We start from the raw sequence: 72,089 nt of genomic DNA, 5'->3' as shown, positions 1-72,089 counted from the left end.
TTGGATGTCAGCGTTGATGAAGATCATGAGCTGCCTCAGGTCTAGTCCATCCTCTATGTCATTGATGGCCGCTTCCACGATGGCTTTCAGCATCGCTACCTCATCCAAGCCCTGCAAGCCATCAATAACAGAAATATAAATACAAAACATTTATTTCACACTTAATACGGTTGTTTCTAAGTGCACATTTAGTATTTTCCTGCAGGGAATGTGGGACTATGTTTGAGGGATGACACCTACTTCTTTTACATAGTACATTATACTACATATGCTGTTGGGTAATATGCTGCCAATCAAACCGGGAATACGGGGTGAACCCCTTCTCTTTTCGATAAGTGCACCGAGTTCCTTTACGTGCGTTACCAAACACACAGGACCAATGGCTTTACTTTCCGTCCAAAGGCAAATTACTCGGGTAGGATTCGAGCCGACAGTCTTTGCCTTTCTAGCGCAGAATTAGATAACCTAGATTGCCCGGTAGCTCGAGGCAGTCTATTTGGCAGTCCCATATCTGCTATGGAATTGTAAAGGTTGTGAGTTGTTTACATCATTAAGAAAAGTTTGTTAAATACATTTGAAAAAAAAAGACAAAATGTAGATAACAACTCAAACATGGACAACAATGAGAGTGACACAGACTGGTACACTTCAAACTTAGTTGACCCCTGACCTATCCTATAGTGGACTTTTTAGGACCTAATTCTTAGAACATCCCAGGGTATTGATGCACTTTGATTGTTTACAACACACACTCAGATCTGACTAAAGGTTGAATTGCTTCGATAAGGCCAAGTTAGAATAAAACACTTTGATTGACCCTACCCTCATCCCTTTTTTTTTTTTTAAAGCCACATCCTTTAATTACTTTTGTCCTCAAAAAGACAACATTTTTCCAGGTATTCTCACTTCATCTTTCTTTTCAACACCAATTTAGTTTATCCATATTTTAGAGTATCAGGGCATTTCTCAAACCTCAGCTTGGGCTTTGGCTCTGGCCCAATGTGCCATCTGATCATAAAAAACGCCACTGCATGCAAAAAAGGGGCTAAAAAAGTTTAAGGCCTGAAGGCTTCATTTCCACTGTGTAAGTAAAGAGGAGGTATTCTGCACAATAAGGTATTACGCCTACTGTTATTCGCCAATAGAAAAACACAAGACCACCAGGCTTGTCCAGTTACGAGTTTACGGGCTCATCGCTAAAAGTACTAGCCTCGGGTCTGCGGTCCACTGTTAAATTCAAGCCCTGCACAGGGAAAATGGCAAAGTGATGACACAATAATGATATTCTCTTACCTGGCCTCCAGTATTAAGCAGAGATGCCGCTGCTTTGAAGCTGGTCCGTTGAAAGATCTCTTTCAAGCAAGTGAAGACATTGGTAGTACAGTCTGTAGCTATGCCAAGTTTAGACCTGTTTGAAGTCCATTAGAGAATTAAAAACTGAACTGTCAAATTTATCAAACAGATAACTTTAAAAGATCAACTGCCCCCAGGGGCACGTTGCCACCTACTCCTAAGCTGAAACAGGGTTACCACCTTCACAAAACCCGTAAGGGTATAGACATGGGTATCATTCACTAATAAAAGTAATAATAATAACCCCTTTTTATATAGCGCTTTTCACACCCAGAGGGCGTCCCAAAGCGCTTCACATTATTACCCCTGGTCACTGGGCCTTAAATCACCCCTTAAACCATCTCAGCTCCCTGGTGGGGAGTATGCAGCCTGTGCAACATCAATATGCGCTACTCGGCTAAATCAATCACAAGAACCATCTCTTCCCTCACTCATACACATTTACCCCTGGGTGGAGAGAAGCAATTATAGTTAAGTGTTTTGCTCAGGGACACAAGTGTCACGACCGGGATTCGAACCCACACTCTGCTGAACAGAAGCACCAGAGTTTGAGTTCGGTGCTCTTACTCACTCAGCCACGACACCCTAACCCTAAATAAGTTTTAAATTTACCCAATAAGGGTCCCTTGTGGTTTGTAACTTAATATTTATCAAAGGTACAATACTTTACACTCCTTGTCATTCACCATTGATCCATCATGCACACTTAAATAATACCAAGCCCCCCCCCAAAAAAAAAAAAAGTTTGAAATAATGTACCATGTTGCTGTTTTCTCAAATCTGCATTTTACATTGACAAAAACCAATCCGTGACCCTACCTTTAAGGAATTGTAATAGAGTGTGGGTTCGAGTCCCGGTTGTAACACTTGTGTTCCTGAGCAACAACTAAACTATACCATTATTATTATTAATCATAATCTTTATAATAAAGTCAAACAGTAAACAAATGTGTGTACCCAGATTCGTAGCAGAGCAGTCTCCCAAACGGCATATTTTGAAGGGGCTGAGACCACCAGCATTTATGGGTGCTTCTCTTGTCGACAGCCTTGTTCTTGGCCAGATCGCCGACGTTTAGGGCAAGATTGGTGCTCAATGCGGCCATCACGGTGTTAGCTGGGGTGCCATAGCTATCTACAAAGGGGATACAAATTGAAGGAAGTTGCTGAGATGTTAGATGTTTTAGACCCAGTATCTTGGGCGCTGTAGCCCACCTTGTTGGGCTGTGCGTTATGGCTCTGTTTTAACATCGGTCTTATCACAGTCACCATTTCATATGCGACTGTGATAAGACCGATGTTATAAGAGAGCAATAGTGGGCTAGGGGCAGTGGTAATAATAATAATAATAAATGTGGCTTCTTATATAGCGCACATGTCCGTCACTCGGTGACTCTCCCGGCGCTGTTACATACAGTATGTCCTGCAAGATGTGGGACTACGTTTGAATTATGAGACCTAATTCTGATAGCACCGTGTAATGTTTTACAAGGTGCAGTGGCGCAATTTGCTGCTCATCGAACCAGAAACACTGGGGTGATCCCCTTCTCTTTTAGATAAGTGCACTGGGTTCTTTTACATGCGTTACATAACACATGGACCAACAGCCTTAAAGGTCCCATCCGACGGACGAAGCAAGGGTGAAGTGTCTTGTTTATAAGGACACAAGTACTCCTTTATAGAAAGGAAATATGTCACATTTTTTTAAAAAGAATTACAGTGCCCCAGATACTGGGTCCAGGGTGGTTCAATATTTGTAATATTTTTGCTAGTGTACAAATGGTTAGTTTCAATAATTGTAACCCTCTGCTTTGAACCACCCTTTTGATGACAGTTTGTAGACTGGATTACTAAAATCAGCCATGTGTACAAACTTGCCAAGTTCTGTTGACGACGCGGTTCGTGGTTGGAGTCACTTCATTGGCACAAAATCAGGATTGCGCTGCCTTTGGAGCCAAAAATACAAAGTGTCTATGCACCAAATTGAAGCAATGTGTAAAATACAAACAAACTAAAAAAAGTGCTTTGTCAAAACATTTCAATTTTATTATTTAAAGGAACGTTACAGAATTGGTAAGTAAACAAAATCATGATCATCACAGATTTACATCAAACTTACACGGTCTAACGGTCTTTTTTCTTTTTTTTCTTTTAATGTGTAGAGTTAAACTACTCCGTTCATTCAACAACTACATCAGAAACAAACTACATAAACCAGCTCCTATAAATACTGCTATAATTTTTACAACAGATAAAATGAGCTACGTGAGGTTATTCAAAAAATTAAATTGATAACATACACAAAAAAAAACCAAGTAAATATTTGAATATACATTCATAAATACCCTAGACAGTTTGTCTACTCCTATTGGTGGCGAGCGCGTCACGTGGGGGTGTTTAACTGGTTGATAATGATCAGCTGGAGCTATTTATAACTGGCTGGCTTCCGCGTGTCGGGCGCGAAAGATTATCACGCGGAACGCAATTCAAAGCTATTAGTAACAAACAGATTCTTCTCAAAGTTTATAAAAAAAATATTTAAAACCTTGAATTTTCAATTGTCAAGTGTCTATAACTGTATTTTTGAAGTGCATTTATGAATGGGAATAAAAGAGTAGTGACCCGTTCTTAAACGTCTGTTTAAAACCTTGCAGGGTCACTGCCATGCGATATCACACGGTAACGACCCTGCCGGTTTTAATTGGCCATTTAAGAACGTGGCGCTACCCTTTCATTCCCTTATTTTAGCGTGATATAATCACAGTGGTCGAGAGAAAACGAGGGTAGAAATTACTTCAGACAAATATTTACTTATTTATTCATTTATTTATTTATTTACTTAATTTTTATTTTTTAATTTTTTTTACATCAATATGCAAATTAATGTGTAATCATTTTTTCACTATTTTCTTGTGACCCAGATGGCTGATTGATCTCAAACTTCTACAGGTTTGTCAGTTGTTTTTTTATGATGGTGGATTACATAAAGTGCTTACACTAGTGCCAGCAACTGTTTTGTTAGCAAAACCAATTCTGTCCACCTTTTCAGTGGCACTTTTGTCCAAGTACTTACGAATCTTACCAATATTCCTGATGTGGTATGATGACAGACGAACCATGTTGTTGATGTGTGGTTGAAGTGTCATTGATGAATCAAAAATAACCCCTAAGTTCCGAGCTTGCAGCGAGGGAGCTATCTGAGCATCACCGATGGAAATGTATGGCACTGAAACCTTTGTTAACTGTTGACGTGACCCAAATAGAAGGAACTCTGTCTTATCATCATTCAACTTCAGGAAGTTTTGTTGTGTCCAACGTCGAATCTCTTGGATGCATTTCTCAAGTCTTGCAATAGATGCATTGGCGTTTTCTTGAGAAGATTTAAACCTGATGTATAGCTGAGTTTCGTCTGCATAGACATGGTAATTCAGATTAAATTTCAGGATGATGTCACGAATCGGTAAAGTGTTGAGTGTAAACTACTGCAGGCCCAGGACAGACCCCTGTGGCACAGAGTAGTTCAAAACAACAGGGTCGGACACCGCGGTGCCAATACAAACATGCTGAGTTCTCTGGTAGAGATACGATTTGCACAATGCTTGGGCCGTGTCCTCTATGCCAAGGTGATTCTGGAGCCGAGAGAGAAGGATGTTGTGATCAACAGTGTCAAAAGCAGCACTCAAGTCTAGCAGGACCAGTGCTGTAAGGTTACCATTGTCCATTGCAGAAAGAATATCGTTGCTCACACGGACTAGTGCAGCTTCACTGGTCCTTATCTAGTGTGTACAAACTAAGACTGCCCAACTTCGAATTACCGCCCAACTTCGAATGGGTCACCCAACTTCAAATGGTCCTGCCCAACTTCGAAGTTGGGCCCAACTCCAAATGGGCCCAACTTCGAATGGGCCCAACTTCGAATAGGTCCAACCTCGAATGGGCCCAACTTCGAATGGGCCCAACTTCGAATGGGCCCAACTCCGAATGGGCCCAACTCCGAATGGGCCCAACTTCGAATGGGCCCAACTTCGAATGGGCTCAACTCCAAATGTGCCCAACTCCGAATGGGCCCAACTCCAAATGGGCCCAACTTCGAATGGGCCCAACTTCGAATGGGCCAAACTTCGAATAGGTCCAACCTCGAATGGGTCCACTTCGTATGGCTTGTATGCTGACTGGAACACGTCGGACAGGTTGAAAGCGTGAATGTGATCAGAAATGCGTGATGAGACTACTCGTTCGATGACTTTTCCAAGATATTTTAAGTTTGCAACTTGTCTGTAGTTTTTGAATACCTCCTTGTCCAGGTTTGGTTTTTTGATGAGCGGCCTGATGTAGGAAACTTTGAGGCTATCAGGGAAACAACCGGAACTGAGAGATTCGTTGACAAGATTAGTGATGTAGGGTACAAATATATCAATGCTGTGCTTCATCATTGATGTTGACACTGGATCCAGCTCGCAGGATTTTGAAGGAGATTTCATAATAACCCTTTGAATCTCAGCAACAGTAGCAGGCTCAAACACAGATAGTCTACACTCTGGTTGAAGTTGTGGCAATGTCTGCGGCACGTTGTAAGGGACTGATAAAAATGATGAGCGGATGTCTGAAATAAATACCTCAACAACAACAAAAACGTAAATATTTAAATATACATTCATAAATACCCTAGACCGTTTCGCTATTCCTATTGGTGGAGGGCGCGTCACGTGGGGGTGTTGATAATGACCAGCTGGAGCTCTGTTTATAACTGGTTGTTTTCTGATACTACGCCCTAGTCTTGCGGGCACTGTAGGTGAGTTGGCCGCGCTGTGTATGAAAGGAAAACGAAAAACGTCTTGCACCAAGACTACGCACCTACTGTACACGAAGCATATCCAAAAACTATCTCAGTCATAAAAATGAAACACACGGATAGCAGAGTTTAAGCACTTTGGGAAAAAGATAAGTTTTACAGAGTTTCTTACTTTATTACGCCTTTTAACCAAAAAGTCATTCATAAATGGGTTTGGCTTGGGCCTTTATCACATGGCAACGACCCTGCTTGTTTTAAACGGCCATTTAAGAACCTGTCGCTACCCTTTTATTCCCTTTTCAATAATACCTGCCTTTATTAAAGACACTGGACACTATAGGTAATTGTCAAAGACCGGTCTTCTCACTTGGTGTATCTCAACATATTTGCATAAAAACAAAAAACCTGTGAAAATTTGAGCTCAATTGGTCATCGCAGTTGCGAGATGGAAGAAAAAACACCCTTGTCACTCAAAGTTGTGCTCTTTCAGACGCTTGAATTCAGGACCTCAAATTCTAATTCTGAGGTCTCAAAATCAATGTGGAAAATTACTATTTCCTTAAAAACTCATTACTTCAGAGGGAGTCGTTTCTCACAATTATTTATACTATTAACAGCTCCCCAATACTCATTACCAAGTAAGGTTTCATGCTAATAACTGTTTTGAGTAATTACCAATTGACCCAATTCACCCGACTTCATCGTCAGAAAAATCTTGAATGCACCATACTGGTGGGCAATTTCACTGTGCATATTTATAAATAACTCTACACTGTGCGTTATGCAGTGAAATGCACATTTTAAGCGACACAGCATTAATACACGTAAACCTAACTGCCCACCAACATTGCGAGTGTGGCATCAGTGGTGCGTGTGACGCGCCTGCAAGGAGTCAATAGTGTCCAGTGCAGAACAACAATTTGTAAAGTTGACAAGGAGCCGGATACCCAACATTTTTAAAACCCAGAGCAGGCGACAGCGCCCGACCAGTTTAATAATAATAAAAATGGTTCTAGTTTAACCACATTTGGACGCAGAAATCGGTCGTGAAGTTTTTCTCAACCCACTTTGTAATGATACAATTAATAATAATAATAATAATGGATCTAGTTTAACCACATTTGGACGCAGAAACTGGTCGTCAAGTTTTTCTCAACCCACTTTGTAATGATACAATCGGACCCATGGGGCCTAACTAGGTCTATTTTTGTCAATACCTTCGGCTAAATCATTGCTGCAGGCTTTGCCTAGTCGTGGTGGTTTTCCTCTTGGTTTTTGTTTGCATTCCCTTTGTGTTTTTTCCTGTCATTCTCTGAGCGCTTTGTTACCTTAAAAAAGGTGCTATATAAATGTTTTTATTACTATTATTAAATATTAGGACCTACCTGTTGCAGCTGACATGATGAGTATGTCCACATTATTGCGTTGTTTATCCAGTTGACTTATGTCGCCCAACAACAGCTCAATGCTGTTTATGGACTCACTTCTCTTGTTGTACACATTTATTGTACTTTTCACGATGAAACTCGGTTTAGAGTGCGCCATTCTGCTTCGATCTTTAGGAAGAATTTGTTAAAATATGCTGCCTGGGCCTTCTGTCAATCCTACTTTGTTGTACTGCGACAGAAGATTCACAAATACAACCACTGCTGCTCTGTGCTTTTAAACTAATTACACTCAGTCGCAGAGGGAAATTACATGAAATGTATTGCAACAATACGGGGATTCCCCAAATGAACTACGTAGTCTGATACATAAACTTTGAGTTTGCGTCCACACGCCCATAGACGTCGGGGTACTTTCAACAACTGGTGTAGATTAAAGGTTACCATTGACCGTTGAAAGGTGCTTGGACGATCATATTAAAGCAAAATTGAGGCTAGTTCTAGTTTTAATTAACAACACAACACAACACAACACAACACAACAAAACACAAGGTGCAGGGATGATTATATTACAGAAAATTTGATGCTACAAAATAATAACATTGACGATTTTGTTTTTAGAGCTGCACACACAGTAGCCTCCCACAAAGAATTAGGTTACAAGCCAAAATATGGCCATGGACAACATTAAAATTTGTTTGTTTGTTTGTTTGAATGATCTTCACATCAAGGAAACTCAGCAAACTTCCACAAAGGGATATAAACACCAAGCTGGCAACAGCCCCCCAAAAACTCTCTCATACAAACAATTGGTTTAAAGTCTATGATTATGATTTACGCAAATCACGAAATTGTGATTCATTAACTAGACGACAATATTTATTCTAGTCATTGTGAAATCAGCGGTTAGCTGGGGGATTTGAACCCACAACCTTGTGATTGTAAGTCCTGCAGTCTAACCACTTGACCATGATGACACTGAAGTACTGAAAGGCCGATGGGGAGGGGGGGGACGCACAAGTATTGATGCATTGAGTTTAATTAATTAATGTTCTATTTAAAATGTCAGTGCAGAAGTTATGTCATTTTGTGTGAACTAAAAATTATTAAAAACTCATTAAGTAAATAATGTAAACCCTATGTGTATAGGCTTGCAACTGTTTCGTTGAGCACATTTCTTTGCCTGCTGTTCCAAGAAAACCTTTTAAATCATCATAATTCTATAAAAAAAAATAAAAAGAAGGAAATTGACAATTCCAAAACATAAAGCAAAAAGACAACAAAGTTATGTTTCCAAACAGCATATTATTATAGTTTTATTTCAAATTGGCTGAAAACCCCCATTATTTTTACAATGTGTTTATTGCCAAGTGAATTAAACTGGATAACTAATATTCTTCATTTTAATTTCAACCTTTACACTTTCTTTAAGTATCAAAAATATTTGTGTATTTTTTATTAGCCTGGGTTGACAAGTTCTGATCATAATAAAACATATTCAACTATTTTTACGTAACTGCGTGATATTAATATATTTAGGATGTCTACCCTTGTATTAAATTTCGATTTTGCAGCCACAACCAGCTTTTACACAATTTCCCCTTACCCATCACAATCCTGCAGCAGTCAGAGAGGGTTTTGCTGTATCATGGAGTTTTGTAGGGTTAAGCAAACACAAAACACACAGTAAACACACCAATAAAACAACTATTTCAACGCTGCTTCCACTTTCAATGAGGTAAAAAACATACAGCTTTTTGGATTACAACTTAGATTTTTTAAATAATATTTCCTTCAATCCCTTAGCACCCCGCTCCCCTCTCCTACCCACAGGCTACTTCGACCCTCCAAAATCCTTTTCTCTTACGTCACTCAATGTAAGAATGTATTAGATATTATAGACTGAAATGCCTAGCCCAGTAATAAGAAATCCTCCGCAATCAGCCAAATTCCTGAAGAGGATTTCGGAGGAATTGGGTTTTGGATCAAAATACGTTTCACTTCTAAGCTGTTTTGATGCTCTTAAAACAAATAATTCAATAACAAATAATTTGTAGGTACAGATTCACAAAAAAACTAACAAGCATTTTTTTCAGTACACCATTGGTCCTTTTAGTCGGTAAGCAGTTTTGAAACAGCTATTTCTATTTTTCTTTAAAAATTACAAGCGGCAGACAAAACACATTCCTTACACACTAAAAGCAAAAAAAAACATATATCTTTGTACACATTGTTTTTACAAATAATAAAAAACATATTGTTGTATCTCAGCAGTAAACATTTTACATACATGTACAAGACTAAAAGTATACACCCCGTCAACAAAAGTATAATCTTAGTTCCCTCCACTAGATTAAATAGTTATAATCAAATAATAATTTCATAGAAGACTTTCATGCTCCTATTGAAAGACAATTTCACCATACAGCAATTAAGTAAATATTCTTACATGAATCAAGACATGTGAATCCAAATCAAAATTTGACCGTAAAGCCATATGTCCCAAGATATCATTGTAGTAACAAATTTCCTGTCGTCTTTTAGATGACGAGTAATCCATCTAAACAAACACTTCTACCCTTATCTATTTTATCTTGTTTCTTGGTGTTAATTTAAAACTTTGCTGTTTTTTGCTATTGTCTTTTACCTTTTCTGTTTTTAAATAGCGGCAGTGTCTTAACCTGCAATTTTCACAAAGGCAACAAAAGTAATTCCAGTGTTTAGTTTTACCCTAAAATCAAAAGTTACAAAATGACATTGTACATGAGAAGTTTTGGGTCGTCATTTCAATAAAGAGAGAGCCTATAAACTGTATCTTTTAATCTAAAGAAAGCTACTACATTTCTTTTGTTTTTAGACCTTTGGTGTAACAATTTTGAATAGCGTTTCTAGTTAAAAACCTATCAATTGTTTTTTTTAATATCCATATAAAAAAACTTGCATCACCTCCAATCGTCAATCTTCAAATTAAAAATCCATCACTCATATTTAGACAATTAAACAATTATGGCAACAAAATAGAAAAACTATCGCAATATTACAGTGTATTACAGTGAAAATGAAATGAGAAACAACCACTACACAACATTTAACAATACGCAAAACCCAACTGGTGGATAAAATGAATAGTGTTTCTTTATTAAATATCGTTTAGTTTTTTGCAAACTCATTATTTTCTTGTATAAAAAGTTAAATTAAAAAAAAAAACAATTAATTCTATGTGAGGAATGAGTTCATCATGAAAATACTCCACTCTCATAATATTAATATAGATTTCAATAATAAATGGCCCAGACCAATCCAGCAACTTGATGCCAGTCGATGGTTTATTGAGCTGATCATATAGTTACTGTTTACCAACCGGTCCTAACCTCCGATGGTGTTTAAAGGGTCTGTATATGTTTGGTTTTGGGAAATGTAGATAAATACAATAAAACTAACCCATGAAAATTTTAATTTCAAATGGTGGTCGGGTTTTTGAGATATCGCCAAAAACCTGAGTAGATATGTCCATGCTTGAGGAATAGTTCCCAAAAGGAATACACATTATCTTAGAAGCACTACCAGTACACTTCTTATACTCAAATTTGTTGGGATACACAGTGATATACAATTGTCCATAACTGCCGTACTTCATTATTTTAGTTTTCAGAGTCATTCCCAATCGTATACAGACCATTCAAATAAAGCCGTGTCTAAAGTATTGGCTTCTTCGGCAACACTGATGTTGCAGCCAGCCAACATAGCCGCAGCCAAAGTCACTAGCGCTGAACACGACCTATACTGTTTAAAGACATTGGACACAGTTGGTAATTGTCAAAGACCAGTCTTCTCCCTTAGTGCATCTCAACATATTATGTATAAAGCAACAAACCTTTGAAATTTTGAGCTCAATTGGTCCTTGAAGTTGTGAGATAATAATGAAAGAAAAAACACCCTTGTCACACGAAGTTGTGTGCTTTCAGATGCTGGATTTTGAGACTTCAAAGTCGCATTCTGAGTTCTCGAAATCAATCAACAGCTCCCCATTACTTGCCACCAAGTATGGTGTTATGCTAATAATTTTTTTGAGTAATTACCAATAGTGTCCACTGCCTTTAAGCTTGTCTGTGGAGCGAAACCCACACAGAGGTCCCGAAGGCTGGAGCGGTCGCTTTATTCCTTTTTGTTCCGACTCCATAAGCAGCCGCATGCACAGAGAATGACGATGAATATGAAGGCAAGGACTGACAGGATTGTAAGGATGACGATCCATTCCCACTCTAGGTTTGTCAGAGGAGCTGGTGTGGCTGGGGGTACGATAACTGTGGAAGAAGACAAAATAATAATAACAATAATAATTTATTGAATTTGTATTTCGCTCTCTCCAGGACCAGCCTGTTTGACAGCGCATAACAGTAAAAAAATACAGTCTCCTGACGAAGACTAGAGCAACCTAGTCGAAACAAGTAACAATAATAATAATAATAATAAAAATTTAATGAACAAATATTGCGCTCTCTCCAAGACCAGCCAGGTAGAGTTTGAGCGAGGGACTAAAGTTGCAGGGAATCCGCTTAGGCTGCTCTCTTGGCTTTGTGAATCAAGGGGAATTCTCATTATTTTTATAATAGTTATAGTAATAAACAGTTTTTATATAGTGCAAAATTGCAGTGAAGTTTCAAAGTGATTTTGATAGGTCAAGATAGAAAAACCAGGGGTCCAATTCACTAAGAGTAGTTTAACTTAGGACCAGTCCTTAGACTATTTAAAACTAGTCCTAAGTTAGGCGTTTAACTCTTTGTGAAATCCAGCCCTGGACTGGTTCTACAAAAATTTCAGAAAGTACAGCAATGTGTGTTAAGTACCATGTTCAAGAGCACAAGTGACTGGGACTCAAACCCACACCCTGCTGATCAGAAACACAAGAGCTTTAGCCATTAAATTCCTCAACAAATCGGTAAATCCTTAAAATTTGACCCAGCTTTGCAGTTTGCGGCCCAATTTCATAGAGCTGCTTAAGCAGAAAATATTGGCAAACAATTGTCTGCTGAGCAGAAATGAGCAGGATATCCGTCACAAATTGTGCAAGTGATATGTTAGTTTGGTTGGTAACATAATTCTGTTGTGCTTAGCCACTTGTTGAGCTTATAAGCAGCTCCATGAAATTGGGCCCAGGTTTTAACTCAAGAGGAGACCACTAGCATTTTTTCAGAATTCCTCACACCGCTGTTTTTGGTTATGTCACTATTGTACTTACGTATTTCACACGTCAATCCTGTATAATCCACAGGGCATGTACAGGAGAACCTATTTAACAAGTTTTTGCAGTTTCCATTATTCTGGCATGGGTTACTGTTGCACTCATCGGTGTCTAAAGAAAATAAAACAATCATAATAAATAATAATCCTTTTAAGGAAAAGCACCTTACATCCATGACGGGACCACAATTCACCGTACAAATTAAAATTGCACCAAACAAATGGCAGAAATAGTCAAAGGGCACAAAAAAATAAGTCTTACAATAAAAACCACAAAAATAGACCAGCCAAAAATTAAAACCACACACCTTAAAAAAAGGTTATGAAAATAGCCCCACAATAAAAACATGGACAAGATTTATCGTTGCGGTACCTGCTGCTAAACTATATGATTCCAAATGCCTCTAGCTACCAGGTTTTCTGGGTGGTCTAGATTGGCAAAGGTCGTGGGTCCGAATCGACCTGTGATATTTTGTTCACAGAACTCTGGAAAGTACTGAGTATAAAATGCTGACACACATGGGGAAAAACCACAATTAATATTCTTTAGCCCCGATGCAAATTTAACCTCTATTAAATATTTATTCAACACTAGTGATTTCTTCATTTGTTGGGAAACTTCCTTAACTCTTCAGAGACAATAGCAGCCAGAAACAGCTTGTACAATGTACCAACTTGCTTATACATCCAAAAAGCAGCTGCAAGATCTTGCCTAGGTCCACTCAAACAATAAGGTCAAAGGTCAAAGTAAAGGTCTTATCCTGAACTGAAATTTGTTCAATCTTTTCCATGTTGAAGAGTCTGGGTACTTTTTGTACGACACAAAACACAAACATCCACAGATTTCAATTAAACTTTAGGGCCTTTTCACACTGTCCAAAATCTCAGCATGCTCTAGCCGGATTGAAATCAACCCTGGCAGGGACCAGGGTTGAAAATCTCAATTCGGATCAAAATCGCATTTTTTCGTTAAATGGTTCACGCATTAGCCGGTTCACGTAAAGACAATATTGTGAACGTGTAGGTAGGTAGGTATCAATGCGGTTCAAAATGGATGTAGTGTTAAAAACGCCTTTACACGGTTTCAACAAAACTTCCCATAAAATATTGTACTTTTTGAGATATGAGTAAACGCTTTCACAAAAATAGCAAAGTGCTGTTGTAGTCTGTCTGCTTACCTTCGTGACAGTAAAGTCCAGAGTAACCAGGATTACATAAGCAGGTGTAGTTATTCCTACTACCAGGAAGGCATCGCCCTTCGTCACACTTGTTACTTGCACAGGCGTTGTTAACCTCTGCAGGGAAAAAAGAATAAAAAACACAAGTTAACTCTAGACTAGAACAATGAGAACATAGCTTTTGAGAAAGGTATATTCTCACTCAGTTAATATTTAAATAAAGAAGCTTTATTTGAGTAATCTTTATTGAAGAAATTAAGCCTAATTTCCCATCTGTTGTTCATTCGATCAAGAATTATTTAGTCATGAAGCTGGGTTTTTTTTTTTTGGGGGGGGGGGTATTTAACAAATTAATTAAATTAACCAAATTAAACAAATTTGAATTAATTAATGTAAATTAATAATCAAAACAGGTGTGTGCAACCAACCAACATATCAAGAATTATTTACCATATTAGTTGTTTGTTTAATCTAAACTGACTAAGTATTTGTATGTTCGCATAACATTTTTATTATAAGTTGTTTCATTTTTGTAAATAGTAATGAATTAATAAAACACTAACAATTACAACTTGAAAATATTATGACACAGGTCAAAGGGAAGTTGTTACCGATTTAAAAAAAAAAAAAAAAAAAAATGAAAGACATTGCCATTGATTATTTCCACTGGGCAAAAACGTGTGATGGACAAATATATTCTGGGAGGTTTCATTAAGGAGAAAACAGCAATTTATTTGAACCGACTTGAGATTTAAAAATAAACAACATTAGACGTTGATCTTTGCTTTTTATAGATGAGACTATTCTCCCACTTTAAATTACATAAATTGCTTACACTGCCAGCAACTTATTTGCTAGCAAAACCAGTTCTGTAATGTTCCTCACACATCACCACAAAAGATAACTGTAAATTTTGATGTTGAATAGTACACAATAGTCTTAACTGTGAACTAGCAAGAAGCTCTATCAGGCATAACATACTGGGCCATCTCATTTATTTTTATTATCATTTTATATTTCTGGTAATGACCTCTTTGGACACTACAAACATTATATTAATAGCAAGCAGAGGTCGCCCAAGGAAAGGCAAAAATAAAAAAAACTTTCATCAAAAAAGATGTGCCCTCCCAGACCTTGCTTGTAAAAAAAGTTAAAACTGTATATACACTATACATAACACAGAAATCTAAAAAGTTAAAATTAAAACAAAAGATTGCAATTAACAGCATAAGACACACGATATAAATAAGAACCACCAAATTAAAACTATAGCCCTATTTGTCAAATGAAAGCAGAAACACCAACTGGTACTTGCAACATGAACTAGAAACACTGAGGTTTTTCCATGATAAGTGTTCAGGAAGTCTTACCTATTTCACATCTCTCCCCAGCGAAGCCCAATGGACAAGAACACATAGTTACACCATTGTCCTTGATACAGATGCCATTGTTACTGCAAATATTGGTTTCGCACACCAAGGAGTCATCAGCAACTAGAAAAAAGAGGTTTTAAACAGACTAAGCTTCAGAAAGACTGATTCAAACCCCCAAAACATGGAGTAGTTTAAAATAACTGCTAAGTAGCAGCTTGTGCCATGGCAGAGTGCTTCGTAAAAGAGGACAAACATACTATACACAAATCTTATATATGACAATTAATGTACTGGGGTTTAAGCAGGATTTGAAACTTTGCATAGGAAATACGATATGGAAAGGTTTGCGGTAACGCCATGTCAGGACTATCTCTAATGAGTTGGGGGTGGTTCTGAAAAGAACCGTTGGAATCAACTCAAAGTTTCGATACTAGGGTTTTGTTGAGTGAATACCTGATGTGAGCCAGACTCGATCAAGTTTTATTCCAATGTTTTTATGGTGTTACTAGGGGACAATCCTCATTTCGAGTACGAATCCATCAACTACATTGTACTACTCACCCTGTTTGCAGTCAGGGCCTGTCCAATCCGGTGGGCAGTTACAACGATAGTTATCATCAGGTGTCTCAATACATGTTCCCTGGTTGGAGCACGGCATAGACTGACACGCCAACGCTGTAATACAACAAAAGTTACACAATGTTTGATGTCTGATCACAAGTATTGAATTTCTATCCACCACTTTGTAACAGATGGAAATTTGCATTGGGGATAAAGAATATTAATTTCGGTTTTACCAATATACACCGTGTACATGTATGTGAGCACTGTATACTCAGTATCATCCCGAGCTCTGTGAAAACAATCACAGGCATATTCCGGGGTGGGATTCGAACCCTCGACCCTTGCAATTCTAGAGCAGATGTTCTACCAACTAGACCACCGAGATTGCCTGGTTGCTAGAGGCAGTTCGATGGAGAGGACAGAAGCTCTTTCTAAAACATGATACTAAATCTTAGTTTTTAGAGAAAGCTTTGAACCTGTCAGAAATCTGCGTTCCTGTTCCCACACTTCAATTTTTCACATTCAAAGAACTAAATACAGTTGGGGGGATCGTGCCTTTTCTATCGCAGCACCAAGGATGTGGAATCATCTTCCTCAGAACATCAGGCAATCTACTTCATTAGCAAATTTCAAAACTTTCCTTGGGTCTCATCTTTTTTCAAAAGCCTACAGTAGGGCGCTTTGAGCAACGACTGTTGGATTAGCGCCATCTAAATCAACGATTGATTGATTGATTGATTGATTATATTTTTCTTTAAATTTTCTTGGCAAATGTGCGGAAATGGTGATTTGAAGTCTATGTAGCTTACCTCCACGGCACTGTGGTCCCATACCAACTGGACAGTCACAACTGAAGGCATTAAAGAGATCCTGACACTGGTAGCCATTCACACAAGGGCAGCTTGCACACTCATTTAACTCTGAAGAGTGAAATAAAAAAACAAATAATAATTTAAAAGATGTGAAATTTGCAGCACGATAAAGAAAATTATGTAGTTTGACCCTTACACCTTTGTGAGTAAGCACTGTATACTCAGTGTTTCTAAAGTTTTCTCTATGAAAACGCAGCTGAGATATTATAGGATTCAAACTGCCTCCAGCTACAGGCAATCTTTGGAGGTCTAGTTGGTAATACATCTGCTGTAGATTGGCAAACGTCGTGAGTTTAAACCTCACCTGAGTTATAAAAGCCTGTAATTTTCTTTTTAAGAACAGGGGAAAGTACCAATTATACAGTGCAGTGCTACTTTACATGTGTAGGGGTAAGACCAAATAATAAAATACACAATGTTAAGTCAAACGTGAAAATATATCAAACTTTGTTGAGGGTAAGATGTTGGTGTAAAGTATATTACCATACCAAAGTATATGACCCAATGGTTTGCTTACCAGAACAGATTGAGCTGCTTTAGCACACACACAAAAAAGCAACCACAACAAAATCATGCTTACCATAGAATAAGAATACCAAACAAGACATTTTTCAATCAGGTCAGTTTGGTAGTAACATTCAAATTGGATCGATGAATATCATCCAATGGAATGCTCCAAATACCAATGGGTATATTGCGCCACCATACATTGTACCTTGTAAACCATTAAATGAGTGCTATGTAAAATGGAGTAGGTCTAGCTCATAATGCAAACAAATCTGCACTTAACAACCGTATAAAGGGCATAATAAATGTTGTGTATTATTATTATATTCCCTGAAATATCAATTTTACGGCTGCAATGTTGCAATTCACCAGAAGGTTCTGGCGGACCACTGGATTGCGAGCAAGCAATCAAATTCAGTTGAACTATTGAACATTCTTTTGCGCCTAGAGTTTGACTTTTGAGACTCTCACATTAACAGCCTTATGAAATCGGGCCCTGGTCTAGTGACCTACCTTGTTCACAGTTTGCTCCCAAATATCCAGACATACAGAGACACTTGTACTGGTCATTGGTGAAGACACACGTTCCTCCATTCTGGCATGGGTTGGGATTGCATAAATCCCTTGATGTATCTGTAATAAAAAGGATGATATACATGTAAGTAAAGGTCCGAAAATGAACATGTATCAGGTTTTACAAATAATATGGGATTTCAGTCATTGCATGGTGAGGTATCAATATACATTAAGTCCCCTCGATCCCTTAAAGCTAAAGTAGTAGTCTCTACCAATTTTCTACCTTCCACCCAGGTAGTAGCTAATAACCAGGACAGTTCTTTTCAGAACTGAGAAGTCTCTTGATTTCCAAAAATCTACTCCGCGGTAGTAGAATATAAAGCAAGACAAGCTCTCAAAAGAACATAATCTACAAATATTTGGAATTAAAGGCAAAAAAACAAAACATGATGAACGTCCAGGCTTTTTCTTCAGAAATGGCCGAACGACACATTTTTAAAGAAAACCGGTTTGGCTATTTTTAATGTTTTTAATTTTAATTCTTTGTCAGAGACTGCTAAAATGTATCCTTTGCTTTCATAAAAAAAAAGAAAAAAGGAGGCGGCCTCTAAAAAAGAAGTGGCCTAAAAGTGCCAATGGGATTTGGTAGGAACAGTGTTTATGTACAGTAAGCTGTCAGGAGGAGGTTCTAAGGTATCTTACCAATCTGGCAAACAAGGCCCTCAAAGTCCGGCATGCAATGACAGACAAAGTGAGCCAGGTTGTTGATGCAGGTTCCACCATTACGACACGGGTCACTCAGACACTCATCAAAGTCCACATTACAGTGTAGTCCCTCCCATCCGATGTCGCAGTTACAAGCGTACAGACCTTGAACCTCCCTGCATGTCGCTCCGTTGGCGCAAGGGTTACTGCTGCAGGCGTTGCGGTCAACCAAGTCTGTGTTTGGACAAAGACAAAATAAAGTCAATACAATGTACTGACAGTCTGAAATTTGTGCGTGGTTTTTCACTATTTACTCCTGACTCATGAATTAAAATTAGAATTAGAATTACTTACGTTAAAAAGTTACAAATGTAGTGCACCTCCAGCTCTCTGGATTTTACAATCACAAAATTACGTTTAAAAACACTTATCAAAGAAAATAAAAAATACATGAATATATACATGACTCACTTTTATGTAATTGGTTAGTCACACATAACATGAACACTGCCTGTGATTATTTTGCCAGCTCTACAAATCCGGAATATTACCTCTTTACAATCAAACAGACATTAAGTTGCATTCCTAAGAATTGTTTTGACTTACTTTCTGTACTGCATCGGGAATCTTCCAGTCCTGCTTTGCAGTTGCAGACGTAACCTTCTGGTATATCCAAACAGGTGGATTCTTGTGGGCATGGTGATGATGAACAATCATTCTTAGCTAAGTGCACAAAACAGCATCAGTAATTTTTTAGACAACAGTAATATAAAGCAATAATTTACAAATTTGTATAGACTATGTGGCCTGTGATGAAACAAAACAATGGATTGTATTGTACTTTGTGTTATTGTCAGTCATTAGGGTGAAACTGTTTTTCATGCGTATAAGCGCAGCGAAGGAGCATGAAATTACAAACTTGTATAGACTATGTGGCCTGTCACATCAGATGCTTTTAAAAAGAGCCACAGAATTGTACAGAGCTCAGTGGAGATTTTATAAAGATTGCACCAAAGAACGTTAATCCGGAGGTCGTTGCTTTGAATCCGGAGGTGGCTGGTTCGAATCCCACTCTACTCAATTCTTTGTTCGACCCCAAAATCATTTCAAAAATAGCCTAGTCAGTTTCCCTTGTGGTTTATATTTATATCTGAAACAAAAAGTAGCATCCCCTTAAGGTGATCCCCTGGCTGCCGCTTCCCAGGTTGTATCGTAATTTGGGTGTGATCCCTGGCTACACAGCAGTTAACGGTTGTACGGCTTCTGACTGGCACCCCCGAACAAAGATATTGAGAAAATAGGGACACCGCCAATAAAGGGCTAGATAGCTCAGTTAGTAGAGCGCCGGCACTTTAATCTGGAGTTCGTTGGTTCGAATCCCACTCTAGTCAATTCTTTGTAACCCCCAAAATCAAGAAAATATTTTCTAAGGAGAATGCCCAGTATGTGGCAGAGGTTAGTTCTTGTTGCAAAGACAACAACAAAAAACAGCCAGGAGAAGTCCAACATCAACTTACCAAGTGCAGTTTGACAGTTAGTGCCTTTATAATAACGATGGCACATACAGACGTACTGGCCTACGCTGTTGACACACGTTCCTCCATTCAGACACGGATCACTTGTACATTCATTGAAGAGATCTGGAATATTAAATAGAGTTTTTAGAATCAATAAATCTAAGGTTTAAGATTAAAACTCTGATGAATTTGGTAATATCCTTTCAAATCATGGTATTCCGTGTGTGACCATGGCTGTAAGATTTTCATGAAACAAGTGCGGATGCCATGTTTTCGTCAGGGTATCTGCATACTCAAAGTCAAATTTAAGACTTTTAAAGACCCTTTTAGAACCACCCTTAACAAAATGAAGACCAAAAGTAAGTAAAAAACCAGCTGCACCAGCTCACATTTTTGGATACTTTTTTGCATACAGTGTATTCTGGCTCTTTACGAGCTGAGAAGAAAATTCTTTACACACTTTTTCCTCTTTTCTTAAAGACCTCAATTAACTGATTTTAATGCTTCTGAAGGCCTCAAATTTGGACAGATCTATTTAAGACTTTTAAACCCCGTTTGTAATGCCTACCTGCATTGTCCTCCTCTGTCAACCTAATAGTGAACCCCTGCTCCGTCTTAGTGGCATCCGAGCTAAACTTGGCCCACACCACGTTGTTCGTCGTCAAGAAAGCCGGCGGGAGGTCCCTCCCCGCGTAATGGACAACCCTTGACCCGAGATCTGCGGGGTCTTCACCGTTACCGATACTAACGTAGTCGTACTGCATCTCTGTCTGGAAGCTGTTGAACTGAACGAGGATGTGCTTGCCGGGACTAGCAAAGATGAACCACTGACACTCCTCGTTGCTCAGGTAGTTGTCTGGGTAGTTGGGCGACGCTATATCGATGAAGCCACTTTGTGGTATGGTGTAGTTTGCAATACACTGACCACCTTGAAGAAAAACAAATCATCACTAGTTTGATAGACTTAAAGGATTCGGGTACTTTTTCAAAATGTCCACATATTTACATTAAACTTAATTTTGAAGATAATGATAGTGGAAAGCTTCCCTACAAATATTACTAGCTATGGTTGTGTAGTTTTTGAGAAATGAGTAAAACAAGTCACAAAATAATTTTGGTCTCATGAGACCAAAATTATTTTAGCACGTAAAATCCCCTTAACCAGTTATGATATTATACCAAACCATAGCATAACATATGATTAAACATGCTAAAACTGAGGCGAAAATTATTACTTTTACTAATTTCTCAAAAACTACAGCACCTCAGTAAGTAAAATTTCAAGAGAAGCTTTCTACTATCATAATCTTCAAGCTGTGTAAGTTTAATGTAAATCTGTGGACATCAAGTTTTTTGTTAGGAAAAAGTACATATACCCTTTAAAGCCATTGGACCCTTTCGGTACAGACAAAAAAAAAAAAGTTCACAGATTTACAAATAACTTACAGGGTTAACAGAAGGTAGTGGTGAAAGACTTCTCTTGAAATATTTTTCCATGAAATGCTTTACTTTTTGAGAAAACAGTAAAACAATATCAATTCTCGTTAGCGAGAATTACGGATTTATTTTAAACACATGTCATGACACGGCGAAACGCACGGATACAAGGGTGGGTTTTCCCGTTATTATCTCACCGACTCCGATGACCGTTTGAGCCTAAATTTTCACAGGTTTGTTATTTTATATAGAAGTTGTGATACACGGAGTGTGAGCCTTGAACAACACTGTTTACCGAAAGGGTCCAATGGCTTTAAGAAAGTTTACCTTTGGTTTTTTGAACCACTTGCTTGTTTTCTTCCCTTATAAAATGTTGATGTACACAATAAAACTAACAACGGGAAAGTTCATTTCAAAAGGTGGTTGTGATTTTAAGATGTCGCAGAAAATATGGAGTGAATATGCATGCAGGAAAAACAATCCCTCACTTGGATTCAAATTTTGGGCCGCAAAAACAGTACCACATCACTCCAAGGCGAAATGTTTCTGAAAATGCTTTGTACTATCATGCTGTAGCCTTCTTACCAATATTTGTTATTGCTATTAATTTCTTTTACCAAACATATATTAACCCTTTAAAAACATTATTAACAGTACACTCGCAAAATTTAAGGGACCAAAGTTTGTCCAGGAAAATGAGCCAACAAGTACAGCCAGGGACAAGGATTTATTTTTACCTGAATTGAGTGTTGGAGATACGTACTATGAGAGAAGTTCATAAAGTCAATAGCAGAACTTTTTTTAACAAGTTACAAAGTTATGATAACAAAGTAAACAAACAAAGTAAACAAAACATATTTTAATAAAGTTTTTAAACAAGTTTAATAAAGAAGAAGAAGAAGATTGGAATAATTGACATACGATCACCGCAGTTCTCTCCACTCCAGCCTGGTTCACACTGACATGTATAGCTATCAATACCATCAATACAAATGCCACCATTGAGGCATGGGTTGACTGTGCAGTCATCTACATCTAGAATCAAGAACAGAATATCAATATGTTATTTGATATACAATCGTTGCAGTTCTATCCATCTAACATTTTCTGTTAGACTTATATATATAAACCCAGTCCACAATTCAGGACCAGCCATGACTCGCTACCATGGGTAGCGTGTCGTATCCATACCTCTCATCACTAAACCTTGGTAGGGATGGACTGACAAACAGAGCTGGCTCCCAAGGGTAACTACTTTGCGTGCGAGCTTGTTGAACATTTTTGAGCGCTTGTTTAGCTCTTGTAAGTTGTAGGACACTAAGCTTGCGAGTAGGTAAATGCAAGTATTTTGGCGCAATTCCATTTCAAATGAACCATGTTTTTAAATGGCCACACTAATCTACATACATTTAGACATAGAAATGAAGATGCAGAGAAAAAACAAATAAATAAATCTTCTGTCCTTACTTCGGGTTCCTATATATCCCAAGATAGATCAAAAACTTTCTCAACAAAATTGGTGAAAAGGGCAACGAAATAAAAAAAAGGCTGCAAATTGATTACTTACTGTTCTGGCAGTGGATGCCAATGAAGCCTCTGATGCATCTACACTGGTAACTGTTAATACCGTCAATACAGTCAGCGTTGTTCTGGCATGGATTACTTATACACTCGTCAATATCTACCATAGGGAAAACAAAGGTATCGGTTAAATTGTCTAACTTTTAGAGTTGTGAATATTGCAAGGTGTCTATAGGGAAAAGATGGCAGAACAGTTCAAGCAAGAACGATACATTTTTTTTTCTTTTTCAGAAGGATACATTAAACTTACTGTTTTCACAGCGTTCTCCGTTGTAACCATTTAAACATGTACAGGTGAAGTTCTGTATACCATCAATGCACAGACCACGATTCAAACACGGCCTGGAAGCGCAGTCATTAATATCTGCAAAGACAAAGAAGAATATAATATTTTGTACATCTCTTCTTTAGTAGACAAACAATCCATGGTTATTCTTTAACAACTTGAGCTGTAGGGAGTCAATCAGCATTGTTTTAACCTGGCCCCCTGCCTTGTTCCACAAGGATGATGCCAGGTATTGGTTTTACTGACCCAAGTATAATTTCATTGGAAACAATGATTTCATTGGATAAATGATATTTCCATATCTGTGTTTTGATTGCTCTGAGGTGAAGTTTGCCAACTGCGCTTTCGGTCTGCATGCAGCGTGCATTTATGTTTGTGTGTACATGAACATGTAAAGATTTTTTATATGTACAGTATAAATGTATGTAGTATTTGACTGTGAATCTCCATGTAAAATGAATGCAAGTTCACAGGTAGCTTTTAGGGGGGAATTGACATATAGGCTCAAGGCTGGTCTCTGGCATAGATCACAAGCGTGATGTCAGATGTTCAGGCTACATTGTTTGTCACTATATACTGGTTAGTGAAGGGAATTGTTTTGATATGGCACAATCAAACCGCAGCCACCAATTCACACAACTCATTGAAATCACTCCTTGCACAACATTCTTTTGACGAGGAGGTCACCAAAGGTAAACTCACTAGTTTGACAGGTGAAGCCAGTGTATCCAGGTGGGCAGAAACAACGGAAGGAGTTTGTAAGATCCTGACAGGTTCCTCCGTTCATACACGCAGGAACACCAGTACCCTGGTCGGTACACTCGTCCACATCTAGGGGGCAGAAAATTACATAATAAAATCAGTGGCTTCTTATAAAATGTTTAAATCCGTCACTCAGTGATGCTCATACATTATCCCTGGTCGTTGGGCCATTTATTTCAATCCTTAAACCATCTCAGCTCCCTGGGGAGTATACAGCCTGTGCTGCTAACATCGTAGCAAACTGTTGGCTAAATCAATCACAAGAACCATCACTGCCCTCACAAGTTCCTATTTTTTAACCCTGTATGAAGAAGAGCATTTACAGTTAAGTGTTGTGCTCGACGCAAGTGTAAAGACTAGGATTCGAACCCACAACCTGATGACTTAGCCACCAGAACTTTAATTCGGTACTCTTAACCAATCGTCCATTTATTCCAAATTTCCCAAGAGCGAAATACTAATAACCTTTGTCAAAAAAATCAAAGTTTTACACTGCCTTCAAATATACATTGTACAGCAAATACTTACTCATGTCACATAGTTTGCCAGTCCATCCTAGCTGGCATCTACAGAGGAATGTTGCTTCTTGATTGGTGCAGATACCTCCATTCTGGCATGGGTCATCCGCACACTCATCAATATCTAAAGGAGGCGACATCAAGAATTACTGTTCAATGTTCAAATAAAACACAAACTGAAATATGCTTTAATCCACCAGCCATTTTCAGTAAACTCTTTTTAACCTACTTTACTGTTACCACTGGAACCCTCCTGCCGTCCTCAATTGAATTGTTGTTTGCATCTAATTAGCTGTTCCGATCCAGTCGGAACAGCTATTGGTTTCGTCGAGATTTTTATTATTTTTATTATTATTATTATTATTATTATTATTCTTTGTTTCCGCCTAAAACCCCATAGCGTTTGTACAGCGTTTTTGTTTAGGCCCCTACTCCTAAAGTATTAGGATCAAATAGTTAAATCATATATCAAATTGAAGCTTAGAATCTAACATGTAAGCTTTACTCTAATAAAAAAGTGTAAAAATTCTTCATTAATTAACCACGTGGTCTTCATTTGAATTTTTAATTTGTAAACTTGATGCAGTCACTTTCTTGTTATTGTGAAATATTCTCTTTGGTAATACAACACAGTATGTACCTCTATGAGTTGTTGACTTCTTGAGAGGAGTCTATACTATTTTGTTTCCTACCCGCGTTCTGGACACATAACTTTGTACACGCACAAAGTACGGAGGTTTGGGATTTTCGTTAGAACGTGCGTTAAATTTGTCCTTGTTTTTCTAACCGCGTTCTGGACCAATTACTCTGTGCATGGGTTTTCGTTAAAACGAACGTGCGTAATTAGATAGGGGTTTTTGACGACATCGACGTCGTCGTCAAAAAACCCTAAAGGCATCTAATACTACATTTCAACCCTACTTAATAGTTATATTAATACTTAACAGTTCCTATTTAGTGACAATTATAGACCCTTTGAACATTGAAAATTAAAAACGGAACAGCTCTGTGTTTGGTCACAAACACTTGAAGTCTAGTCTTACTTTTGTTTTTAGTCGTTAACATATAAACAACAAAAACTGTATATAGTGTTATTTTGTTTATTCGTCTATTGTAAGGCTGATGATTTGTTTAGTTTTTAAAGAAGTTCCTTGACAAGCCCCATGTACTTTTCTTCTTCATGGTGATGATATGTGGAAACATTGCTTTGATTTGAATTGTTTTATTGTATTTCAAGGTGAGGGCTACTTTCAAATGATTTGGGCTATCGACCCAATCAACTTTAATAAGCGTGCATCAAAGATGTCGCCCTCAGTCCATCCCTCCAAGGGGTTAGTGACGAGAGGCATCGATACGGCTCGCTGCCCCAAGGTAGCGAGGCTGGTTAGGGACTTGTAAGGGGGAAGATATTTAATCTTGTATACATGTACCTATATTGCACAGGGTACCGGTCCAGCCTGGTCTGCATGTACAAATGAAACCATTAGTCTGGTCCTCGCAGTCACCGTTCACACAAGGGGAGTTGCTACACTCATCATTATCTGCAAATGGATAAAAAACACGGTCGTTATTTATTTTATGAAAGCACTGGGGCCCCATTTCATCAAGCTGTTAATAAAGGCACTGGACAAACCTGTGAAAATATTACCTCAAGTGGGTGTCAAAATTGCGAGAGAATAATGGAAGAAACAACGCTCTTGTCGCCCAAGTTGTGTGCTTTCAGTAGAAAATATTACTTGCTGAGCTGCTGTAGTTTTTTAGAAATGAGTATACCAAAACACAAGCAAAATATTGGTCTCTAAAATGATGAAAATTATTTAGCATGTAAAACGTATTTTCGTGTCATTGTTTTACTCAATTCTCAACAACTACAGTCACCCCAGCTAGTAATATTTTAAGGTAAGCCTTCTACTATCATGAACTACAATAGTGGAAGTTTAATGTCAATCTGTGGCCATTGTGTTGTGTGTTACAAAGTGTGGGCATCAGCTTGATGTTTTTTCCATTTTGTACTCACTTATTTGACAGAAGAGTCCCCTGAATCCGTCCAGACACTGACAGGAATAGCTAGCCACTCTGTCCAGGCAGGTACCTCCGTTGAGACAAGGTGCACTCAAACATTCATCCACATCTACAAACAGTATAATTAATTAATAGGGGAATAGCGATGAGTTCTTCATTGTCCCTTTAAAGCCGGCAGGGTCGACGGCCGTGTAATCGCACGACAACGACCCTGCAAGGTTTTAATTGGACGTTTAAGAACGAGTCACTACTCTTTTATTCCCATTCATAAATACCCTTTTGTTAGTTTAATTCTTCTACAGTGGGAGAATACACAAACGCATCGATGCCCTTACATTAGTGCCCTGTACATAAGTATACCTTGGTCATTGGGCCAAAAAACATTCTTAAATCTTTCTCAGCTAGCTCCCAGGGGAGTAGGAAGACATAAGAATACATAAAAAGCCATAAGAAAACTTAATAGATCTCCAAAAAGAGGAAATTAAATTGCTCGCTCAATGTTAAAAAAGCACCACAAATATCAAAAAGTAACAACAGGCAGATATAAAAATAGCACAAGAAACAATGCACAAGGAGTATACATCAGCCCCGAGCTGCCATGGCGCTCAATACTGGCTTCTTAATACACAATTTTAACCTCTACCCGCGCAGGTACCCTTTTATACCCCTGGGTAAAGAGAAGTAAATATAGTAAATTATCTTGCTTCCACACTCTGATAACGTAACCACCACATTTTTAGTTGAACGCTCTTAATCGCTCGCCATGACACCCCATGATGCCGACACCCCATGATGCCGACACCCCATAATGCCGTCTTTAAAGTAAAATACACTTTACTACTAGGCCACAACATACCACAAAAAATGCAAGGGGATTGAATGTTGGTTTGGAAACTATTTCTTACCTATTTCACATCGCAACCCACTCCAGCCGGGATCACACGCGCATTGATAGCTGTTGACTCTATCCAGGCATGTGCCGCCATTCCCGCATGGATTGCTCACGCACTCGTCAACCGCTGTTTGGAAAATAAACACGAGAAAAATAGAAACAATGATTTAAATCCAAGTATCAAACTTAAATATTTATCAAAAAACACAGTAGAGAAAAACTACATGTCAAGATTGATGCAATAAATACAATTGTCAACTGCTGAGTTGAAAATTAGATCAGAAAATAAAACTGCTCACAGCCAGACATGAAGGACTAAGGACCTTTTACAAGCAAAGGTTTGAAAAAAGCCCTACGTTGAATTTCATTCATTATTTGGTTTTACCCTTACAATGGCGCTGTCCGGTTCGTTCCGGTTCAGTCTGGTCGAGTTAGGTCCGGCCCGGTTTGAGGGTGAATCTGGTTGTTAGGAAGACTGTTAGGAGATTGCCTTGTACCTAGAGGCAGTTAGAACTGTGGTGCAAATTTAACATCTATTGAACTCTATTTTAGTATACTTACAAGCATCACAATTATTGCCAGTCCATCCGGCAGTACAGGCACATATGTAAGCTCTGAATTGGTTGACACAGGTTCCGCTATTCCGACAAGGTGAGCTTATGCACTCGTCAAAATCTATAAGAAAGAAATAATTCAAAACGAGGCTTGGATCTGGATCCCAGGAATTAATCAGGGCCTTCAATCAAGACAAAAGACATGGGCCCAATTTTATAAACCTGTTTAACAGAAAATACTGTTTTGAAAATATATTTAAAAAGAAAAAACTGAGTGGGACACCAGTCGCGACAATGTTAACTTTATGGATATGGCTGGTCAATCGGTTTGCTAAGCAATATTTTCCTGTGCATAGCCAAGTTTTTGTTCTTACATGGTTTACGAAATTGGACCAAGGGGTGAGAGTCATTGTTGACCAGAAAGTCTGAAACAAAGTAGAATCCAAATTTAAATAGTTTGTTCAAACCCAAACAAAATAAACAATATCCAACAAACAAATTCAACATACAAATGATGAGAGAAAGAAATGTACCATCAAAGAAAAGGTAAACCACTGTAACTTACCCATTTCACAAAATTGACCAGTCCAACCAGGTGTACAGGTGCAACTAAACGAATTAAGAGAGTCGATACAAGTCGCACCATTAAAGCAAGGGTTGCTTGTGCATTCATTCAGATCTATAAACGAAATAAAAACAAATTCAATAAGTTAAGTAAAAAAATATTTCAGTTTTTGCCCCTGAATTTGAAGCAATACTGCTGTTACGCTTCCCATTGTTTTTTGCATAATGGATCATTCTTCCTACGTGGAAATCGATATCTAAAAGACGCGACCGCCTTTTGAAATGAAATTTTCACATGATAGTTTGATTGTACCATCTTCATTTACAGTACATGTATGTAGCATTGAAACAATCAAACAGTTCCAAAACTACAAAGTACATTTTTTCCTTTCAGTAAACACAAAAACAGAATATGATAGTGAAAGGCGCTTTGAGACGCCCTTCGAGTGTAAAAAAAGCGATCTAAAAACTATTATTGTTATTATACTCACTGGTTTCACAATTAGTTCCAGTCCACTGCAGTTCACAATTACAGGTGTAGGAATTGATGCCGTCGTTGCATGTACCGCCATTTCGACATGGGAACGAAGCACACTCATTTACATCTAGAAGATTTAAGCAAGTTTACCTCAAATTAAATTCTCAACGTTAGTATTTATTTATTCGACTACTTAGTGCTGTTATCCTGTTTTGTTTTGTATTGTTGGGCACAACCACCACAAGCCTCGACTTTTAGGATGATGCCTCCATGTGAATGTGTAAATAAATGTTCTTTTTATTGATTGATTGAAAGTACATGTTGTAGCTCCTAGGGTCCCAACTTGTTGCTTCCACTTTGTGAATATCTTGCTTGTATTATTTCAGACCAATGTGACCTCACGGTGCAAGCAAACCAATTTGGTAAAGCTGTTAATCACCAAATACTGCTTTACAAGCGTGCAAGGGTCCTTAGACTTTTATCATGGTGCCGACATATTGGTTTTTTCCATAATAAACTGGTCCCCTTTCATAAACTGAAAATACAAACTATCCATGTCATTGTGTATACAGGGAATCTGACCAAGACTGCTTGAGTCTGATAAAGGTTTATAGACCTTTTGATGGTTGATAAACGAACCGCACTTTTTGGCAACTTGTGACCGGACACAGCATTGCACAGTGAGAAAGCTCGCCAGGGAAATCAAGGGTTTAAAAAAAGTCCAAGGGCCTCTCAAAAATACAGTGTGAAAAGAGTTAGGGTTAGGGTTAGTTTAATCACTTACTCGTTTGACAGTAAGTGTCAGTGAACCCAGGTCTACAGCTACAAGTTATGCTGTTAAGTCCATCAAAGCATGTCCCTCCGTTCTGGCAAAGGTTGGTGCTACAATCGTTGATATCTGAAATAACAAAAAAAGAATGACCCAGTTTATAAAAGGGAAGGTATATATGTTTCGTTTTGACTCCTGATATTATTGGCAGTAAAAACCGTTGGTAAAAATGAATGGCCCAGGTTTTAAAGGGAAGGTAATGACTCCTAAAGTCAGTGGCAATAAAAACCTTTGGTAAAAAGCCTACAGCAGGGTTTGACAGCATATAGCATTTTGATAAACATTTCACTTCGAAGTAATGTGGTTTTGTTACAAAGCCTTTATGCCCAAAAATATGAATGTAACAGCATAATGCTTCTCAGATTGTGTATTCATATTAGGGATTATTCTTTTTGAGTGGACATATTCGCTTAGGATTTTCAGGGATCTATAAAAAAAATGCGACCACCTTTTAAAAATGAAATTTTCAGATGTTAGTTTTATTGCTATTCATATTATTAACGACAGCCAGTAACTGTTTCTCTTATTTTAATTTAAAAGTAAGCTTTTCAAGATGACCTCGTGTAAACACAGCTTTGAGTCTTATAGTGTAAATGTTGTCTTACTTTAGCATAATTTGTACTGTAAGTTTTTACGATTATGAACATGTTTGACAAAGCAAATTTCCATTTTATAGACCTTATGCATTGATGTCATCAAGCCGCCTTGTTAGAGGTAAAACGGTGACGAAACGATCGAAACGCACAGGATTGAACAACCTCCTTTTGACCTCTGGGTGAGGGCGCCCTACTGAAATGACGTCATGTGCATAAGGTCTACAAACATTGAAGTGAATTGATTGGGAAATACTCACTTTCGTTGCAGTTTTTGCCTGTATATCCAGGAGGGCACGCACAGAAGTAATCTGCTACGCCATCAATGCACGTACCGCCATTTCTACATGGACTTACTGCACATTCATCCGTTGCTGCAAGGTCAAAGATTCAAAATCGACCAATAAAATGACATTCATATAAGCTAGCTGCTACATAAACTCACAAATCTACATGTATACAATGAAAACTCAAGCATGCAGGAAAAGGCGAAACAATCATGCTTGTGACCGGTTCAATTGTAATGGGAGACTTTCTGGGACGATAGAGGGCAGCAGACTTACCGGTAAATCCATTGTTCTCAGAATTATGCGCATGTTCAGAACTACGTAAACAATGGAAATTTACCCGGTATGTCTGCTGCCACCTAGCGTTGGAAAGTCTCCTATTGGTATTGTTGCCTAAACTTTCCAGGGCTCGATTTTACAAAGCATGTACCTTCATTGTAAGATGACTTGTCAGTAATGCCATAGTTACTTGTATTGTGACATCACACTTTGCTAGGCAATTAAGATTGACACATACCTTCTGCTGAACAGCTTTTAGAAATAGGCAAAATATGGGTGGAAAAATAATGAGCTCAAAGGCAAAGGTTACAATCATACAACCAAACTATCCTATTGCATTAAAGAAGCAAATTCTAACTGATATGCATTCTGGAATCATTTCAATCTCTAGTCATCACATTTTAACTTGAGCCTAATTTTTATCCTGAGCCCCACTTTGACTCCGTCCCGGTACTATCCAGCTTCATAATACTTTTAAGCAGACAATGTTGACAATTTAATTTATGAACTATAAGCAAAACATTGATGCCAATAGCAGTGCAGGTTAAAGGGAGGGTGTTTTTGTTTTTATTCTATTACTCCAAAAATGTATTACCATTACAAACTTAGCAAGAAGTACTACAGCTGTTGATAATGCAAACAATTTTTAAAAACAGTTCCCTTGTTTGAGAGAAAGGGGTTCAAACAATTTTCAATCAGAAAAACGTTTCATTCAGAACGGTTTTCGAGTTATGGAATATTATTCTCGTGGACAAAATAGGCCTATAACCTTTCTGGAAATTCAGTAATAATACCTCAAATTATATATAATATCTAAAAACATGATAAAAGACACTCTAAAACACAAATTAGTCCGCCAGTTCAGATAATTAAATCTTGTTCCTGCACAGAAATCTTTTGGAAACCCTGCCACTAAGTGGTTAAACACTTCCAAACTATTTTATGCAAATTATCAAAATCACACTAGCTTACAGACTCAAGCGAATACACACATTTCAAAACACTGCATATCTCGTGTAGCCTTGCAATTCTCAGTAAAAAGCAAAACTGAAAAACAGCCTACACAGTGAGCAACAATTATAGTTCATCAAACAACATTTAAAACAACATTTAAATACCCCCTAATTCCTCTGAAAATGAAGCATGAAAAATGGAAAAAAATAAAAAAATGATGTCCTGTGCAAGAAATTATCAGTCAATGTTTTAAAAAGCACTTTTAAATTATGCAATCCTTGTTTAATCCTTCTGAAGTTCAATCAATTTTGTGTTGTGTACTACACGTACATGTATAAAAGAACCCAGTGCACTTATCAAAAGAAGGGATTTGCCCTGGTTTGATGGGCTGCATACAAGGTGCTATGTAGAATGAGTACATGTAGGTCTCATAATATAAACGTAGTCCCACATACCTTGCAGGAAAATACTGATTATTAAAGCATCTTGAGCATCAGTGACGTAAAAGAGTGCGATATAAAGAAGCCACTGTTATTCTAAGTAAAGTGTAAGTCTTCAAACAACTTGTTGGTGAAGTGTTAGTATCAATCTTACAACCCCTCTCCCAACTAGGTCTGTAGCTAGCCTCTGTCATTTTTACAGATATTTTCATGGTAAATGTGCCACCACAGTGTGTCTGACTTGGTTCCACCAACATGAAAATCAGAGTTTTTCAGCGTGAACCAGACTTTCTGCTTCTTCTCACCACTACACTCTTGATTTGCTTAGATGTTGAACAGGGAGCCATTCAAAGAGCTTTATTCCACGAACTGCATCTCTTTGGAACTCCCTGCCCGTTGTATGTATACCTCCATCCTACAATCTAGACCGTTTTAAGAGGAATATCAACTCCTACCTTCAGCTCCCCAAGTTGAGTTCTTTGAATAGTTTTTCTTTTAGTAGCCCCATATCAAGAGTGGCTTTCAGCCTTGTTTTGGGCGAAATTGCATCAGCAAAGCATTATTACAAAATTAAAAAACTCACCGATTCCACAGTTGTCTCCAATCCAACCCGCAAGGCAGGAGCAGCGGTAGTACGTGTTGAAGTTATTACATGTACCCTGATTGAGACAGGGGTTGACAGGCTGGCACGCATTCAGCTCGGTGTCACAGTTGATACCGGTGAACTGCTGCGGGCAAGTGCAGCGGTACCGGTTGACAAGGTCCGTGCAGGTGCCCCCGTTGACGCATGGACTGCTTGCGCATTCATCAACGTCTGAGAGAAATCAAGACATTGTCATGTCAGTGTGAAAAACATTGTATCTCGATTTTGCAAAAATTTCTTGCATGAAAATTCTGAATGCAAAATAATCTTGGTGTGTACAGGCAGACACAGAAATGTGGAGACTTTTACACAATAAGGTCCCACAACTTTTGTCTTTGTTCAACTGGGTTCCCCACAATGTGATTCTTTACAAAAGGGAATACTACATGTAGGGAAACATGAGAAAGTTCCCACAATTAAGCTACTTGTTTTGTGTACATCCAAGAAAAGTAATATAAAAACTACAGGTTTGGACACGATATAGACTATTTCTTTCTCCCCTTGGTTTTTTTTATATGTCCATCAAAATAGTTTAAGGGATTTTCAAAAATTCCTTAAATTAGGATAAAATCCTGAGGAATCACATGCTTGGTTTATGGTCCCCAGTCTGTATGTGTTTCTCTCCTACATGTACATGTACCTTGGGGATTTCTTTACATCCATCAAAATAATTTAAAGGTCAAAGAGAGATTATCAAAAATCCTGAAATCAGGATAAAATCCTGAGGAATCTCATGCTTAGTTACTTTACCCTGTCTTATTAAATCCACAAGCATAAAGACAGGTATTGGTTTTATCTGTATACACATGTATGCTTGATTTGACTGCGAATATCCAGGAACTTGATCGCCATATGAAATGAATGCAAGGTCAAAGGTGATTATGGACAAAGGGTCAAGGCAGAATCCATTAAGCTTTTAATTGTGATATAAACCATCAATAATGAGCCTGTGAATTGTGACCAGGTTACTTACTGATTTCACAGTTGTTGCCTGTCCAGCCAGATACACAGGTACAGGAATAGGTCCCAACCAGATTATTACACGTTCCGCTGTTCTGACATGGCGTCCCCGTGCACTCATCAAAATCTGACAACAGAAAGTGAAAAATAAATGACATAAACATCTTATATATCATGAATAACTTGTCTTACCCAATAATATCGGGCAAACAATGATATTTTTAAATTATCTCACAAGAGGAGTGGAATGGGAAAAATCTAGCGCTTCTGCATCCCATATCAAAATTTGGCGCAGATTTGTACGAATCTGTGTTGTTGCTGTTAGCAAGTTCTGCGATGTCTTGGCTAAATAAATGTTCCTTTGCTTAAAAGCAAGTCTCACCGATAAATTAAAAGATGCGTTTTTGATCATGATCTTCAACAATCCAGATGAACTTATTCAATGGAGTCTCATTGATATTGGGCTGAGGTTGTCACTTATGCTTTTTGTTGTTTGTTAACAACTTAGGGATCAGGTTGGCTCAAGGGACCAGAGCCTTGCATGATGGGACTTAGGTTTTCAGTCCCTATTTGTGCTTTTTGTTTTCAACACTCTTGTTTGTTAACAACTTAGGGATCAGGTTGGCTCAAGGGACCGGAGCCTTGCATGATGGGACTTAGGTTTTCAGTCCCTATTTGTGCTTTTTGTTTTCGACACTCTTGTTTGTTAACAACTTAGGGATCAGGTTGGCTCAAGGGACCGGAGCCTTGCATGATGGGACTTAGGTTTTCAGTCCCTATTTGTGCTTTTTGTTTTGGACACTCTTGTTTGTTAACAACTTAGGGATCAGGTTGGCTCAAGGGACCGGAGCCTTGCATGATGGGACTTAGGTTTTCAGTCCCTATTTGTGCTTTTTGTTTTCGACAATCTTGTTTGTTAACAACTTAGGGATCAGGTTGGCTCAAGGGACCGGAGCCTTGCATGATGGGACTTAGGTTTTCAGTCCCTATTTGTGCTTTTTGTTTTCGACACTCTTGTTTGTTAACAATTTAGGGATCAGGTTGGCTCAAGGGACCGGAGCCTTGCATGATGGGACTTAGGTTTTCAGTCCCTATTTGTGCTTTTTGTTTTCGACACTCTTGTTTGTTAACAACTTAGGGATCAGGTTGGCTCAAGGGACCGGAGCCTTGCATGATGGGACTTAGGTTTTCAGTCCCTATTTGTGCTTTTTGTTTTCGACACTCTTGTTTGTTAACAACTTAGGGATCAGGTTGGCTCAAGGGACCGGAGCCTTGCATGATGGGACTTAGGTTTTCAGTCCCTATTTGTGCTTTTTGTTTTCGACACTCTTGTTTGTTAACAACTTAGGGATCAGGTTGGCTCAAGGGACCGGAGCCTTGCATGATGGGACTTAGGTTTTCAGTCCCTATTTGGGTTTTTTTCTCCCACACCTAAAACTAAACATTTCTTCTTGTTTCCTATCTATCCTGTAATTGGCACTTATTGTGCTGTTGGGTGGGTAACAAAATAAAGAAATACAAAACTAAAAAACTAAACAAACTTACCAAGTTCACAGTTAGCTCCCATAAACCCAGGTGGGCAGCTGCAGGTGTAGTAGCTGATGCGGTTGACGCACGTTCCTCCGTTTACACATGGTGCATTATCACACTGGTTATCCTCTGTCACACAATCAAACAAATTTATTATTTTTAACCCCTTGATATCAAAAGCAGTGATCGGCAACAGGTACATCTCCCTGCAAACACAATCATGGACAAAAAGCCACTGGGCTTGGCCTTGCAGTACATGTGCGACAGGGTGGTCTTGCAGCAGCAGTGCTTGACAAAAACCCATTTGGAGACCGTCGCAGGGTTGGAAGACCCAAACTCAGCTGAATCGACGGACTCAGCTGAATCGACGGACTCACCAGGTGGAGTGGCCTCAGCGTGGCTGAACTAACTGCGCCACCCTACAGCGAGGCAAAATCACCCCTGCACCAGCCACACAACCAAGGAGAAATGGATGGTTGTTGTGTCAATGGGCAGTAAAGCCTACACCATTTTTTGTTTTCCCGTTTTGTTTTTCCAATTTCCATTCAACCACAAACGACCAGAGCAAAGGCCAGATACTGAATTCAAAGCTATTCTACAAGCCAATTTGACAAACACAAGGCCAAGTTACCAAGTTTCAAATACTACTCATAATGTACCTTCCCCATTTAGTTGCAATTCAGGATTTTTTTTTTAGTTGACTTACCGAGCTCACACATGTTTCCTGTATATCCAGGAGGACAGAAACAACTGAAGGCGTTCAGAAGATTATTACAGTTGCCGTTGTTGAGGCAAGGGTTGCTCTGGCACTCATTAATATCTGCAGTTAAAACAAGTGTTTATAAAAAGATACATCAGTTTAGAATTTAATCAAAGTATTTGCCCTCATTGTATGGAACACATGAAAATGCTTGTTAAAAACCATGTATGATGCTGGTTTTAATAGTAATGAAGATTTTAGTATGTTATTGGAAAGAAACAAATTCATTCTTTCATGACCTCTCAGAAATGGCCAAGTAAATTTGTATGTCAGCAAAATTAGAAGAATTCAATCTTCAAAATAATCAGTTTGTGCTTTACCTTTTTTGTATATTTTAAATATTTTTGTAACCCTTCCCAAGCGTATTAAGCCATTTGGGAGTGAGATTTTAATAATGTCTGGTACAATGACTCGCTTAGATTAGAGGCGGTGAACACCCATACACAATTCTGAATGGATGTGTATGGCCAATGGTATAACAGGGTTTGCTCATCCTGGAGGTTGCTATACAAAAGCTTGCCCCTAATCACATGGCATAGCAACTGTATCCATAGTCTGAGGAATTCAAATGTAAAGGGTGCATTGTAACTAACAAGTCAATGTACCAGACATTATTTAAATTTTAACTTATTGGTTGTTGAATAAAACAAATCAATCAATCAATCAATCAATCAATCAATTAAAATGTGGTAAATTGGCAAGTGTTGAAAGACAAATAACAGAGTTCTTCATCACACCATGTCTCAAAACATTGTTTTTGTTGACAGGTATGCAGAGCTATTTTTGAATTACACCATTCATTAACCCTTTATAGAGACAATAGCAGCTGCAATCGGTTTGTACCAAAATGCCCAGAACGTCCGCAAAACTTAACAAAAAGATTATTTGTCTAAGCCAGAGAGTCGGAATTACACCAAAAGGCAGAATAATAATAATAATAATAATAGTAATAATAAAACAGTATTTATAAAGCACAATATGAACAAGCATTCCTCAAAGCACTTAACAGCAAAATGGAAAGCATTCCCAGATAAAAAAGGCAGTGGACACTATTGGTAATTCCTCAAAATAGTTATTAGCATAAAACCTGACATGGTAACGAGTAATGGAGAGCGGTTGATAGTACAGAGCATTGTGAGAAGCGGCTCCCTCTGAAGTGATGTAGTTTTCGAGAAAGAAGTAATGTTCCACAAATTTGATTTCGAGAACTCAGATTTAGAATTTGAGGTCGATTCAAGTATCTGAAAGCACACAATTTCGTGGGACCAGCATGTTTTCCTATCATTATTATCTCGAAACTTTGACGACCAATTGAGCTCTTATTTTCACAGGTTTGCTATTTTAAGCATATGTTGAGATGCACCAAGTGAGAAGACTGGTCTGCCCACAACAAATTTGTATAAAATTAGGCCAGACCAGCTGTTAACTAAATGAAACCATTAAAAAAACTACAAACAACTAAATGATCTGAAAAATTACTCTTTATAAACAACATTATTGAAATTACCAGTATAAAAAGCCAAAAAGCAGGAACAATCTCTTCTCTAAATGCTGTGACAGAATTCTCTTACCTGTGTCACATGTTGAGCCGGTGTAGCCAGCAACGCAGATGCAGACAAATCTATTGAACTGGTCAACACACGTTCCTCCATTACTGCAGGGGTTGAGAGCTGTCAGCATGCACTCATTGGTATCTGGAATTCAGAAAGAATGGTTATTTAGCATGCCAATCTCACTCAGAGACAAAGTAATCAAATTGAGAAGATATTGAAAGGTTTGCGGTAACACCATGTAATGACTATCTCTTGAAATGAGTTGGGGTTGTTCTGAAAAAAATATAATACCAACATCAACCGTGCAGCAACACAACCGTTGGTGCAACATCAACTTCGCACTTACTGCTTCAGACACACAACCAACAATGGCTCAACATCAGCAGCCAAACAGAAACCGAAGCAAATTTGTGCAATATTTAGTTGCAACATAATACACCAACTTGGGTAAAATGTTAGTTTGCTACACCTAGGTGACAATGCCTCGTTATCGGCTGCAAATGTAACACCAACAACTGTGCCGCAGTTGGGCAGGCCCATTTACAGTTTGGCAGGCCCAATTTGCAAATGGGCGGCCCATTTGCAGTTGGGCAACCCATTCGAAGTTGGGCAACCCATTCGAAGTTGGGTGGCCCATTTGCAAATGGGCGGCCCATTCGAAGTTGTGTGGCCTATTTGAAGTTGGGTGGCCCATTTGCAAATGGGGGAGCTATTTGTAGTTGGGCAGATCAATTTGCAGTTTGGGCATGCCAGTAGTTGGGCGGGCCCATTAGCAGTTGGTCGGGCCCACTAGCAATTGGTCAGGGCCGAACTATAACTGGGCTGATTCTACACGTTAGGCTGAACATGTATGTAAACCATTAAAACTATTACATGTATGGTATCTTGTTTAGCACAGTTTTTAAGGACTAATTTAGAGCAAGTTTGAGTTTAAAATATTTAATACAGTTTCATTATTGTATGGCTTCCTCTGTATCAAATTTTCTATTATCTACTGTCACAGTCTGTTTGTCTTCAGTGTGCATTTCTATCTATTTTTGTCCCTCAGATTTTCTGAGTTTGAATAACAGAATTTTCATTTGTAAAAATCATGTAATTCAGCCTTTGGCTGCAATGTGATAAAGCAAGCTGGTTATAAACCAATGAGCTCTTCAAAGGTTGTTCAAACAAGAACGAGCTGCAAAATTCAAATGCACCAAGTGAAATTGGAGAAAATGATTGACATACGTACCAACATTGCACTGAGTCCCCTCCCAGCCGGATGGGCAGATACAGCTGTAGCTATTCACAGCGTCCACACAGATGCCGCTGTTAAAACATGGACTGCTAGTACATTCATCTATGTCTACATTACAAGAAATTAAGGAATTGTTTTAATAAATATGTTAAATTTGCATCGGGATAAAGAATAATAAGTTTGGTTTTTACCCAGATACATGTACACCGATGTGTGTTAGCAGTGTATACTCACTACGTACTTACCCAAGTTCTGTAAAAAAAAACTACAGGCATATTACTCTAGTGGGATTTAAACCCACGACCCTTTCAATTCTAGAGCAGTGTCATACCAACTAATTAATAACAAATTGTTAAAAACATTCCTCAAAGTAAGACTGCAGAAATAACGAGGCACATGTGAAATCAAAACGTTGTTCCAATAAAAAACAAATTTTCAAGTTGTTGTGTTGTTGCAACTCGTTTGTAACTCGATTCTGCAACAAATTTGTATTGATCATGAAAAGCCCTGCACAAAAAACATTGTATCTCTGCGCTCATTGACTCTGTGCATACATCCAAGTTATTTTTTTTCAAAAGCGAGAGAAAACCATTGACGGTCTAAACTCACATTTAACATAAGTGCCACTTTATGTATCTCAGCGCTCATTGACTTTGTGCATACATCCATATTATTTTAAGTGAGATAAAACCAAAATTAAATCTTCAATCTTACTGGTTTCACAGAAGATTCCAGTCCAGCCGCTTGCACATTCACAAGTGAAGGAGTTGATGTCATCCACGCAGTTGCCGTTATTTCTGCAAGGTTGACTGTCACACTCTCTGCTATCTAAAATTTAATAAATAATATGATTACGTAACTGAACACATTTGGTAATTAAAGTAAAAATATATGTAGAAAAACTTACTTGGGAACTAGCAATGAATAGATAAAACATTGTGAGAATGGCTCCCTACCAAGTAACATACATAGTTTTGAGAGAGAACTTATTTCTCACTAAATTATTTTAATCTGAGAAAGACTTCAGTCCTGACGCTATTCTCAGGTGTCTGAAAGCACACACATGTGTTTTTTCTTCTAACAGACTTTTATCAAGCTTTATCATCAACAAATTTTCTGATTTTCCTAAATGGAAACATTCAAAAAATAGACATAAAGCCTGTTTAGTACTCCAGGGGTCGATTTCACAAAGAGTTTAGTTCAGGACAAGTCTGAGGAGATATGAAAAAACTAAAGGCTATAGTCCTAAGTTAGGCCGAGTAATTCGTCCTAACTCGAGATAAGACTAGTCTTAACTCTATGTGAAATCCACCCCTAGTTGTATAAATTCCTGGAGGCAGACAACTTACTTATCTCACAGCTGACACCAATGTAGCCGGCCACACAGTTACAGGTATAAGAGAGGTGTCCATCGATGCATGTACCTCCATTTTTACACGGGCCTGACAGACATTCATCGATAGCTGTAAAATAAAATAAAAGAGCAAAAAGGGAAAACAACAAGAGTGTAATTATACAAAAATTGAAAGAAAAAAATGGCCTTGTCTTGGTGTAGAGATAAAAGCCCAGGAATACCCAGTGTGCATTGAGTTTAATTATTTATTAATTTAATAACACATCCAATGGGGCATCCGCAATAATTAAGATTTTAAACAGATTTATGAGATCAGGCTCTCTTGGCTAGTGCAAAACTGAATTTATTTTTTAAATCAAATTGATGGAAAACAAAATACTACATGAAGAAATTAATTGTTTTTTTAATTTTATTTTATTTTTTTACATCAAGTAATAAACCACAAGGGAAACTGATTGGGTCCAAATAAACCAGTTTTCGACAAACAAAGCAAAACTGAGTGACTAGAGTGGAATTTGAACCTGCAATTTGAGGTAAAGCATTTGCTCAAAACCCAACATTCAGCCTAGTTTTTATACGGTTTTTACTTCTAATAAGAAAAAGATCTTGTATAGCGCGGCCGTCTAAAAGGGCATCCAAGGTGGTTCACACAAACAATTAAAGTAAGAAGTTATACAAAAATGCACAATGTAAAAAACAAAACTATACTGAGGAAATAAAAGTTACCTAAAAAGTACAGTACTACAGGATACTTACAGAGTTCACAGTTGGTTCCAGTCCAGCCTTGCCGACAGATACACCTGTAGCCGTTGGTCTCGTCAGTACAGACGCCTGCATTCTGACAGGGATTGCTAGAGCATTCCTGAATATCTGCAAAGAAAACAACAACAAACAGAAACAGAAAATTAAATTAAATAAGAATCAAGTACAAAACCACAGGCGAAACTGACTAAGTTTGTATGATATGGGGTTGAACAAAGACAAATTTAAGAGAGCAGAATTTGTACCAATGATCTTCGGGTCAACGTGCTGGCACTCTACCAACTGAGCTATCTACCCTATGTTGCAGTTTTCCCACATAGTGTTTAAAACTGGCCAAGCACATTTTTATTCCCATTCATAAATACCTTTATCAACTTTTTGGTGGGAAAAAGGAAAAAGAAAAAAAAAAAAAAAAATTATAATTGTTCAATGATTTCTATCAACAAAACACCCCTCCAGCTATGAAATGGTAATGCCCTCTATTAAAAACTCCTTACAAGGAGCTTGGTGTGCACGTCGCACGTATCGCGTGATGTGGCCCAGGTGTTACAGCCGTTGCTCACGACCACTAGGAATGAATAAACTGTATTATTTAGCACAGGTGCAAGCTCTTGTGTCCAGCCCATGTTTAAACACTTTTGGCCATGTCTTTATCAGCCGTTTAATCACACCAGCGTGACATAATCTCAACCAATCAGAATAAATAAACTGTCTGAGGTATTTATGAATATATGATTAAATGCACTTACCTAGTTCACATCTTGTACCAGCAAAGCCAGTGGGGCATGAGCAGACATAATTATTGACTCCTTGACTGCAAATACCATTGTTCACACATGGGTTGCTGGCACATTCATCAATATCTAAAATAAAGACAAACACAAAGACAAGGATTCAAATGTCTTCTTTATCACACCCAAAGATGTTTAGCATGGGGACATGTTTGTTAATTACTAAAACTAATGCTAGCCTAATAACTTACTTGGTAACAAGCAATGGAGAGCTGTTGATAGTGTAAAACATTGTGAGAAACGATTCCCTCTGAAGTAACGTAGCATTTGAGATAGAGGTCATTTCTCCCTAAAATATTTGAACCTGAGAATGACTCCTCCAGGCCTAGAGCCTTTCTCAAGCGTCTGAAAGCACATAAATTTTTGTGTTTTTTCTTTCATTCTTTTCTTGCAACTTTGGTGACCAATTGAGCCAAAATTTTCACAGGTTTAATATCTTATGCCTATGTTAGGACTATTGTTGGACTTTGATTATGGCGGTATTCCTGACCTCAACAACGCATGATGAGCTTACTAGTGCAGTCCTCAGTCAAACAGAATCATACCAATTATTTAAAATATCCATGGTCACCCACATAAGGAACCTCCTCCAACAAATAGGTCTTTTTGTTCACATTAATTAAATGTATAAAGATAGAATAGCTTACAACAATGATGGTCTTGGGTGTGGCTCAAGCTATCCGAGCCAACCCTTGGATGTGGCTCAAACTCCCAGAGCCACGCCCTTGAATGTGGCTCAATCCCAGAGCTACACCCTTGAAAATGGCTCAAACTCTCAGAACTACACCCTTGGATGCGCCACTGATGTGCCACTAATTACTAAGTTAGTGCAGTTAGTCAACCTTGCCTCAACCTTGCCTAAAGCTCCCAGAGCCACGCTATTAGGTGTGGCCAAACTCAAGCCGCGCCTTTGGATGTGGCTCAAACTTCCAGAGCCACGCCCTTGGATGTGGCTCAAATTCCAAGAGCCACACCCTTGGCTCTGGCACTGATCATGCTGATCAGCCACCGATTACCCAATTAGTGCAGTTAGTCAACCTTGTTGTTTTCATACTATTCAGAAGATTATGTAAAAAGCAGACACTGCAAAAAAGTATCAATTATTAGTATAAATAGTTGAAATGTACTTAGTTCTCCACAGCAAACCTTAGAGATAAGAAAATGTGATGATAATATAACATCAAAAGCAATATGGGTTTAAACTGCTGGTAAGCATTGAGCACAGACAGAGTATAATTTCAAGCAGGCCAAGTTTGATAAAGCTGTTAAAGCAGAATATAGGCCTACTGCTCAACAGTCAGTTTGGCACCAGTCACAACAACGTTAACTTAACGTAATTTTTGCTGGTACCCTATTTCTGTTAAGCAATATTTTTCTGTTCTTAGCGAATTTGTTCTTGCTGACAGGCTCTTTGAAAATTGAGCCCAGATGGCTTCATTCACATTCAATTAACTGACGAGGATGAAGAAATGAGACTGAATTGTGGGAGTGACTTGTTATGGATTTGCTATGTACACGTATGATGATGATAATGATGATGATAATGATGATGATGTCCTTCAAATTTACTCTTATATTTCTGGAAGTCAAATATTTCTCCATGGATATAAACATTAAAATATGAACCCGGATAAGGGATGTTTTCTTGAAATTGGGTTAAAACAACAACAAATTTATTGTATGGATTTGAACATTCCTTTTTCCAGATTAACATGCCGGCGCTCTACCAACTGAGCTATCTAACCCCATGCTGGCAATGTTGTGTTTACAAACTCTTTGTTATTCCATGTAGGGCACTATATCAGGACTGCTTGTTACGCCCTTAAAATAATGAGTATATTGATGAGAAAATCTGGGCTCGGCCTGGTTTAGGGTGGGATTCAGAGATACAGTGTAGAAAGAGCTTTGGGTATATCTTTCATTCTGAACACTAAAAAAACCTGAAATTTTTCTGTGAAAATTAATGAAAACAGAGAGAGATGAAGAATGATGTTAGTTAAGGAATGTCTTGTTGATTAGTGCGAGGTGAGACATCTGCAGATGATGATCGATGATTTGAACGGATTTCATTTTTTACCAAATTCACAGTTGCTTCCCTGGTATCCACCTAGGCACTGGCAGAGATAGTTGTTGATCAGATCGACGCACATTGCACCATTCTGGCATGGTAAGGTCGCACACTCGTTGATGTCTACAAGTAGCGAGGAGAATTGGGGTTTAAGGTGGTTACTGAACAAGCACAAACATATTAAGTGCTTTTGTTTACAGTGAAGTGTGCCCTTCAAGTAAAGTTAATTATAAGCTTACAAACTGTAAAGATGTTTTAGTGATTCTGTTGCAAACTACTGTTTAATATTGTCCTTATACAAATTGTTTTTTATTGTCATTGAGGATGCCAACATGACTTAAATTGCTTATTGAATTGAATTAAATACTACCTTTAAACATTGTGTTCATTATTTTAATTGATTTGGGGTCGAAAAAAGACAAATTTACTAGAGTGGGATTTGAACCAACAACCTCCAAATTAATTTCGGTACAATCATCACAAACCCACATATCACTAATGTTTATTTATTTTATAACAATTTTTGCTGACAAATTATTTTTGTGTAATTGTTTTACTCATTTACAGCACCTTGGCAAGAAATTTTTGAAGGGAATCTTTCTACGATCATTATCTTTTAACCGTATAAGTTTAATGTAAATCCATGGAACTTTGTGTTTTAAGTAGTACAAAAAGTACCCAAACCCTTAAATGGTAAATCAACACAGGGGGAGGGGTATTTACTTATGTTGCACAGTGTGCCGGTATAACCAGGATGGCAGGTACACAAGAACATGTTGACTTGATCTAAACAGGAACTGCCATTTAGACATGGGGAACTTGCACATTCGTCGATTTCTGTCAAAAAGGAAAATCTTGCCATTATTAAAAGACATTTATAGTACACCCAAATCTGATTCGACCAAAGTAGGGGCAGAATCTTTCGCCCTTCAAGCCTCACTTTGGTTGATACTGATTTGAACTAGATAGAGGAGAAAAACAACATGGTAAACAATCATATGATAGAGGAGAAAAACAACATGGTAAACAATCATATGATATGGATCTATACAAACTAAGTACATGGGTAAAATTATCTCGTTAACTATCAATCTAGACCAATTCCAACACACAGGATCTCCTGCTTAAACACAGCTTAAAATCCCATCCAAAGAGAGAAGCATTTACTTAACTATTGCAAAGCCCAAAATTTGAACCCACACAGCTTTGAGAAAGGCAATTCAATGTTCACTACCTTAAGGAGACCGAGGACAAAACAGAACAGGGAAAACAAAGGGTCTCCATAGGGAAATTCTAATGACAAAGAATTTGTGTACAAAGTCTATGAGAGGTTCTTAACTACAGGGGAAAAGGTAAGAACAAAAAATTGTCTCCACAGGAATGCAATAAAAAAAAATATGTTCACTAAGCCACAATTATCTGACAGGCATGGTTTACCTATATTACAGTCTGAACCGGTGTAGCCTGGTCGACAGTCGCACCTGTAGTCATTCAGTAGATCAACACATTGGCCATTCAAGCAAGGATTGGAGGAACACTCGTTAATATCTAGGTGAGGAAGTAGAAAGCAAAAAAACAAACAGAAATGTAAAAAGATGTAATAATTGTGTAGGGATAAAGCCTGGTTCATACTTCCTGCAAATGTGAATGCAAAGCGAGTTTTTACATCACAGGGCTGTCTTTGCAGCAAATGTTTTCGAGCCCAACTTGCTGATGGTTTGTTGCGAATTTGTGACGTCAAAATTTGCTTCGCATTGCATTCACATGAAGTATGAACTGGGCTCTAAGAATAGTATTTTGGTTTCACCTTTCACTGATGGGTGTTATTAGAGGCACTGCATACTCAGTGCTTTCCACCGAGTCCTGCAAAAATAGAACTTCAAATGCCAGGCATACTACATCTCATGCGGGGCCCAATTTTGCAAAGAAATTCTGCTTGAAAAATTGCTTTGCTAAGCAAAAATTGAGTGGGGGCACCAGTCAAAACAATGCAAACTTAATACAATTTTGAGAGATAACCTGTTTTTCACCAAGTAATACATTCCTGTGGTTGGTTAGCATATTTTGGTGCTTACCACAGGCTCTATGAAATTGGGTCCTGCTCTAGAATGCAGGGGTCATGGGTTCGAATCCCATCTAAGTAGTATGCCTGCAGATTTGTTCCCACAGGACTCAGGAATGCACCGAGTATACAGTGCTTATCACACATCGATGTTATGTGAAACCAAATTGGTGTCAGACATTTTAATTGCAGTTTAGTCATCAAACTTCTTCAAGATTTCAGAATTTCATGAATGGATCAGCAGGATAAAAGCAGGATAAATCAAATTGTTCACTTTTAAACAAATCCGTCTTTTAAATTCATTTGTATGTTACTTTGACATGCACTTTAACTACCGATGATTACAACAAGATGCAGAATTTCAATGAAGTTCACAAATTTTTCTACAAAGAACTGAATTTCTCAAACAAAGTTATATCTGGTATGTAAAACTTGAGGGGGAAAAAACGAGTATGAAAAGAAGCATGCAAGTAAATTATGAAGTAGTCCTTAAAAATAATAATAAATATGCACTTGATTATATGTACACACGATGCAAAATGATTCCAAGCTGTTAGTATTATTATAATTATAACAAGCAATTATTTGCCAATAAAAAACACCCCTTCATGATAGTTGTTAGTAGTGCAAGTATAAATTCACCACAAACCAATAATTAAACAAAAATACCCCACAGCTTTGGGGTAGTTCATCTGACGTGAGATTGTTTGTATTCCCCTGGACAGGATGCCAGTCCATCGCAGGTTACTCCCTAAATCTCCCCAGTACCCATTTCAAATCCTGGGTGGAGAGAAGCATTTATGATAAAGTGTCTTGCTCAAGGACACAAGTGTCGTGATTGACCAGGCCAGGATTCAAAGCCGAATTCTGTAAATAGCAGAACTTGAAACCACCCCCCTAGACAACTTAGCCACGATCGACACCCCACTAAATACTTCCTACTAAATATTGAATGTTTATTCATAAATACCTAAGACAGTTTATCCATTCTGATTGGTCGAGAGGGCATCACGAGGGGTTGTTTGAGGGATGATATAACACCAGTAAAAAGTGTTATAACATGGGCGTGACACGTGCTTGCACCTGTGCTTATAAGACATTTTCTTCGTTTCTATTGGTCGAGAGCAACGGCTGAAACAGTTGTGCAACATGACGCGATACACGCGACGCGCACAGCATCTCCTTAAAGGAGTTGTTTACCTGAGGGCCTTACCATTTTATAGCTGGAGGGGTATTGTGATGAAATAAATCATATTTTTTACATTTATTTTACCTTTTGATCAAAAAGTGTCGATGTCTTTTTACCGAAAAGGTATTTATGAATAGGAATCAAAGTGTGTTGAATCAGTTTTCAACTAGTGGTTTAAACCCGCCGAGGCCTGGTTCTTGATAATTTACCTTGACTTTGTCTCGGTAAAATTATCAAGTCCAGGTCTCAGCGCGGGTTTAAACCACTAGTTGAAAGCCTCTTCACCTACCATTGGTTCCCTTATTGTAATACAGCAATGAGAGCAAACAGGCTTTATATATATATTTATTGACCAAACCAACAGCGGACGAGCCGCCAATTACAGGAAAGGATACCAAAAAAAACAATAAGAAATATTCATATAGCCTATATAAAAACAATCTGATATGTACAAAGTTAACAATTAAAATAGAATCATCTTAGGAAAGAAAATTAAAGCATACATTGAAGCAACAGTGTTTAAAAGCACTAGACATGTTTGGTAACTAGTATTGTAACTTGGTGTATCCCAATATGAATGACATAGCAAACCTGTGAAAATGGTCACATAGCAAACATGGCTCAATTGGTCATCGATGTTGCAAGAACATAATGAAAGAAAACAAAATCCTTGTTCCACAAATTTCTGGATTTCAGGTGCCTTATAGGCTTCAGGCCTGAAGTCTTTGAATATTTGAGTGAGAAATAACCTCTTTTTCAAAACTATGTTACTCCAGAGGGAGTCGGTTTTTTTTACAATCTTTTATACTATGAAAAGCTCTCCATTGCTAAGTAAGTTTTTATGCTAAAATATATTTTGAGTATCTACCAATAGTGTCCAGTGCCTTTAAGTATACTATGACATGTCAGATTGAAATGGGTTAAGAATGACATGTTATTATATTAATATGTAGCACAAAGTCAATGATTAGCAAAACAATGTCTGCGCCTGATGAGAAGATGAAAATGTGAACATATGTGGTGAAAAATATGAATCATGAAAATATTTCACAGCAAACCAATTGTCAAAATTTAGGTTGAATAAAGCAGAAAGGGTGTTACAGCGGAATTTTATTTGAAACAGTGATGAAGTCACATCCTGCTTTGGTGCTGCAGGTTTTATATATTATGGTGTGGATAAATAGGAAGAAAGCATATACATGCATAAGTAGCAAACTTGGGGGTACCACCATGTGTTAATCTTTTAAGTGTGAGTTTTGGCTCTGAAAAGAGCCGGTGTGGTCTTGACATTTCGAACAGTATATTCTGCTCGTATTTAGGAGAAAAGAGATTTACACATGGTTGTACCCGCAAGTTTACTATTTATTTTTAGTTTTTTTCCTATATTTCATAGTGTTTCAGCCAATGTTGTGGTTATATTCCAATACAGTTATGCCTTGTGCTCTTGACTAAAGCAATGCATTTTTTGGAAAGCAAAATGTATCAGCCAAAACAAGTTTATAGGTATGTATTGATTACTGTTGATCACTTGCCAGAAATAACTATCCGGAAGTATAGCATGGTTTTGGCAAAAATTGTGGACACAAGTAAAAACACTGAAACTTAAACAGCATTTTTGCTGGTAACCTACTGAGCAATCATTATCTTTGCTTAGCAAATTTTGCATACTTGGCAGTTTGGGAATATTTGGGCATGGTGTTTTGAATTTGCTATAAATCCAAAATGTGCTGCCTATTGTTATTTAATGGTAATTAAATAAAAAGGGTGTAGTGTGTAAAATACACCCAGACACCCTTCTTGCAAATGAAACAGGCCTTTTCCAAACCTATGGTTGGGCTCCGACTTAGGCTCTCTCATACATTTTTCCCCAGTGTGCATTTCACATGGCAAATGGAGCCAAAAGGTGAAGCCTCCGCCAAGATTTGAAAGAAAAAGGAGCCTGGGTGAAAATTCCACTTGAAACCAGTTAAACAGTCAACTGGTCTTAACTATTTCAACTTGAATTAACTGGTGTTCAACCGGTACATGATGGATTCAACTGGTAGCTCAACTATTGCAAAAGAAACCAGTTGAAACCAGTAGTTGCCAACTGGTAACTTGGCGTCAACAGGAACCACTTCAATCCAGTTACAAATTCCCAGTCCAACTGGACAAGGTGGGACTGGTTAACACCTTGGGCCAATTTCATAGAGCTGCTTAAGCAAAAAATTCCTTAAGCACGAAAATAGCTTGCTTATTATTTTACATGTGACTGGCCAAAATATCATGACGTATACATTGCTTGTGACTGGTACTTTTTAGCTGTGTTTACTTAACACTGATTTTACTAAGCAAGGACTTTTTTGCTTAAGCAAAATATAGTGCTTAAGCAGCTTTATGAAATTGGGCCCTGTTGAACTGGTTTCAACTGGAATTTTCACCTGGGGCAGGATTTGGAAAGCACACTTTTTATAGTTCTGTTAGCACACCTCCTGCTGTAGATGAAGGAAGTTATGCAGTTAGTATGAAGGGTGAAGAATACAATGTGGATATTAAGTATAGGATGAGATGGGTACCAGTTCCACAGATGGTGTCCGTGTATCCGGGGGCGCACTGGCACTGATACATGTCAATGAGGTCCAGACATGTAGCTCCGTTCTGGCAGGGGTCTGGCATGCACTCGTCAATTTCTATCAATTAATCAATCAATCAAGCAATCATTCCTGAGAAAATTTTAAAAGATGCACTTTGACTATTGAACTTAATTACTTAGATCAAAAGTAAATTTAAAAAGATGCACTTTGCATGACTACTGAACTTTATTTCTAAGATAAAGCGTGTGAGTTATTATACTTGGGGAATGCCATGCATAAAAGGATCACACACTTTAAGAAACAAGTTTTTTCAATATGCTTCATGTGAATAAAAAGCAACTCACGAGTCAAAGACCTGTAAGTTGTTTATTTGAGCACATTTCATTGTACTTTTCATGTGTGAAAATTTAAAACAAATATATCAATATGTTTGTGCAATAAATGAATTCAGTCATAAATAATGATAATGCTATAATTGTTCTATGCCTAATTCTTCACACTACATTGTGTGTGCATTATTAAAAATTGTCTTCAAATGAATAAACGTCAATATAAAAAACAATAAATAAAAGGCATGCCACTTTAAATTAGTTTGACCTAGAAGTCAACCATATTTTTTGGGTTTGGTGAATAACTCATTCTGGATTAATGTAAACAAGACATGCAGTTTTAGCTTCAAAATATTTGTAGTGCTCTCATTTGTCTTCAAATGAATAACAGATTTATTCAAAACCAAAAAATATCAACAAAAAGCATGCAATTGAAAAGATTTTTGTGTAGTGAACAAGGAATTGGTATTATTAGCTTCAAATATTGTGTATCGCTCACGTTTGAAAACTTTGCAGATTTTTTCAATATCTGTTACTATCTAGAAATTGTCCATTTCAAATTTTACCATTTCTAACACCAAAAACATTTTCAACAGTTTTTCTTATATGTTTTTTTTTTTTGGGGGGGGGATGTGGTGGTAATTCTGTAAGTCTTGGTGTTTTGGGGTTCAATTTTTTAAACCAGACATCTTTTTATATTTACAATTCGCCAGACACACAAGGCCTGAAGGCCACTTCAAGGTGTGGGCTACAATCACCTATTTTTTCATGGGCCATTGCTACCTACTCCTTGGGCTGAAACAGGGTCACCCCCTTCACAGTCCATGAACGGATGTAGGCTTGGCTGGTAGAGCAGAAAGCACAATCTCCCCAACTACTTCCCCTTACTGTTTGAAAGTGGCTGGGATTAGTTTGACTTGCTTGTTTAATCTGATGGGTTATTTAGGGAACTTTTTGCCAGCACTTTTTTAAGGCACACACAGAGACTCCAATTACCTGTCTCACATCGATCACCAGTAAACCCAGACAGGCATGTACAGCGATACTCATTGACCAAATTTGTACATGATGCCTGATTTAGACATGGCGAACTGCTGCACTCATTTATATCTGCAAACAAAAATGACATTTAATGGAGCGAAAAAGAAAAAAGGAAAGAAAAGTGAAGTTTAAAACCATTTAAGATACCAAGTAAAACATAAAACAAATAGTTGTAGTTTAGAATCAATTCAGATCGCAATAATAATAATAGTTAGTTCATAATAATAACCAGTGTAAATAGAGAATGAGCGATGGCAATCTCCATTTGAACAACATAATATATAGTGTCCCTACATGCTCATTTTACAATAGGGGAATAAAAGAGTGACAACTCTCTCTCCTAAATGGTCATTCGAAAAAGGCAGAGTTAGGGCCGTGAAAAAAAAGGCTGCGCCAAACGTAATTTTCTTTATTACCAACCACGACCCTGCAAGGTTTTAAATGCCCATTTAAGAATGTGTCACTACTCTTTTATTTCCATTCATAAATACGATCAAGTCTCTGGAGTATATTCGAACATTTTGAAAACCTTGAATCCAAACACACACTGTCTGACTATAATGTAAAGAAAAACCATTAGAATATGTGTGAGAGACTTGCACAGAAGAACCTGAACACGGAAATAACAAATTGATCTAAAAACAGTTATGACAATTCAGTGTCAAATTAAAAGTGAAACAGACATGACAAAGGGACCCCATTGTCTGAAGGCAGCCTACATCCACAGCTTCTGAAAAATGCAACGTGATGATTATACAAACATGACGCATACACCGTCAATAAATCTGCGATGTAAAAAAACCTTGTGTGTTAGTATTTATAGGCACTGGGCCGAAATGTCCAACACTTGTGGCCTTTTTTTGTTTGTCAAGAATATGACGGCCAAGTATACACAATTTGTCGTGCATCGCTTATGACCCAGCCAATTTGAAAAACAAATCATTTCAATTCAACATACCTCTTTCGCACCTTAGGCCATCAAATCCTGCAACACAGGTGCAGGTAAATGAATTAGTAAGATCGTTGCATAAGCCTCCATTCTGGCACGGATTTGAAAAACATTCATTCACATCTGTAGAGCAAAAGGAAAAGACATGGTGCTAATGGTCAGGGCCCAATTTCATACAGCTGCTTATGCAAAGATATACGCTAAGCAAAAAAAAATTATGTTAACCAGAATAAAGTTACCAGCCAAAATACCATGACTGCATAGAGTTTCAGCCCCTACATGTATGACTGAGCTGGGTCCAATTTCATAAAGCTGTGCACTTGATGATACTTGTTACTGGTTATTATTGAAAGAAGATACATACTTGTGTCACAATTGATGCCGACATATCCAGGATTGCAGACACAGGAATACCGGTTACGTTCGTCGTTACATAATCCCCCATTCAGGCACGGCGAACTTTCACATTCGTTGAAGTCTAAAACAAAGAAAGTTGAAAAGGAAATAAGTTACAAAAACATGATTGCTTCTTTTAAAAATGCTGGGTCTGGTTTTTGGCTGATTTGACCTGAAAATGTGGATCAAAATTTCAAATATCCATTCTGTTATACAATGTTGACCCTAGCTGAGTCTGTCTTGCAGGCTAAAAAGAAAGACTCTGCTAGCCTTTTTAAGAAGGGTCGAATCTTCAAGCCACTACCTATCTTTTTCATTCAAACCATAGGTCAATTTGGTTGGTAAGCAGTTTGCAACAGCTAATGCTATTTTGTATGTTATATAATAACTTTCGATTTATATAGCGCCTAATAACTAACACTTAATTCTCTAAGCGCTTTACATTAGTGCCCTGGTCATAGGGCCAATAACATCCCTTTTTAATGTTTCTCAGCTCCCTTGGGAGTATACAACCTGGGCAACAGTTTATATCGCTCCAAAGGCTTTTTCATTCACAATATCAACCTCTACCCTCGCAGGTACCCATTTATTCCCCTGGGTGAAGAGAAGCAATTATAGTAAAGTATCTTGCTCAAGGACACAAGTGTCACGACCGGGATTCGAACCCACACTCCGGTGAAAACGCACCAGAACTTGAATTCGATGCTCTTAACCACTCGGCCATGACACTCTATATGATTACACATGTTTTAAAAGCCTTATAATGAGTTATCTGGTCTCTTGAATGTTTGGTTGATAAGTCTTTTTATGTCAAAGGGAAAGTATAAGTTTGCTTGGGTCGAAATTTGGGCCATTACAATTTTGCAAGTAATGTTATCGACATAAAACCATGGTATGGCTGTAACCTCTGGTTTGACACCTACCTTCTCCACACGTTGGTCCTGTATAGCCATTGACGCATTCACATATGAAGAATGTGCGTTCATTTCTACAGTTTCCCCCATTCAGACACGGGTTACTCTGACATGGGTTCTTAACTGCAAACAAAACGAATGGCACCCACAAAAGTATAAATAAACACTCATTAAATTAGTTCATCTGATTAATAAATCATGGATTAATATGAAGTAACACCCACATTAATAATAATAATAATAATAATATTGAGTTTTTATATGGCGCCTTAACAAGATCACAGCGCTTCACAGAAAGACCTAAGCAAAAGCTTGACTGAGCAGAAATAGAAAAGAGGAAGGTTTTTAGTTTGTTTTTCTATGTCTGTATGAAAGGAGCATCTCTGATGTGAACAAGGAGTTTATTCTATTCCCCGGGCCCTGCTGTGGACAAAAACTTGTTGCCTATACTATGAGATTTGATGTTAACATGATAGACAAGAAGTATCAGATGAAGACTGACTACCATTACTTTGTTTTTTGGATTACAAGAAAAAAGAACTTCGTAATTCATAAATAAATACCTTAATGCGGAGATGTATATGTAGGTGATTTTTTATTTTGGTTGGTTAACTACTTTAACATGTCTGCTAAGCAAGATTTTGTTGTGTTTAGCAAGTTTTGTATGCTTACAGGCTTGATTTAATTGGGCCCAAGACTAGAAGCATTATGTATGGTGTCTGACTGTTTATGCCTCACCGAACCAAGGCTGATCAGAGGCAACAGTATTATTTGATTGAACCAATAGTTCTTGCAAAAGTTAATTAAATTGCAATTCAACTATATTTCCTTTGATCATGTTTGACGGAATTTGTGTTCAATCGAGTGTGCCCTAGGACTTTTACACAAATTCAGAAATAATGGTTTGCCGAAAGCTTTCAAGAGCAGAAATTGTTTAAGTAGCTTCACGTTTCAATCTCAGTTGAGTGTTTCTCAAGGTTAAAATGAACAGAAAAGCTTTAAAGAAGTCAAGGCTAAATTTGTGTACTTTCTTTTGTCCATGCTACATGTGTTTTCATGACATGGGTCAATTTCACAAAGATAGTGCTAACAGGACTAGACCTAGGGACTTTTGAAATTGTTAAAAACCTAAGGCTAGTCCTACATGTACATTTAGTTAGGATGAGTAACATCGCCCCTGGTCTTGGTGCCCATTCACTGTAGACTTGAAGAATTTGCAATGGAAATACAATTTGCAAAAAGAAAATGGACTTGCCCGTTCAAAGTCGAAACCTGCACACGCGCTGTTGAATCTTCTTGATCGTTTATGAAATACTCTCTGGCTTTCAGCATGTTTTTCTGAAGTAAGCACAATATTTGCTGATCGATAAACAGCATTAGCGTTTTCAGATTTTCAAGGGACTTTTCAAGTCTCATTTTTTAAATCTTTCTTTGTAACAATTACTTTAAGTATATTTTTCATTGTTTCATGTTTTGAGTTGCGCATAGAGGCTCCTGCATTATGCGGCATATAAATGCCTTGTATTTTTATTATTAAGAAGATATGACCTTCTTCATCCTTACCAATGCTGTATCATATCTTTAATTATAATAAAAGAGCCCCCGGTGATTTATTCTTACGGATATCGCAGTTGACCCCTTCATATTCTGGCGGGCATTGGCAGGTGTACTTCTCTACACCATCGACGCAGGTGGAGCCATTCGCACAAGGAGAACTGGCGCACTCGTTCATACCTAAGATGGAAACAAATTAATCAAGAATTTAATTTAAATGAGCTTTCTGATTGCTGGAATAATAACAATAACAATATTAATAAAGAAAACAAAATATGGAGCAAGTGTTCCGCCTTAAAAAGGTGTTCATGTTGTTTGAGGAGGAAAAACAATTTAGGACTGTGGATTGTGTGAGTAAGCTTGTTTGAACAGCGGAAAATGTTTTGACAGTCAGTGGAAGTTGGTTCCACACCTAGGCTGATGTTACAGAAAAAGACCTACTGCCCCAAAGAGTGGAAGTTCTGAGCTGATGAAGCATCATGAGCTCATTTGAATGCAGTACGGTGTAATGTGTATGTACACAAGTAGCTAAAGGAAGCAACTACAAACCTACATGTACAAGAAGACAAACCTGCCTTGGACATATGAGAGTTTGTCCTTTGTTTCTTTTTACAGTATTTTAGTTTTTTACTTTTCTACGTTACTCATGTTGCACTTGGAAATTGAATGACATTTTATCCTTGTATGTAACTTTTCATACAATTTAATTCTCTGTCTATGTGCTTAGTTTGTGTTTTTGTAATGCAGGCCCTCAAGTTTTTAAACTAATTTGGCCCGCCCTTGGTAATTTAAAAGAAACAAATAAATAAATCAAATGGAAACTCAAATCGAAAACAATAAAAGGTAATCAGTCAGTGCTACAAAGACCAACTGAGGGTGTAAAAGGATCCAGTATTCCTGAGAGAAGCAATGATCCCAAATATTGTTACCCTCAAAAGGACATAATGATGAAATATTTTTGGGAAACCAAATTGTTTTAAAATTCTGCCAAGGAATGCAAACATCCTGGGTGTACTTACTCTCACATCTGTAGCTATATTCACCATCAATACAGAGTTCCCCCTGTGCACATGGAGTAATCAGACATTCATCACCATCTGCAAAGAGAGCAGTCACTTTTTGTTAGGATGATCAAGTCAGAACAAAATTGAATAGAATCTAATAGAAATTTATTTGCATCCTTAAAGCCATTGGACCCTTTCGGTACAGAAAACAAAATAAAAGTTCACAGATATACAAATAACTTACAGGGTTTACAGAAGGTAGTGGTGAAAGACTTCTCTTGAAATATTATTCCATGAAATGCTTTACTTTTTGAGAAAACACAAAATAAAATATAAATTCTCAATAGCGAGAATTACAGATTTATTTAAAACACATGTCATGACACGGCGAAACGCGCGGATACAAGGGTGGGTTTTCCCGTTGTTTTCTACTGACTCCAATGACTGATTGAGCCTAAATTTTCACAGGTTTGTTATTTTATATATAAGTTGCGATACACGAAATGTGGGCCTTAGACAATACTATTTACCGAAAGGGTCCAATGGCTTTAAAGAACACTTGATACACTTGAATAAAAAGAAAAATTACTTAAAAACTACAATACAACTAAAAAACAATTAAGACTTGACTTGACTGTACTCATTTCAAAAACGTTCACAAGGGAACCAGGCAGGACAAAAAGCAATAGAAACTAAACGATCTGTACAAAACAAAAGGAAAGTGACTGAGAAATTGTGTGAAAAGACATCAGGACAATGGGCACAAAATTAACATGAAATTGTAAAAATTTAAAATTGTTCAATGAGATCTCTCAATAAACAACAAGAAAAAAAACCACACAAAACAATCGAACAGCGACAAAAAATTGTGAAATATATGTTGAGAATCAACTAAGCAGACTTTTCTATTGGCCGTATTATATTAAAGTACCCCTAGAACTATGACTTTGTGCTAAGTATATCTCAAAGTTCTACTTTATTTTATTACAACGCTTGACAGAGCAAGCGCCAATGTCAGGATATAGGGGAAGAGCAGACATTTTAATTTTTAGGGTTAATAACTATTTTTGTTTTGAATGATTTGACCGTACCCCCTTTAAAAAAATGCTTGATGGCTGTCGTACCATATTTTCGAATCAATCACCAACCCAAAATTGGAAATTATTTACATTTGGTGCCCCCCCAACTATTGTGTCCTATTGTGTGTATGGAATCTAAGGAATTCTTTAGATAGGATTTTGGGGTATACTTTCTGTGCAAGAGGAAATATTATGTTAAAGTATAGGAACATAATAGGATTATATAGGATTGGACCAGAGCTGACAAAAAGTCACAGACGGTGTGTATGTTTTGCGTGATACAAGAAATAACAAACCTGTGAATATTTGGGCTTAATTTACATTTTGTGAGTCAAGAAAAAAACAGTGAAAATCTATGCACAGTTGTCAGCATTAATTAACACAATGTCCCTAACCAATTCTTGCTGATCAACGTACAACCAATATCAGATTTTTTGTTACGTTTTCTTTAAAACAGTTTTCTAAAATACGACTTGATTTTCACAGGGATATTTCATAGGAAAAAAATGGTTCTAGTAGGACTATGAACTTCACAAAGAAGCTTTCAGACTGAAATTCAAACACTATCCTTGAAAATCCAATCGTGTTTAACCCTAACCTTTAAAGCAATACTCATTGGACCAACAGGGCCACATTGACATGGTACCCTATTTTGAGGAATAAAACCCACTTTGTTCACGCCCCCTTCTGAGTTTCTTTGTAGCTTGAGATTGGAATGTTTTTATTGAATTTTAAGCCGATCACAAATTTACGGTTTAAAAGGTCACTTGTCTATTATTACAATTTCCTGACGTACACATACAGTGTAATGGGGTTGAACTGCTCAAACTTAAGTGTGACACGTTTAAGGAAGACAGAATTGAATTCCTTTTTTTGTCAGGCCTATTATTTTTTTTTTTTTTTTTCTAAGTTCAACTGAACATCATTCAAAAATGTCAAAAAACAACAGCAGCGCCTCTTGTGGTTCTCAGAAGACAACTTTCCACAGGGACTGAAGAGGTTCTCCTTCAATGAAGTAACTTTCATGTAAACTGAACTGATACAAATAACCTCTTAATTATGCAGACATACTAATTAAGTTTATTTGTTACACTGTAAATAAACAAACAACGTTAGTGGCCCAGTGACATTACTGCCCTAGCAGAGTCATTTAGCCTTTGAGAAAGACTCTGCCGGGGGCACAAATTCAAGCAACTAACTATTTGTTGCATACTATACATGTAGGCCTATATATCTTTTTGGTTGGTAAGCAATTCTACCCACTAGGGCACTTCTTAATCGCGAATACTTGGTACGGGCACTTCAGGCATGGATTAAGGTGCATGCTGGTCAAGCTAGCGATCAAGTTTGATCGCTATCTAGACCAGCAGGTAATTACAGGCCTTATATCACTGCATTGGACCACACTCATACAGTGGTACCAGAAATTTAATTGTATTCTCTGTACATGTGTAAAGCAAAATTAAGTTTCTGCATGGTTAACTTTATACACACCTACACAGACTTCAGAGTGATACAAACCCACACAGGTGTTGAGCTAGCACACTCAACAAGTCAACATGTCCTAATTAAAATTATTGTGGACGACAACTCATTCTTTAGTCAACGCTGCAAAATGTACTGTACCAGATTTATAGGCCTACAGTGTGCAACAGATGGTGTTCTATTATCGTGCTATGCTTGTGACTATTTTTTTTTCCCCCATTAGAATACAATGTCATTAGGGTAGCTTTGGACTAAAATAGTGTTTTTCGGATGTGAACTTTCATTCTAATCAGCAAGCAGCCCTGATACTCCAAGGAGGCAACCAAGGCGATTGCCTCCAAGCCCATTGGTCATTGCCTTGATGCTCTTGATATGCTCTAGTACAGATTGACAATTTCCTCATGGGGTTACTACTGTACCAAGGAGAAAATAACTAGCTGCCCTTGCCCTTAAAAAAAAAACATGTACAGACAGACCTGAGGGTACACTGTTGTTTTGGTGTACACATGTAGCTTGGCATAAATCAGGTTTTTTGAAAGTGCACAGTAATTTTATTTTTTTAAATGTCATTGAGTGGCAAAGTAATGGTGATTTTAAAGGCTTCAATCAGCAAAATCATTTAGCCTTAATCTCAAGAAACATCATCAGTCAATATTCTATGATTGCAGGAAAAAAATCTGCAAACTACGTAACTGCAGTACCCAAGAAAAAATACAATGTGTTGGTATTTACAATTTATAAAAGGGATTGGCACTTTTAGGCCTATACATCAGCCAACAAACACGCAGAACTGTGACTCAGTAATGAACAATAAAAGAAAAAAGTGCAAAATGGTTGGGGTGAGTGCACATTGTTAAAAACGCAGGAATGTGAAACCTTGTCGCTACTGGACTGTATAATATGACAACATTTCGATTGAAAATTGAACAAATTTAAACCTGTTATTTTTTTTCTGGGTTGTTTCCACATGTGTGTAGGTATGTTCGCAGAGCTGTATTTATGTGTTTAAAACTGTTGACAATGACAGAACAGATGCGATATAAATCACTCCAACATTTGTTAAACTTTATACTCCCAAAATGTTTTTGAAATCTGAGCATACAATGTAGAACTAAGTTACGAGGAAACCTGCTCTGATCTGCACATCACCTTTAAAAAATTAACAAAGTATACAAGCTTTGCACAAAATGTTCATGAATAAATGCTAACCATCATTTCGAAAAAGCATTTTGTTTGCTCTTGAAATCCTTTTAAACAAATTATACAAACTTTGCTGATCTAACATTTCCATTTTATGCTATAAAAAATACATTTTGAAAACAATTGTTGGTGGATCTTGATCGATTGGGTAGATCTTGACCGGGTCGATGATCCCAAGGTTACAATTTTATACCTTTATTTTTTTTTTACTTTTTTGAAGCTTCAAGAACCCCGACTTGACACAAGAAATGCATTACAACAAAGGTTCCCATATTAAGGGCACCCTATGAGGAAATTAAAAATTTCAAGGGCACGAAGGCAATGCCAAGGGGGCATGAATCTAATACTGTACTAACCAATAATCCAGCTCATGTTGAATCCAATGCGCGGTATGTTGAAGTCAGAAGAGAATAAAATCCATATCCGGTCTGCCATGATTTCCAGTGGAGCTGGAGGTGGGTCATACAGCCCTTTGTCGTACGTTGCAACAAAATTTTCAATGGCAACGGGTCCGGTACCAATCTCCACTGCATCCTTAGACTCTTCCATATCTAGGGCGTGGAATGTCAGGCGAAATTTGATGGCGTCCTTAATGCCAAGGAAAAACAAGCAGTATTGGTTGTTTGGGTAGAGACCTGGGTACCCGGGTGACGTGATGAATCCCCTCTTCTGGCCGTAAAAGTAACGTTGTCCACTTATGTCGCAAGAGGAACGCGCTGGACAATGATAGAGACAAGATAAATTTGTTATTGTTTACATGTATATAGATATTTATACAAATGGTTTCCCTGGGAGACCTCTCAGCCAAACAACCTTCTTCAGAGTTGCTATAATCTACAATCCCGGCCAGAATGTTTGGGCCACCCATTCCTAACTTTACATTAAACCATTCCCAGTACACTTCTCACCAACAAGAAACATTCTCTCCCCTGTCCCCTAGCTCAATGTTCACTATATTAAAGCAGAAGACCGTGCAATCAGAATCAACATTGAAAGGGGGCAGGGGGGCCCAACGAGATATGGCTGGGATTGCAGTTGACAATCGTCGATCCTCCCAATGGTCGTAGATCTTGATGAGATAACCGCCACCTTCCGACCTCCTCGCGACAGTCGCATATGTTTTGCAACCAGGGGTAAATGGGAACATGTGAGGGCAAAGATGGTTCTTTTACAAAGCAGTGGACACTATTGGTAATTACTCAAAATAATTATAAGCATAAAATCCTACTTGGTAATGAGTAAAGGGGAGCTGTTGAAAGTAAAAAACATTTTGAGAAACTGCTCCCTCTAAAGTAATGTAATTTTCAAGAAAGAAGTAATTTTACACAAACTTGATTTTCAGACCTCAGATATCCCTGTCGTGAAGGCAATTAATAAATAATAATAACATGCATTTGTAATAGTGCTTAATACAAGGTAAAGCGCTAATTATACAGTACATTTAATCAAGTCACTGTTTTTAAATGAAACTTACGTGGAGTTAATGTCGGTCGATCACAAGTCTCCCCTTCAAAGCCCTGTCGACACTCGCAATAGAAGGTCTGGCCATCTGGTTTATTTTCACAGTTGGCATTGTTTTGGCATGGGTTGAACTCACACGGTGCTGCAGAAAAAAAGAGAGAAAGAAGGGTTTAGCTTTACAGTGTTAAACCTAACAGGGAACAATTCAGTAAGGCCAAATAAAACAAAATAACCTCCTGCAAACTGTTTTTACATTTATGTGTTGAATGTATTGCAAAATCGAAAATAAAAAAAGGTTAAAATTAAAAAGAAGGATGCGGCCCCAAATAAGGATGGGACCAGGGGGAATGGACTGTTTTTCCCCTGTTTTTTGGGGGGCCTAAAACTGAGAATTAAAAAACACCAAAAGGATGTAAAAGCCATGAAAATGAAACAAGTGTAACCCCCATGGCCCTGACCAGCGGATTTCAAATATTGTACAAGAACACTGGAAGGTTTGTTGTGCAACCGTTCGACCAATGCGATAATGCAATGACAACATTTAGGGAAAAATGAGTATATATATAGTGGAAGTGTCATGGCCAAGCGGTTAAGAGCACCGCGAATTCAAACTCTGGTGTTTCTGATCAGCACTGAGCAGAGTGTGGGTTCGAATCCCCAGCCGCGTGACACTTGTGTCCTTAAAGGATTTGGGTACCTTTTCAAAATGTCCATAGATTTACATTAAACTTACAGGGTTTGAAGATAATGATAGGTGAAAGCTTCCCTTCAAATATTACTTACTGAGGTGCTGTAGTTTTTGAGAAATGAGTAAAACAACTTCATGAAAATACGTTTGTAAATGATTAAAATAATTTATTTTCATGACATTGTTTATCTCATTTCCCAAAAACTACAGCACCTCAGCACGTAATATTTTCAGGGAAGCTTTCTACTATCATTATCTTCAAACTGTGTAAGTTTAGTGTAAATCTGTGGACATTGTGTTTTTTGTCCTACAAAAGTTACACTTAACCATTGCTTCGTCCTTCGGATGGGACGTAAAGCCGTTGGTCCTATGTGTTGTGTAACGCATGTAAAAGAACCCAGTGCACTTTTCAAAAACGTAGCACCTTGTAAACCCTTAAAAGGTGCTAATAATTGGGTCTCCAAATTCATCACTGCAATAGACTGTGCAAGTCTCACGCGCACCGGAGCGAGAAAACTCTTAAAATTCCTAATTTTTACCAAGTAACCTGACCTGAGGTCAAGTTTAAATATCGGTTTTTCTTCGTTACTATGTTGACTTTATTTTAACTTTTATATATGCTGTTAATTTAGATTTTAAACAACATTTACATGTCATTTTTATGGTCATAAACTACATTAAACTAAAGTAATGGACGAAACAAAATCTCCCCAACGTAAAACTCCATAAAAGGTTGGGACCACAATGATCCCGGAAGTTCAAATCCGCGCAAAACTTGCACAGTCTATTACCTATCTTTCTGAAAGTTTGTATATATATATGTACTCAGCGCCTTGAGTACCTTGTTTGGTAGATACGTGCGCTATAATGTAAGACTTTAATATAATTATTATTTTATATATACTATAGCGCCCAAGTTACTGGGTCTAACCTTTTCTTGGGGCAATTTCACATACAAATCATATATAAAGTTCCTCAAGATACATGTCTTGACTCTTTCTGAAAAAATATTGTATTTTGTATCCATCATTCATATTTCATATAAAAAATATAAAAAGGAAAGAATTGCTTCCATTCCAGACACAAGTAAAGATCCAACATGATGCTAATATGTACTACTAGGAACTTACCATTTTAAGTCATTACTAATATTAATAGTATTATTAAGGTAAATGTTTTTAATATTATTATTATTCACAAAACTTATTGTTTCACGACAACAACTTGTGGTGAAGATAACACCGATTTGCGCCCGATCTACCCCTGCGCAAACTTTAAAATCATGGCGACGCAATAAGAATTGCGCCGTACAAAAATTGCAGCTTGCGCGAATTCAAATAAGGCCATCTTCAAAGATTGCTCTCCCAACAAAAATTGTTCATAAAAACTGCTGGATGATCTACTTAAACAATCGCAACCAAACTCACATTTAACAATTCCACTCAAACCTATCTAAGTTCTCACCATTATCTTGTAGTAGTAGTATGTGTTCTGTTTTACGGCATCTTTCTTGGTTTTAACTTTCTCGGCAATTCACGGTAAAATGACTAAAATCTTTAGGGAAAGTTTTAAAGGGACATTCCCCCGACAGCGCCCTCATCGACACAATTGTGATAGCTAGTTTGTTGATGAAGGTATATCATGGAGGTAGAATTCTACCTCCATGGAATAATTATTCAGTTGTGTCACGTTACTTCAAAACGTAGTGTCCTATTAATTAAAATGCTATTAGTAGTACAAGTAAAAGCTATTTTTTATGTTATCCCCAAATAAAGTTCCAAAATATTATTTGTAAACATTCATTGTGTTTCCTGCAATAACGCCAAGGTATATTTTCCCACACAGCTTTGACACGGCTTGGGCTAACTTTTATGTCCCAGCGGTAGTTGATTGATGCCGCATTCATACAAAATAATAGTGATATCGATCACGTGATCCATTTCACAATATAACACAACATTTTTTGTTTTTATGCCTGGATTTTATTGAACCAAAACAAAATTACATTTAAGGCCCAATGCAAATAATATTTAGAAGTCGAAAATCTAAAATCTAAAATACTAGTATTTTCCAGCCATTGTTTATTCTTCTGGGTAATAATTCAAGAAAAACAGGCCCACAAAATGAAATTGGCGCATCAAACGAGAACTTTATATATACAATACCGAAAAATAGGGCATTGTTTGTGGTTGAGCCCATTAGCATTATAGCCCGGGGGATGGAGAGGCCTCGTTTTGATCCCAAGGCTGACCATTAAAGGCTCTGTACACTATTGGTAATTAGGGCGTACTCCAAATACTAACTTTTCAGCATTATAAAAATTAACTTGGTAAGAGCAATGGGGAGCTGTTGATAGTATAAAACATTGTGGAAAACGGCTCCTTCTGGTAATTTTCTCACACAATATTAAAATATTTCAGAGACCTGAAGCCCTTTCTCGTGCATCTGAACGCACACACATAGAGCACTAAGGGTGTTTTGTCTGTTATTATCCTGCATTCATAAATACCTCAGACAGTTTCGCTATTCCTATTGGTCACATGGGTGTGCATAAACCTTTTGTTAATGACCGGTAAAAAGTGTTAATTCATGGGCGTGACACGCATTTGCACAGGTTTGTTATTTGATGAGAATACTGGTATTTGACAACTACGAACATGACAAAGGTCCCAGTGCCTTTAACCACATTGAGGACGACAGATGGAATTACCCAAGTTATAAGTAGCCGATTAAAATGTAGATCATCATCCTCTTTGTTATTTCGTTTCCCTAATGCAGACATGCTGCATGAATTATTTATGCAGTCACTTTTTACTATGACTGTGCTTCATTACGCCTCTGTGAAAAGTCAATAACATTCTATCTCCGGATGATGTGCGTTTCTATGGTAACCAGGTAATTCCTTTAGGAGTGATGCCCTTTGACCTTGTCATTGTAGTCTAAAAACCAAAACGAGAATGGAGGGAGGTAATAATTTGTGACCCAATAATGACTTCCTATCTTTTACTGACGTTCACTGATGGTGCCGTTTGGGTGTGGGCAATAATTATAACATCTTACGAAACTATGCGAGCAAGAAATACTCAAAATAATCAGTGTAAAGACGGGCTGCGTTATTCAGCGCATCATACAAAAATATCCTATTCCTACCGAAAAAAAAAACCAAAAAACCACCGCAGCATTTAAATTAAAGGTACTTGCAGCAAGATCTATTATTATCTACTATCAAAATCTTGTCTACCAAAAACCATACTTCCTCTTTATTTAAAAGCAGGGCAGTTAAATCATAGTGACTGATTGAGAGGGGTGCGTTGCCTTTGTGAAAAGAAAAAAAAAAATATGGCGAGTCAGCAGACAATCAAAGTTCAGGGCCATCAAACCATGCAGGGCCTATCTGTAAAAGGGGAGGGGAATGCCATTTCAGGACAAATTGTGTCCGGTTTAACAAAGTGAGTTGTAGCATTGAACTATCTACAGCACTTCACAACACCATTTTGTCGATTAAAGTTATAAGAATGTGGTGATATTTCTCATATTTTGTGGGTTTTAATAATAAAAAATAGAGTTTCCATCGGAAAACTGACTTCGGTATATCAATAAAGAAAATCTGCCGAAAAGACATGCACGTGCACGTGAACACCGTTTAAAAACTACGGTTAAATTATAACAGTCACATATAGAAATTAATTAACTTGGGTGTGGCCATTGTACTTATGAGGTTAATAGAGCTACACTGCAGTAGTCTGAACTCGGGTAATTCGATATTCCGCTTGTATGCCTACCGTCACTACGTTACTGAAAAGGCATCGAGGTTTGGGACATACAAAAGTCAAAAGGCCCCAAATCACAGGCAATAAATTATTCTTCCAAACTTTCAGGCTAATAAGAAATTTGTATCCCATCATTCTTCACAATAGTCAAGTAGTCACAATGAACGCTTATTCTACTTCAATTTTTGTTATGGAGAAATAACAAACCACAAACATAATATTTATAGGCCTATATAAAACCCATAAAACCATTACCATTTTCAAATTTTCATTTCGGTCTGTAAGTTTACGATACACTCACAAATCGGTTTACATTGTACACCATTATTTATAAATGAATGGCATTCAACAATATTGGCACCACTCCGTGGGTGCTGTGCTGGCTGGATAACTTCCACCATGGTTAATAAGCTGTACACCAGGGTGGCACGCCTTAAATTTACCATTGTAATAATGTTGATTACAGAAGCATGAGTCGCCAGTGCACCCATTGTGTATAAGGTCAATAAATAAAGGAACGGCAAACTCTCACTCCTTTTGTGTTATAATACCACCTGTATAGTGTGTTGTGGTATAGGCATACCAACGTCAGAAATTGTACAGATCGGTATGTACTCCCTGTAATTAAAGGCCCCAAAATATCAGGTTACAGAAATATTAGGCCTAGTCATGAAAAACAAGACCATGTTAACGCAGATATCCGTTGTTGCTCTCACTTAAAAGCAGAGTAGACCTTTGGTTTTTAGAACCGTTCAAAATATTTCAATTCTAATAAAACATGAAGAGCATGTACATGGTATATAAAACTATACCCATGAACATAATTATTATATATTTTAAAGGGTTGCGTTTTCGAGATATTGCCGAAAATCTTCCGGGGAGGGATGATTTCCAAGCAGGAAACAGTTCACTTTTGTATAAACTCTCCCTGTACAAGATCATTTTGACCGTATTATATTATTTCGTATAATATTGTTCATTTTGAATTATTTTGATTTCTACAACACTGAAAAGGAAGCGTGTTAAAAATAAAATAAATTAGGGGGGGGTGGGGATAACAAGTTATAATATCTGTTTCGTAGATAGTTCGAAGTGAAACATTTCTTGGCTACTATCCAAAGCTTATGTAGGCCTACATCTTACCACGCAAGTTTTATTGCAGTTTGAGAGTCATGTCACAGACCCTATTTGCAAGTCATTAAAACGACTTCCAAATAGGCTAGCCGAAATGTGGAGAAAGTAAACATCGATTTATCTTTATGACTTGATCTTGATGGTCTAATTTACGATAGAATCAAAATTAATGACACGGTAATCGAACAATATTACTGACAGAACTAAAACGGAGTTTGGAGTTGGACGCGGGCTTTGCAAGACTTCATTTCAGAGTTGAAAATTGAAAACAAACAATTATAAAACCTACCATCAATCGTCGAGAATTGTTTTGTTCTGAAATTATGTCCAAGTCAGTGAATCAGCAATTCAAGACCTTACACAATTATTTCGATTGCCACAAAAAAACCGTGCATAAAACCTATAACAAATTAATATAGATGATGTCTCTCTCTCAAAAGTGTGACTATTATTTTAATCAGGTGAAGAGTAACAATGTTAGTTGTATCATGGATTGTGTTGTAAGGTGAGTTTAGGATACGGTGATTTGTTAGTTTGTTAAAACAGCTATTACATTTGCTACTTTTAAACGAATTCGCGAACCATTTCGGGAGGGATGAAAACGCAAGCTTGTTTCTACAATCCACTATTTAAAATTTCTAGAAAATGATAATGTTCGTGTCCAAGGGAATAAGAACAATACAAAACATAATTAGTCCTATCTTGTGCAAAAATTTCATTGATAAACTCCTTTCATACAATGAGTGTAAAATAATGACATAATTATTGTATAAACCATTTCGAATAATTGCCATTCCGTCTCTCCAAAGGTCAGCATCTGTGCCATTGTCAGCGAGCACAGTATTGTTAATATTGGTTTGACTTTTTATAGAAATTCTAATTCTAAATAGAACACCTTGTGTTCTGCAGAGGTACATTTGCACGAGCGGTAAAAAAACCATATTGCGACGACTGACAATGTAAAAACACAGATCAATCCCATCTGTTTGCTTTCCGTTTTATTTGTTCTGTGACGGACACAATTAATGCAGAATGGGTTCATTTTGTCAAATTTAATGCAAATCAGAAGCACCTACATATAGCACGACAAAAATGATATTTCATGTATTTCTAATTCTATGTCATATTCTATTTGTCAATTATTTTTTTTAATTTATTTTTCCCCTGTGTTGCCAACGATTTTCAATAATTATTTCATTCTTAATGAAATCTTTTTTACCTAAATGATACATTTCTTTTTGTTAAATTAGGTACAGAGTGGCAGGAAACCGATTTTTTTTATTGGTTTAACCATCGACAATCAGCAGGCTGCGGTGCTTGTTCAAATTTGAAATTTAGCATATTTTTGTCGTATTCTTTTGTTAAATTTATTCATCATATTGTTCCTTATGTCATAAGAGATAACTCATTTATTCTTCGTTTTTAATCCACGTTTATATTTCCTAAAATATCAGATTAAACGGCGATTTTTTGTTTATCCCTAGCCGTCCGAAAAAATATAACATGGTTAATTAAAAAGGCATAGGGTCTACATGTACACGGTTAATTGTAACAAGAAATACCTTGACGATTACTCAATGCATAAATGCTTCTGCTTGGAGTGAGTGGTTCGCCTCATCACCAAAGTAATTATTGGGAATTTTTGTTTTAATTATGCACGAATATAACGATAATAATTTGATGTACAATGTACTCCGCTTAATGTTGTAATGGTGTCATATCAGATACCGTTATATAATTGATGTGTTTACCTTGTTGCGTTCTAACCGACACTGCGAGCACAAATATTCCCAGAATAACTCCAAGCTTCCTAACCGCTGAATCCATCTTTGGCTTGAAGGAATATTGTCAACTCTAGGCAAGCAATAAAGCACCGACCCAAGAGGGTCAAGTTAGCCCAGTTTCCGAGTGGTTTAAATATCTTCTCGATGTATCTCTCTCAAAAAGATGGTGTTGTTGTTGTATCGTTATCTTCCAGTGGTATTTAAAAACACAACCAGTTCGTCTGGTGCCCTGCTGGACGCTTTCACGTTTCCTTCGTAACACGCAATGTATACCGTTGCAGTGTAAATCCAACACGTCTGGGAAACAACCACCTGTTTACGACGAATACCTGAGACCGTGACAGCCCAAAATAAAATTCCACATCAGTGTTCACTCTGCTCCCACGATTCACGTCTGAACCACATAATGATTTTGTTAATACTTTATATTTCCTCGATTCGGTCAAGTCCACCTTTACAAAAGACAAATTTTCGAAATGGTCCAGTGGGCTTGTATTATTCCCAGACAATTCCAAGCCGTTGGTTACGGCAGAGCTTCGGCACGCTGACTCAGTGTTAACACGGCTTTGTGAACGCCACCGATTCAGTCAACCGTAGAACCATTGAAATTCAAACTACTGACTTGAATGCTTTCTGGAAACCACCAACCGGGGGCGATAGTTAACGCCTCAGTGAATGCACACAAAAGGCACTAGTAGATTTCTCACAAGGTTTATGGGCAAGTCAGTGTTTCATAAGCACGTAGTTTGATAATAAGGCTGCTCTTAAATTTTAAACACATTTATATGATAGCCCTTTCCTACCATACACCACGTTGAATGGAAACAACCAGTTTATTTTACTATTTTCCCCCAAAAAGACATTCTGTGTATTTCTAGATTAACTAAACATTATTTTAAGAACTTGTTACTACATAAAGTAAGTGGTGTTTTTAAACTAAATAGTTTGGAGTTAAACTGTTTGAGGGCCACCTTTGAAAGTAATTTAAAATAGAAAGGCCCCCCCCCACCCAGCCTCCTCTTTTTGGAACCCCTCCCGCCCGGGCGATCAACTGATATTTTCTACTATGCCTATAAACAATTTTTTTCTCGTATTATACTCTCTTACATCATTAAAATAAAAGGGGTGGGGGATTTGGAATCGCGGTTGGGTGGGGGGTGTTCAAAAGTACCTTCAACTTGTACAATATCCAGATTTATTGTAATACTATTTTTTTTAAAGTGATTTTAAGTGAATACGTCCTTGCTCAAAGGTTAATTGAACAACACCGAAGGAGAACGATTCGGGCTGTTGAACACTGAAGGTTGCATTCTTTTCAGTACAAGGTTAAAACAAACCAACCCTGACGGGGTAAAGAATATGAGACTGAGTCAACTTTTGTCAGTCCCTAAAGTGATAAATTTGTAAAAAATTAGGCAGCTACAAACAAAGTTCAGGGTTTAATATAACTAGGCAGAATGTTTTTGTTGTACATCGAAAGGAGGCACTTTTTTAAGGTATTGATAGGGGAGAAATATTTCAAAAGCGAAATTACGATAAAAACAATGCGAAAGTAGGGCCTACACAAACAACCAGACTAAACAACGGAATAAAGTTATTCACCGGCGTCTGTATTCCAAAATAATGAGCACATTCGAATCCAAATCAAACTATTTGAATATTTTCCGATAGTCTTGTCTTTCTCTGTCTTTGATCGATATCGCGATCAATAAATAAGTAAGTGGGTTTTGCTAAGTGGATTTTGCAACACGTTTTAAGTGTAGTTGTGTTCTTGAAGTGTAGTTATTTAGAATTGTTTTCAAACATTGTGATTCCTGCGTCAAAAATGTTCCTTCCGAATTACCATAACATGGACAGCATTGATATTTAAACAACTCAATATTTGTATAAAATATTATAAATCTGGTAACTAGTTTTGACATTATCTGGCAAGTAAAAAAGTTTTACACAAAAGTGCATGAATGTGTTCATGAATGTGTTTAAAAGCTTGCAGTGGATCTTTTTTAAATAAACAGATTAAAAAAATATAAAATTTGTCTGTTACTTCACCTTTTATGTATTTGCGTTTTTCAGCTTTGTTTCGTGAACCACAAGTGCAGAACCTGAAAATGAAAAGATTAAAACATTAGATTCTGAAAAGATATTGTTGGTATACAAGTGTAAAAAAAGTACAAATTTTATGTGAAAATAAAAGCATGTATATGACTAATATAAACAGAACTGGCCAATTTTTGTTTTGTTTTTAAAAAGAGTTTGGGTGAGGATTTTGGTTATTGTTAAGACAATTGCACGAAAACTATTTTCTTGGAACGAAATTGTGCATGACTTGAATAATTAAAAATTAAAATTGGCGGCCTCCTCCATTTCCCCATACAGCCGTCCTTCCTCACCATTGTCCAAAATGTGTTTTTTTGAACAAAACTTCTAAAAGTTATTGGTCAGTTCTGAAAATAAATGAAGACTTGTGTATTTTGTTCTTTTTTGACTGGAGAGGGCATATTGAATTCTTTCAAACACTATACAATAATACGATTAATTAAGCCTCCACATCCACTGACTAAAAAGAATCCATGTTTTCGATGTCTTTCTAACACCTTACAAATACTACGATTGATTAAGCCAAATACTAAAAACCACTATCTACAAAATAATCTATCTAAACAGAATGTATTTTCCTTCTCTTTCAAACAACAAACAAAAAATACGATTAATTAAGCCTAAACATTAAAGACCACTATCTAAAAACGAAATCTCTGTATTAATAGGTAATTCTAGGCCTCATTCGACTGTTTTGCATTATTCTGAACCAGTATACTAAGTAATTCTATTCAAAAACATTTGTTAAAGTTATTTAGATAATTTATTTGTTTCGAAAATAATCCCATTATTAGGCCCAAAAAATGTCATCACTATCAAATTAATTACACGAAAACGATATTGGGTGTTATAACCATTCATGGGGGATTTTCTTGTTATTTTTTGGCCTGTACATTTTCCCCTTTCTTTTCCAATTCTATAAAAATTTACATATCATATTTTATGGCAGACATAAAAATAGTCAAAAGGCCTATAGTCCTACTTCAAATTCAAAAGAAAAGTATTAGACTTATCATCTATTGGAACAAAATCTTATTTTATTTATTTTTATTTATTTATTTATTTATGACTTCACTGTGAATAATAAATGTAGGCATACTTCAAGGAATGGCATGGCACTTTGAAACTAATAGTCACTATCAGGAAATTCATATCACCTGGAACGGTGGGTTAGACTTGTCATCTACTTCAATTTTATACTAATTGGAAGTAATGTATTTTGGTGTTAGATATATCATCTATACC

At 37.4% G+C, this 72,089-nt stretch overlaps 2 protein-coding genes across 2 annotated transcripts in view; both read right to left on the bottom strand.

Moving 5' to 3' along the window:
* Nucleotides 1-7,830, bottom strand: part of LOC117292792 — an 8,007-nt gene extending 177 nt beyond the window's left edge. Inside the window, exons 1-4 of the mRNA XM_033774951.1 lie at nt 7,528-7,830; nt 2,311-2,485; nt 1,294-1,408; nt 1-111 (exon numbers count right to left, since the gene is read on the bottom strand). The exon at nt 1-111 is cut by the window's left edge and continues 177 nt beyond it. Of these exons, the coding sequence (XP_033630842.1) occupies nt 1-111; nt 1,294-1,408; nt 2,311-2,485; nt 7,528-7,687 (561 nt within the window). The 5' untranslated portion in view covers nt 7,688-7,830. The remainder of the gene's footprint in view (nt 112-1,293; nt 1,409-2,310; nt 2,486-7,527) is intronic.
* Nucleotides 7,831-11,558: 3,728 nt separating this feature from the next.
* LOC117292332 (neurogenic locus notch homolog protein 1-like) lies at nt 11,559-69,301 on the bottom strand. Its single transcript, XM_033774357.1, has 47 exons — nt 68,715-69,301; nt 61,385-61,513; nt 60,267-60,626; nt 56,162-56,239; nt 55,209-55,322; nt 53,598-53,711; nt 52,643-52,756; nt 52,288-52,401; nt 51,285-51,398; nt 49,942-50,055; nt 45,573-45,683; nt 44,859-44,972; nt 44,145-44,258; nt 42,026-42,139; nt 41,271-41,384; nt 40,510-40,623; nt 39,875-39,988; nt 39,155-39,268; nt 37,942-38,064; nt 36,317-36,430; nt 35,626-35,739; nt 34,094-34,207; nt 33,061-33,291; nt 30,778-30,891; nt 29,880-29,993; nt 29,109-29,222; nt 28,619-28,732; nt 28,061-28,174; nt 27,513-27,626; nt 26,603-26,716; nt 26,016-26,126; nt 24,596-24,709; nt 24,008-24,136; nt 23,270-23,383; nt 23,006-23,119; nt 22,360-22,473; nt 20,570-20,929; nt 20,002-20,124; nt 19,091-19,207; nt 18,482-18,718; nt 17,777-17,896; nt 16,694-16,804; nt 15,882-15,995; nt 15,318-15,440; nt 13,948-14,064; nt 12,768-12,881; nt 11,559-11,832 (listed from the first exon to the last, which is right to left on the bottom strand). The coding sequence occupies exons 1-47, from the start codon at nt 68,788-68,790 to the stop codon at nt 11,684-11,686; spliced, it is 6,111 nt and encodes a 2,036-aa protein (XP_033630248.1). The 5' UTR covers nt 68,791-69,301; the 3' UTR covers nt 11,559-11,683.
* Nucleotides 69,302-72,089: the final 2,788 nt, after the last annotated feature.

The sequence above is a fragment of the Asterias rubens genome, chromosome 7 (genome assembly GCF_902459465.1).
Source record: "Asterias rubens chromosome 7, eAstRub1.3, whole genome shotgun sequence".
NCBI lineage: Eukaryota > Metazoa > Echinodermata > Asteroidea > Forcipulatida > Asteriidae > Asterias > Asterias rubens.
The sequence above is the reverse complement of the archived record's forward strand: the minus strand, read 5'-3'. Positions and strand labels throughout refer to the sequence as shown.

Excerpts from the sequence above, each read along its gene's own strand:
- LOC117292332 (XM_033774357.1), bottom strand. The coding sequence starts at position 68,790 with ATGGATTCAGCGGTTAGGAAGCTTGGAGTTATTCTGGGAATATTTGTG. Across the intron at positions 29,223-29,879 it reads TGACACTTACTGTCAAACGA|ATGTAAATGAGTGTGCTTCG; the intron begins GTAAGTGATTAA and ends TAAATCTTCTAG. Across the intron at positions 19,208-20,001 it reads TAACTGTCAAACTGCACTTG|CTAAGAATGATTGTTCATCA; the intron begins GTAAGTTGATGT and ends TTGTGCACTTAG.